General features: G+C 35.7%; 1 protein-coding gene across 1 annotated transcript; it reads right to left on the bottom strand.

The window, feature by feature from the left end:
- Positions 1–12,550: 12,550 nt before the first annotated feature.
- KAN2 (Homeodomain-like superfamily protein) lies at positions 12,551–18,310 on the bottom strand. Its single transcript, XM_006854020.4, has 6 exons — positions 17,721–18,310; positions 16,473–16,549; positions 15,499–15,544; positions 15,237–15,366; positions 13,541–13,601; positions 12,551–12,920 (listed from the first exon to the last, which is right to left on the bottom strand). The coding sequence occupies exons 1-6, from the start codon at positions 18,214–18,216 to the stop codon at positions 12,813–12,815; spliced, it is 918 nt and encodes a 305-aa protein (XP_006854082.2). The 5' UTR covers positions 18,217–18,310; the 3' UTR covers positions 12,551–12,812.
- Positions 18,311–53,200: the final 34,890 nt, after the last annotated feature.

Here is a 53,200-nt window from a genome sequence, read left to right as displayed (position 1 = left end):
TATATTTTATTAATGTATATTTGTATCATATATAACATATAATATAATATTTATTATAATATAATATAATATATTTAAATATATAGTATAATATAAGAGCATATTATGCATATAATATTTATATTATTATTTATTACATTATATGTAATATTTATTTAATATAATAAATATATTATTATTATTATTATAAATAATATAATATAATTATACAACTATTATATAATATAATAAATATATATTATATATGTTATATTAAATACATAGTACAATATAAGATATTGATATATTATGTATATGATATTATTATTATTATTTATTATATTATATATAATATTTAGATCAAGCGAGAAGAATTATAGAAACCTTTCCCATATCTCATTGGCGTTGATTTCTTACTAGATATTGATATTTTCAAACACCAATATTTCACTTAAAATTCCTCGTGAAATATTGGTAAATTTGAACACGAATTATAGAAACGAAATAAATCACCTCATTAGATGGTAATTCTTCTGAATGCCATTATCTCACTAAGTCATCTTGTTAGACAAAAAAAAAAAAAAAAATACTAGGTCAAGTTAAAAATACTTATGTTTTATTTGGTAATTTTCCTAGAAACCACTATGATTTCGATGGAGGAGAAAATTGGAAATTCCTTTTCTCTTCAAAATATACATGGCTACATATGGTGTGTACCTGGTGTGGATTATGATGGTTCTCTTGAACGTTGGACAAAGGGAATGGTGAAATGTTGGACACTAAATCTCATGAGTCTGTTTTGGTAAATTACCTTAAATTTGAGGTTTTTGAAATGGAACCAGGTCCATAAACTTCAATATGCAAGGGGTTTTTAATTTCAAGCTATATAAAACCAAACATATTGATCTTCATGTGGTTTGAGTGTATCTTCAACTTTTAAAAGTTACATGGATTTGGAAGGTTAGGCTCGACTAGATTTTTCAAAAATTATAGGCATTCCAAAATTGTTAGGACGCTTTCATTGCCCAAATATTAAGGCCTCTACCCTACAATATTTATTTTGTCTGTCGGGCACAGATAGAAACCCATTGGGGTTGTTCATTTGCAGGTGGGGAAAATAGGGCTGTAATACAATGTACCGGGCACAAAATAAAAATGAAAGAGAGAAACAAAAGAAGAAAGAAGAAAAGACTTGGCCAAAGTCACATTGTTGTGGAGAGGCAGTTGCAGTACTCATGCTTTGAAGGTCTCAATGATGTGGGTCCAGCTGAATTCAACTAAATTTCAGGCTTTTACTCTAGGTACTTCATATTTCAAATCTACTGTATACATGTTAGAGGTCCTTTAGGTTGCTTGATTAAATTGCACACCTCCGGACTACTTGTCTTTTAGACTTTCTTCTCTAACATCCTTTTTGCATCTTGTAATATATCAATTATGGGAAAGTTATGCTTAAAATGTCGCTAACCTAGGCAGTAGGCTTCACTATAAAATATGTAATGTTACACGTTTGCTTCACGCGAAAATATTTCTATCAAATCATGTGCAAGAATTTTCTCATGTGGTTACATGTGGGAATATTTTTGTACCAATTGGTCACAGTGCATCTCTTCACACCAATTGGTAGCTAGTTGGGGTGAAAATATTTCCACACATGCTGGTAGTTAGGGTGGGTGACAATATTCTCACACTAACCACGTGCGGGAATATTTATTTAGCAAAAAATTTCTTCAAAATTTCACCAATACGTTCTCTTAGATAAAGTGTCGGAAAATATACAAGCAATATCGTCATTTTGACTTTTTTTCTAATTAATTGGGGTCGGCTACATGAATCCCGGTTCTCCATTCTGCTCTATGAAAGGCTATATCCTCAGTGAATCCATAAGTCCCCATATCTTTTCAAACTACTTCCAATCATATTCTTTTGGGTTTACCCGTTGCCATTTTCAGTCCCTCCACTTGAAGCAACTCGCCTCTCCTAACAGGTGTTGTACTTGGTCGGTGCCACACATGGCCTGCCCACCTAAGTCTACTATCTCTCTCTCTCATTTTATCATCTATTGGTGCCACTCCTAAATTCTCTCAAATAGATTCATTTTGAATTCTATCACTTATTGTCTTACCGCTCATCCATCTCAACATCCTCATCTCCTCTACACTCATTCTATAGGTATACTGTTTTTTGTCCGCCCAACATTCCATCCCATAGAGCAAAGCTGGTCTCACCGCTGTCATATAAAAGCAATATAGGATATACAATCAATGTATCTTCCAAAAAATATGATATCTAAACAACCGTATATCCCAAAATAATAGGTAGAGTTAGAAGAAGAGTAACCCAATAAAAAATCTTTTTTTTCTTTAAACCCTTCGCGGTTTTATAAAGAGCAAGAGATAGATACAATGTTACTAAAGATTTAGGTAGCTAGGAATTCAATGTGAGATTTAAATTTGCTTAAATATTTTGTTTCTTTCTTTATAAATAGAGAAATTTAATTAATTTAAATTTTTATTTTTATTTTTTTATTTCACTGGTGTATACAACATAGCATTTTAGATGGACCATTATTTTACATATTTGAGTCTTTGTGTTTTGCATTAGTTACTTACAATTCTATACTGAGTGTCTTTTCTATTTTTTTTTCTTTATTTAGTAATGCGATTCTTGTGTTTATTATTACTATTGTTGTTCCATTTTATGCTCTCAATAAATCTATGATAGGTCTTTTGTTATGACAACAAAATAAGTATTGTTGTTCGATTTATTGAAATTTTAAATAATAAACTGTCATGTATTATTCTAATGACACTAGGTAAGGCCATTGAATAATAATTTGATGGCTTAATGCATCAATACAATAACTACAAATCATAATCCTATATTATGTCATCTCCGCGTCTCCAATTTTTTCACTTTGTTTTTTTGAGTCATATCCCAATTATTCGCGATTCTATAACTGACATTTTATTTTTACCAACTTTATGAAATAAAACCGATTTATTACTTATGTTTTGGTTCAATGACATACTATTATTCCCCAACTTGCTAACTATGATCTCAACCGAACTACATCGTATATCACTGTACATCGGATCTTTGAAGTTATTTATACCCGTATTTGAAAGAAAGGCTTGTATACAATAAGACCGTTCACCTCTAATACAGGGAGATCACAATTACTTGTAACAAAAAATTTGATAACTAAAATACGTCATAAAATTCAAAAAAAATTTTCTACCTTTAAGCTTAATCAATGAAATACTTGCAACCACATAAATTCACATCCAATAATAAAGAAAAGGTTAAAGAGGGACCGGTACAAAAGAAGGAAGGGAAGAGTAAAAACATGGGAAGTAGATGAAACATTATCTCTTCTCATGAGTTGTCACATGCCCACGAATCCACGGATTGAGCCAAACAAACTTTTCGAAAACGAGCAAATGCGCATTCCCGTGTTGTCAAATCATCAATATTAACTATTGATGAAATACATGGTAATAGTAATAAAGGAAGAGAGAGAGCCACAGAGATCTAGAGAGAGAAAGCGAGTGAGTAAAAGAAGAGATTGAAGGTGAGAGAAAGAGATGGAAGAGAGAGAAAATGTCATATGCTTCTTTTTAGACAGACTCTTGAATGCCTGCCCCGGTCAGCTTCACAGTCTGCCCGGAAGATGTGACGTGTGCTTCACAAAAGCTGCCCGCGGGCAGCTTCACCCAACACGCTCTCTCTGTATGTATAGTCATCATATCCCTATCATATGAATTGGAAAAGTCAGAAGTCCCGATATGCCCACCACTTTTCCTAATAATTCCACCCAATAACTGCTTGCCACAGCCCAAATACACCCATCATTTTGGGTGGTAAAAATAAAGCAAATTTTAGGTGATGGAAATAAATGGTAGGAAATTAAAAAGAGAGTGGAACGGTCAATCATAAAGTACTCGATTACAAAATCATATATGCCACTTGTTTTGTCATGGTACCCGATGAGGTTTCCGAGACAGACCGTTCTCGAGTCTGACCCACTTTTTTTTTTTTTCGACTTAGGGTTTGGAGATATAATATCATTTCTTACAATGCCAAATTTGAGTTTTTTTTTTTTTTTTTTTTGTGCGGTTTATATAAAGTCGATGCGCTAAACAAAAAAATCAAAGAACCTTCAAATAAATAGTATTGAGAAATGTGGTTTCAATACTGAAAATATTTGTGATAGCTTTAAAATATATTTTTTATTTTTAATTATAAAATTTAGAGTTTTAAAAATATTGCAGATCAAATGGACCTATGAAAACTTGAAAAATTTTGAAAATTGTTGATAAAAAATTTCGTTACAAGATGCACTATTTCCAAAGCATGGAGTCAACATGTCTATGCATCTTGATGTCAAGATGATCAATTTGAGGATATTTGAGCATCAAAACAATGTTTTCTAGTGAAATTTTTAGGTGGGCTCTGATTTGATTGTTTAGAGCCTCGGCTCTATACAAAGTTTTTCCTTTTTTTTGGGTGCGGTTTGTATAGAGCCTAGCTCTAAACAATCAAATTAGAGCCTACCTTCAAATAGTGTCGTGAAATGTGTTTTCAATGCTAGAAATCTTTGTGATAGCCTTAAAATATGTTTTCATTTTTATTTATGAAGTTTAAAGCTGAAAAAATAGTATAGATCGAACATATCTATGAAAACTTGAAAATCTTTAAAATTGACGGCTCAAAATGTATGATAACATATACTATTTCCAAACTTGAAATCCATTTTTTCTCATGTCCATGCGTCTTGATGTCGAAATGATCAATTTGAGGATATTTGGGCATCAAAACAATTTTTTCTAGTGAAATTTTCGAGGTAGGCTTTGATTTGTTTGATTGTTTAGAGCCTCGGCTCTATATAAACTCCCCCTGACCCCTCCCCCCACCCCTTTTTTTTTGCAACTTAGTTACAAGGATCATAGTTAACAAGTCTATGTTTAGAGCATGATTTTTTTTGTTTTTTGGTTGTTTCAATCAGCTAAGAAATTTGAATTTTTTTTGTGTTTTGGTGTCTATTCAATGGCACTCTTACATTAAATGTCAAAATGGATGGATTGGGGTGAGATACGAATTCTGATAATTTTTCAATGACACTCTTACAACCACCCATTTTTAAATTTAAGAGACAAGAATAATTGTGACATCCATGTGCAAAAGATAAAAGGTATGGTTTGTATAAGGCTAAGGCCCTAAACAATCAAATTAAAGCGCACCTTCAAATAGTGCCGAAATATGTTGTTTTAGTGCTAGAAATCTTTACAATGACCTGAAAATGTATTTTCGTCTCTAATTATAAAATTTAAATATTAAACAATAGTGTAGATCGAGCATATCTATAAATACTTCAAAAGCTTGAAAATTAAAAGTCTAGATAATACATCACAAGATGCACTTTTTCGAAGACTTGAAATCTATTTTTATCATGTACATAAATCTCAAGGTTGAGATGATGGAATTGATAGTTAATTTCAGCGTGGAAACAACCTCTTTTTGTGAAATTTTAAGATACACCCTAATTTGATTGTTTAGGGCCTCGCCCTTAAATAAACTTTCCAAAAATAAATTGCCAAAAAAAAAAAAAAAATCAAGATCCACGTCATAGGGTAAAAGAGGGATTGTAGGATTTCATATGGGTAGGAGAGAGTTGGTTCAGGCCAAGCAAACATGTGTAAGGCTGCAATGAATTTGTGCATTTGGTACTGTTAAGAAGACTTGGTTGGAATATTCCACTTCATTGGAAGGTGTGTCTTCGAATTCAAAAAAGCAAAGGAGTGGCCTTCCTTCTGATAAAAATAAAAGGGGAATTAAATTCCCATGTGTTGAGGATTTTCTCATGCCTTTTCCTGTAAGGAGGAGAATAATGAGAACAGTAAGTACCACAATGATGCCTCCCCCGCGATTTCCGCATCAAATGAGCAATACATATTACCTATGTTCATATGATTACGAGTCGTTGGAAAGAAACTTTCATTCCCTTTTGTCATTTTGGGTAGACCCTCCCTCCCTCCCTCTCTTTCTCTCTCTCACAATTCATAATCATTTTGGCCTTTGCACACACTCTCTCCCTCTCACTTCATAATCATTTTAGACCTTTTCACTCTCTCCCTTTGTTTTGTTTAGTTGTGTGAGTTTTAAATCCGATGAATTGATTTTTTTTTTTTTTTTTAAAAATAAAGTGTGAAAAAAATAAAACGGACAACCGAGAAACAACAAACAAGAAAAATAATCATTTTCAACTTTGCACCCACTCACTCACACTCTCTCCCTCTTTCTCTCTCTCCATATACATAAACACACACAATTCATCATCATTTTGGACTCTCTCCTCGAGAAGGGTAGTCATCATCATTTTGGACTCTCTCCTCGAGAAGGGTAGTGATTGTATACTATGAGACTGTTTATTTTTGTTATAAGGTGGTCATAATTATTTTTAACCATTAGATGTCATATTGGATGGTTTAAGTTGTTTTATGATGTTTGAGAAATTTTTTTTTTTAACTTTGAGTTTATTCAATGACACACTCACAATCACTTGATTTGAAACTGATATATATTAATGATTGTGACCTCATTGTACTAAAAATAAATCACATTTTTATAGACGTTTCCTTAATTTATACTCTTAGTAACAAATTTCATTTTGTCTCTTTCGCCTGTTCTTTACAGCGTCAGGAAAAATTCATTACTTTGAGTATTTTCTTATTTTAAACATAAAATAATATCAATAAAACTATCATCTAGAATACTCTCTACCAGGGGATCTTCTCCTATGATATAACAATTTCTAAAAGTTTGAAGTTTACAAGTTTTGCGTATGAAAACATTGTTAGAGAGAGAGAGAGAGAAATAGATCAGAAAAAGGTTTAAAAGATAGGTCAAAGCAAACTTTAAATGCATAAAAAGGCCTAGTAACTTGCTACAAAATGTAGCTTCAACTTTGCATGCAAAAGGCACGGTGACTAAACCATATAAAAAGCACGTCCGTATTACCACTGAGCATAGCATATAACCAAAGATGCTCAAATGAATAGTACTCAACGATATATAGGGATTTATGTATACTATAAAGTATAGCCTGTAACTTGCATTCCTAGAAGTATTGTAAACTTCGATCATTGTGTTATTCTAAAAAGGAAGCTAATTACATTCACACTATTGCCACCATTCTCTTTTTAAAAACAACGGTGTGCGCTCATTTTCAGAAAGAGAAGCTCTGTGGGTGTTGAATGTAAGGCTGGCATTGGGCTGGGTCCGCCCTGGCCCTAGTCCTGACCGCGCGAAATAGGCCATGGCCCGTCTATCCGTGAGATTAGGTCTCTAGTCCCCATAGGGCATTAGGTCTCTAGTCCCCATAGGGCCGGCCCAGTCCTGACCAGGCAAACGAGGCCATTCGGTCTCTAAAGCAGAGGTCTAGGTTTTCACCTCTCTCATGCAAGGTTGACGTTACCACATTGATTCCTTCTTCTTTTTTTTTGAAGGTCTAATGAAATTCCATCTTACCCCATCCAAAATTCCCAAGAAGTTATTCACCCCAAAAAAAGTTTCCAAGAAGTCACTAATGGAACATATAAAAATAAAAAAGAGCAAGTCTACCCATTAAATTACCTAAAGTTTCTTAGAGGTATACATTTTCCCTCTATAGATAAATGATTAAATTACCAACAAGAAAAAGAAAAAAGAGACCTTGTATCAATAAACCTGTGATCATTACTCCCCTTGCACCTGAGCCCATTTAAGATGGCAACTTCCAAATATCAAACACTTGCCTGAACTATAGTTTAAATGTCCCTTATTTGCTCTGAAGACTGCATATGTTGTACCTGAATAGCCTTTAACCAAGTGATAATTGATTTCATTGAGCTGTGATGCACATGGAACACTCGATTCTTGTTTACTTATATTAGGAATCCGAATTTATTGCACAGGTTACATCTTGTCAAGCACAGCAATGTGCCTTTGATATTCTTGGAGGTGATGTTAAAGAAGGGAGAGACATATTTCCCTAAGCAACAATCATTTACTTGTCTTGGTACCTAGTTTTGGAAATAGATATTCTTGCATTATTTTGATTTGAAAACTCAGCAGACATTCAAAACCACTAGATTATAGTGTAACTGTTACTTTTCTCTTGATAATATAGATTTTGTGTGGTTGTAAATCCGTGAGAAAGCACTCGGTGTCTGCTCAGTGAGGTATTGAAATTTGAAGAAATGAGTTTCTCAGTATTATGTGTAGCGTCTTGGGGAACCTCTCCCTTGTGAAACTAGACCCCAAATACTGAGAGATCCGATTCAGGATTGTATATATAGTTGGTCACATAAAGCATGTATGAGTAATAAACAAAAACAAAATCACATCATAACAACTCAACATTTGTGCGGTTCACCCAATAGGGTTTTGTTCATGATCTCGGCAAATAAAAATCCACTATCTCAATGAAAGATTACAGTATTGGTGGAAGAGATATATCTCTTTCAAAATATTGGTAAAACCTTTGTCAATCTTCCTTTCTAAACCCACTCTTCTGATTGAATAATATAATTGATTGATATCCTCTTCCCACCACTACAACTGTTGTAAGGAGATACTTGAAAGCAACTAGTGACTCTCTATCTCTAGAAGTGGAAATTGAAAAACCCTACATCCATGAGAATACTGCCTCTCTAGGAGGCCATGTCTCTCTCTTTTGTTGATCCATTTATCTATTGGAGAAACTTTTTGTTTTATGCAGAAATTAGAGGCGAGATGGCACTTTGATCTACTCCAACTTGATTAGCAGGAAACTAGATCAATTAAAAAATTGGAAGAGAAATGGGTCCCGTTCAATTGCAATAAAATACATGGGAAATAGATTGATCTAGGCTTCTTTCTCTCACATCGTCGCCCGTGTCAGCTTAGGACTTTAAAAGATTTTATAAATCAAAAAAATATTTTGAAATATTTGATTACAAATATTTATTTTTAAAAAGAAATAAATTACTTGCTTGGTGTATGCCAGACCCACATGCCCAATACATGGAGTTAGGGTTCGGATTAGATGAAAATGTGAGACATCCTTCTCCTTGATCTTTGAGATTTACTTTAACCAGAGATTATCTCGAACTTAAAAAGGGCATTTTGGACCTAGGGTTATCTAGGGTTTTTATCTTGAACTTGAGTTATGGCCTAGGTTTTTGCTTTAGGGTTTGATTATTTGATTTTTAGGATTTGATGCTTTCGGAAATTACTACGGTTAGGATTTCTAGGGTTTAGGAAGCCACGATTGTTAGGATCAGAGAGTCTATGGTCTCGGTCGTAGAACATGCGCTAAGATGATCTATTTGTCGGCAGGGGTCCCCAAATCATGCCATTGACCAATTTGGGTGATATTATCTCATATTCATGCTTATTTTGGTGTCCAGGTGAAACATTTCATACATTTTTCCTCACTTGAGCTTAAAACCTACATTTTGGAATTCTCTCTTGATAAATTTGTTTTATAGGGGATTTTTAGATATTTTTAGGAGACTTCTTAGGGTTGGGACTACAATTACAGTGCACTTGGGATCACTGGGCTAGTTTGGTTTAGGGTCGCATTTTTTTAGGAATTCCCTTAACCAAAATAAAAAGGGGCGTCTACACTTTCCCATGACCATAAAGGGGAGGGTGAGTATTATGTCAATCTTTGATGCTCCTACATAGACACCAGGAGGATTTCTTACTTGCTACTTAAGAAACCATTTGTTTTTACCCCAAGACCATAGTACCCCTGACCTTTTTTGAAAACACAAATTTTGATATCACCAAACCTACCATTGTGGAGGAATTGAACATCTAAGGTTGATTGCTCCAATATGATGTGAAGAATTTGGGGATCGCATAGGTAAAGAACCATTGGAAATCTTATGAGGATAGAATAGAATGGCTTGGTCTTGAAAAGTATAAAAGTCCCAACATATGGATTAACCACAACCCTCGTTCTCTTGGAGTTAGGGAAAATAGTCCAGAGGTATTGGGTTTAAGTCCGTATTGTCCTCCAAAAAATATGAAAAGTAACGTCTGATATGCAATTTTTGTCGTTAACATTTTAATTAAACCCTGAAATATGTCAATAGTTGTCCCAAGATATATTTGTGATGCTAACATCTCAATATCTGAAATGGGAAGGGAATAAGGAAAATGGAGTGAACTAGCATCTCACTCCACTCTTATCTCAGTTTTAGATTTTTTTTCTAAGATGAAACAAATAAGCAAACCCACATGGAAGATTCCTTTCATATTAAAGTTTATGGAGCTCTTTATTTAAGAAGATTGAAAAAGTCTTCCCTTTGGGGCAACTAACTATTTTGGTGTGCGTCTCTTAACATTAATTTTGTTTACACTCGAAAATTTCGGCAGAGAAGCTGCCGCTTCTGCCTAGTTTCCGGGCTTAAACTCGTCGAAAGAGTGTAGTAGAGAATGGGTCAAGTCGAGTTGTGATTCAAGTGAGAGACGGCCTTCGCGTGTATCACCAGCTCCTGAAACAGCAAAATTGGAAAACTCGCCAGAATTTTTGGACAGGGTTTTTTTTGAGAAAAATGAGAGGAGTTGAGAAAACGTGTTAGAAATAGACGAGACATGAAATGGGAAAGAATGAAAGAGGTGCGTACGTCAAGTCGCGCTTGACACCGGGTGTAGGTTAACAAATCAGTGTTCATGCACCGACTTTCTCCAATCTTTCAGGATTTACCGGGTGAGCCAATTAATGTCAGATGGATTTTAAAGACTTGGAAATGTAGCGATCAAGGTCAATATCGGGTCTGGCTCTAATTCGGTAGAGTTTGGCTTACGTTCGAAAATCTTGCTCCTCAAATTGGGGGAAGGGGGAACCCTATTTATAGCTAAGTGGCCCCTTACTCATTGTCTAAAGACTGAGATTGAATCTGGGTCATCTGTTATCAATGCCACTGTAGCCTCTCTGAAGCTGCTACCAACATCATATGTCTGGCATGATTACAGGTTGCGTATGACGCAACCCTTCGATCTATGATCAACGTGATTTTGGGCGGTGGTGTGTTAGATGGTTCATGACACCACTAGCAACATTGGCATTTCTACCTGTGTCTCACGTTGAAATTTAGCCAGGACGCATCTGTCTGTAGAGTCTACAGTGTTTCCATCGTAGTCCAGGTAATGATGGTTGCTTCCCGCCGCAATCCAGCCATCCCGAGTTTTGACGTCTAGCCATCCCTAGGTCTGATGATAGACAATCGTTTCAGCCAATCAAGAATAGATGTTACCGGTACCATCATTAATGATGGTACCCCCATCGCCCATGTAATGATGGTCATTTTTCCCCTTAGTTTGAGTTTTCCCATCTCAATCGATTGGCAACAATTTGAGCCAATCAGGGCCGACATTGCTAACACCGATGCCAGTGCTGCTATTGCCAGCATTGGAGACAATGATGACGGTATCAGTCTAGTGGGACCATCATCAAGTGACTTGAGCCACCACCCTCTTAACCTTACTTGCCCTATCATTGATGTTCGGTACCCCAGTTCTCTGTCGACACTTCATGCGGCTAGCCCTAGCGTTGGCGCTGCTAATGGTGCTAATGGGTTCATTTAATCGAGACTAATTTTCCTAAAATTTTGGGTGGTTAGTTCCATATATTCTCCTATCTTAAGGCTATTCCTAGCCTTTTAGCGGTCTTCCCAGAGTTATGGGTTCAGGGCCGGGTCTTTGTGGTGGACTTTCGTGGGGCGGTCTTGGTGTTAAGGTACCGGCTTTGGGATTCTTTGTCATTCTAGGGCTCATAGTGGCTGTTCCGGGGTTCTTTGGTTTCCTATAGTTTCCGCAGCAGGATCAGGGTGTCTACAAACTTGTACATAAATATATTCATAGAGAACTTAGAATGTAGTGGTTTAGTTGGGCAGACCACGCGCAATCTACTAACTTCTACCTGAATTGGGAATTAAGTTTGTGCTACTCCAGCTATCACATCTTTGTATGTAGTTAATAATTTCAGTTTTTAGACCAATAAGCATAGATAATTGAGTTTCACCTCTAATGCCAGATATTTTAGCTTGGGCTAAGCCATATTTACTTAGAAAAATATAATAAAATTATTTATTTTTTGTACAAAAAAATCACAATCATCTTTAACGATTAGATTTCAAGTTATTTAAAAATATGTCCTTGACTAGGCTCAAAATTTAATACAAGTTTTATTGGGCCTCGTGAGCACTCCCCCAATTAATTTGACAGCTGAACGATGCTAGTTTTAAGGCTAATTGTGATAATGGCCCCCTTGTACGGCAGGTAAAGGTAAACAGTTTATAGCATACAATCCCTTATATCTATAGGGCGCTACTTTTCAATATAGTATTACCAAGATAGAAGAAACCACATGTTCTAATGCCCGCTCTAGCGGTCTAGCCCAATGTAAATATATCCCTTTTCACTTCATGTAACAAAACTACCCCTCAAACTGTTCAGAGTACCAAAGACCACAGCTTAACATAAAGAAATTAAAAAGAAAAATTGAAAAGTAAAAGAAGAATAGAACATTGACAAGACATGGGGGAAAAAAAACACAACAAGAGTTGTGTTTAGGTCATTCTCATTGCTACATATTGAAGTATGGCATTTTCATGACACATAGACTAGGGTACACAACATAGATGGTGATATTTAAGATTTTCTTTTTCTTTTTTCTTAGGGGTAGCAAAGTCCTTTATCATTCTTTCTTTTTATTTGCTTATTGATAGAATACTCTTCCTCTGATGAAGCACCACAAACTATATTTGAAGCTATGAATCCTTGAGTGTGATAGATGAATATTAGTCTGGCCGGCCCAACGTGAATTCAAGGTTAGGTTTCTTCTGATTCATGTCTGAAGAGCTAATTTCAAATAATTCATCTGACGTATCCTCCAGCCCTCCTTTTACCTGAAAAATGCAATATTTTGCAAGCTTTTAATGTGGAAAATCAACACATAAGCCTCCCCCTCTCTCTCTCTATCTATCTATCTATCTACACACATGCATGTTTGTGTTTGGTAGAGTTTGTGAGAGTTCAAACCCATGGTTACACATTAGGGAACAATTATACATGTCCTTGCTTATAAATATGTCTCTAGGTTGTTTAGAACAAATTTATAAAGAGGTTAGAGAGAGAGAGAGACTGCACACGCATGAGAGAGAGAGAGAGAGAGAGAGGCTACACACTCATTGACCCATGCATATCCCACACAATCACATGCATGCACAAAGGGAAAAGTCATAACTCTACATAAAGGTTGTAGCACCCTACTCTTTGAGGTCTAGTAGCTTCCTTGTTTGAGTCCTAACCCTAACTGCCTTTGGCAATATACAAAAGGGTTTTCCACTCCTTGAAGGAATGCTAAGTAGACCCTAAGCTCAACCCTTTTTGCTATTGCTTTTGCTCTCTCTCTCTCTCTCTTTCTCTCTCTCTTTGTCTCTCTCCTTTCTGCTATTGCTTTTGACTCTCTCTCTCTCTCTCTCTCTCTCTCTGTGACACACAAATGAACGAGCTAATGAATGGCTACCTCAGAGGAAGGACTCATGCTCATGGAATCCCTTGATTTGGCCTGCAACCAATTTCTTCTACTGCAATAAACCATCCAATACAATACAGTAAATGAATGAAAGAAAAAAAGCATTACAAAGCATTACAAAGCATTAAAATATCCCTTTTGTAAAGGTTTGATATTCCACTTTATATCTCTTTTTTTACGAGCAAAGCAAAGATAAAAAGAAAGGAAAAGAGGAAAAAGATCGAAGTAATAGGGGGTTTTGTGTGTATGGAATAAAAATTTAAGCAAAAGTTCTATTAAAGGTATGCTGCAAAAAGAAAATAAACTTTTACTGTTAACCAGATTTAGCTTTTTAGTAAAATGCTTGATTGATATAAAGGAAGCCCCATGTGATAGCCATTAGCCATAAGAAGAAACCGCAAGGAAGTTGCAGTTCCTTGCTTTTGTCCATTTTTCTACCTTCGGGCCCCATCTATCTCGCATAATTGTACCCTGCCTTTTTAGCTTCTTCAAGAGAGTAAGTAAGAAGAGATCCAACCAAGTTCATATTCTTAGGTGATGACGGAGACATTGCTGGATTAGTAGAGTGTGAAAACCTTGGACAATAACTTAGACCTTGGCCGGGGTGAGTCAGTTATAAAAGATTGTGAAGGAAACAAAAATTATGAAAAAAAAAAAAAAAAAAATCTCAAAATATAGGAAATTGCTCGAGTCCCGATAACGGACCCGATAATTTCCCGACTCCCGAGAGTAGACCTGGATAATCCACTGTAGTGAACTACCCATTTCTAGACAACCTGGCATAAGTACTTGCTGGATGTATGTATTTTCATGCGTGTGTTTGAGGGAGAGAGAGAGTAACTGAGTTTAAACAAACTGGTTATGATGAAGTTATAACAACTAGGTAGACATATTGCTGAAAGTGTGCATCCCAATAATTGCAGACTAGTTGAGAGCTGAGATATTTAGCCTACATTTGTTTTAGTTAAAGCTGGGAGCATTATGTTCTAAAAAAAGCAGCAATAATCATTTTCATGGTGATGATTGTGTTGCTGAATAAACCAGTGGGAAATGGCATAAAGTTGCCAAAACAAAGCAGCAATAATCTTTCAAGTGTTCCCAACTTTTATGCATGGATATGTTTGCATGCAGTCATCATGACTAGCTTTTCTGCTGATTTTTGTAGTGGGAAATCAACAATCCTTCCCTCTCTCTCTCTTCAAATTTTATGTACGATAGTATTGATAAAGAGACAAGACAACGTCAATATGCATCTACCCATATGCATTGGCATGCATCTCACTTTCTCTCTCTCTCTCTCTCTCCGTATTCGTGTGCACTGGAAAGCTGGTTGATGAGAGAGAGAGAGAGAGGAATGGAGAAACCATTGATCATACTTAATTAAAATTCCTATCTAATTGAAAAATGTGTACGAAGACGATAAAGCTAAAATGCTAGAAATGTTATAATCAAGATAAAGTGAACAAAAATATCAAGTAGAATTTCCATACAAGAAAGATTCGACTTAGAAATAACTTCATTCATGATGCAGCTGAAAATTATCGGTAGTCAATACTTGACGAACACAATTTGCCGGTTATTGGTGGCCAATAATTTTCAACCGAGTCAATTCATTTATCTAAAACTTGCCACACAAAAAAAAATATAGAAAAATGGAAAAAGTAGTTTCTCTCGGGAAATGGGTTACCTGGAAGAATTGCTCCACATATTACAGTAGTCTAAACCATGTTGTAACGGTGGCCGTTGAGTCATATTTTCAAGCAAGATTTCGTTTGATATTTCTCCTGGTGTTCCATTCCCAAAAATATCTATTTCACCTGTAAAAAAAAAAAGAAAAAAATAATCGACATTTTTCGAAAGAACCCAAAAATTAGAGAAAGCTAGGTTTTAAATTTTTTTGGATAAAAGACAGGAAAAAAAAAAAAAAAAGAGATATGAAAAAGGGTGACCTGAGGATCCTGCGGCCCTGTCAGTAGTCTTTACAGTTCGATACATCTGACATTCAACCAAGAGAGAAAATAATGAGAGAAACAAGAAAGAGAATAATAAAAGGAAAAATACAAAATGAAAATCAATTATTGACTGGAAAAATAAGAGGGAGAGCCCGAGATTTTAGAGAGAGAAAGAGAGGGGGTGGGAGAGAGAGGTAGAGGAAATATTTAAGAACTAGAGTGTGAGGATGGGGAGAGAGAGCCCGAGATTTTAGAGAGAGAAAGAGAGGGGGTGGGAGAGAGAGAGGCAATATTTAAGAACTAGAGTGTCGAGGGTGAGAGAGAGCCCGAGGTTTTAGAGAGAGAAAGAGAGGGGGTGGGAGAGAGAGGTAGAGGCAATATATAAGAACCTGAGCTTCTAGAGTGTGAGGATGGGGGCAAGAGAGAGATGAGCTTCTATAGAGAGAGAGAGCCTGAGATTTTAGAGAGAGAGAGAGAGAGAGGAAATGGGAGAGAGAGGTAGAGGGAATATTTACTAGTGCGAGGAGAGAGAGAGAGAGAGAGAGAGAGAGAGAGAGAGAGAGAGAGAGAGAGAGAGAGAGAGAGAGAGAGCGAGAGAGGAAGCCATTTAACTGTCTGTGCTTTTACAGGTCCAAGAAGAAGATTGCTTCTCCAAAAGGACTTTCAATAAACCTGATTTCTCAAATATAGTACATGGGATATCACATCATCAGATTGAGAAACCAATAATATTGTTCATTTTGACATGGTTTCAAGCTTTCAGTGAAATTAGAAACCGGTGTTAGAGAGAGAATCTAATTTGGGGTTTTCAAAATCCTAAAATAGGAATAAAACATGGCCAGAGACTAAACAGAAAAACTGGGGAATCTGGTGCCATCAAACCAAACTAAGCCAAGTGCAAGTATTAAAAATATGGATAAATTCTTTTTTTAAGCAGAGAAAAGATTGATAAATTAACAAAAAGCATTCACCTGTAAATGGCTCTTGACATGAGCTAACGTGAGGTCCTTGACATCCATGAGCTCAAGAACAGATTTAGGAGTTGCCCCTGGTAATCCAGTTTCAATGCATTATTGATTCTTTTATTTTTAATCATAGAGAAGTCTAATCAAAGATAAATCCCATTTTCCTGTTCTCTTCTTTTCTTGAGACAAGTGTGCACTCGACTCGGCCATGGTGCTCAGTCCTTGGCCGAGCCGAGTAACTCAGCTAAGTCCCCAGCAAAGGAACTTTTGGACCAAAAACAAAAATTTGAAAAAATAATAAACATGTAGTAAAAATAAATTGAAACTTAAAACGACTTAAAAAAGTTAAAACAAGATTAAAATGTAGAGAAAAAATTGATTTAAAAGAAACCGATTTAATCCACTCAGCCTCACGGAGTCTGAGTGGATTAAGAATGCATTTTCTTTTTCAAGATTGATGTGAGAGTACAAGGCCCTTATACCAGGAAATTATGGGAGTCTGAAAACACTCCTTTATCTATTGTAAGAAAAAAGGTAGAAATATTTTCTTCCCCTACACCGGAAAGAAGACTGAGTGTTCCTTTATGTCTTCTTTCTCTGCTTAGGATGACTTGAACAGAAACACTCTTTTCTTATTTCTTTCTGTTTTTTCTTTTCTTTTTCCTCTTGATGCCAAAGGTCTCTCTCTCTCATATAGACAACCAAAAATCTCCAAATCAGGGAAATCTCAAAAACAATCAAGGTTGCAAATATAGAAGCTAACCTAAAAAAAAAACTATTCCTAATAATTGTTTTTTCTTCTTATAATTGGACAACACCTTAAACTAGGATTCACAAAAGGAAATCCATCAACATTCCCACAAAATTCCCAGTCTTTGAATTCAGGCCAAGGTTGTTCCCTTAAGAATCCAAGACGAAACTCAAAAACCATATGCTCACCATTCCTTTAATCTTTCATTGTGACTTTTCCTTTTGATAATTAGATATGTGGTAGATTTCAAACTAAAAGAAGAAACCCTTCACCACTCACTCCAACAAGAAGCAATTCTCACCTTAAAACAAATCTTACCTTCTCACTCTAAGATGAAGAACAAATCCTGCCTTTCTCTCACTAAAAAAAAAAATTCTCTTAATCTAAAAAGTTTTTCTGACTCCAAAAATAAGAACAAATCCCACTTTCTCACACTAGAGAAAACCATTCTCACTCTTTAGAAAAACTCATTGTCTCATACTAAAAATAAGAACATATCTTACTTTCATGGCCACCCAAGAGCTCGACAGCATGAACGAAACGGGCATGGAGGCTCGATGTCCATCGCATTCTCGGGGCTCTCATACTTCTTCTTGCTGCTGTAAATCTAGTCATGAACCTCGATCTCATGCCTCCATTAGACCCAAAATTGTAAGAAGAAGAAGGAGGAGAAGAACTTGAGAGAGAAGGACAAGAAGTAGATGAAGAGAGAGAAGACGAAGAATGTAAATCACCAAAATGGTCACTAGAAAGGAAGGGAAATGAAGAATTGTAGTAAATGGGTATCCCTCTTATGGGTCTCAACCCATGGCTATAGAGATTCACAAGTCCTCGTTGAGGTGGGGTTTCTCTCTCTAGAGAGAGGTCAAGCCCATTTTCGAGTCGTCTAAAACCCAAATCGGATTCCCTTTCATTTCTTGAGGCCCAATTCGATGTGGGTTTGGAATTAGGAAGGCTGATCTGAAGAGATAGGTCAGGTGGTGCAGGAGAAAGCTCCATGAAAGTTCTTGGGTCAATTCCTTGGTTTTTCCGGCGATAATTCTGAGTTTTCCGGCAAGTGGGGTAGTGGTGTTCTAGAGAGAGATGATATGGGGAGGCAAGTGGGGTAGTAGTGTTGTAGAGAGAGAGAGATGATGGAGGGAGATTGGGTGGAAGAATTATAGGAGCTGAAACAGTGAGAGTATGATAAATCTTGTTTGTTGTCGAAGAATTTGGGTATGTGAGAGAAAATGACACTGGAAAATGATTAAAATTTAACTGACCATTGTGTCCTCGTCTTTTTACTGAAATATGTACGGAAAAGTTTACATAGAGCTGAGGCTATGAACGATCAAATTTGAGCCTACCTCAACACTTTTATTAAAAAAAAGTGGTTTTGATGGCCAAATATTTTTAAATTGATAATCTGGACATGAGAAAAGAATGGATTTTAAGTTCTGAAAATAGTGTATTTTGTGACAAATTTTTTTATCGTCAATTTTCAAGGTTTACAAGTTTTCATAGATCTATTGATCTATACAATTTTTGAAGCTTTAAAATTTATAAATAAATATGAAATAAATTTTAAGGCTATCATAGTGATTTCCAGTACTAAAACCACATTTCTTGACAATATTTGAAAGTAGGCTCTAATTTGATTGTTTAGAGCCTAGGCTCTATACAAACTGCACATAAATATATATCATATCCTCTACTTCGTCCCAAAATGTCCATGTACCTAAGCCGCCAGCCATTTTAGGGAAATTTATATGAATCCTATATGGAGTCCATGTAGGAATGAGTCCCCTCTTAAAAATCTTTTTTTTAAGTAGAATTTGGACCCGATTTTTAAAGACATATAATTTCTAACATGAAGAATATGAATATAAAAAATAAATAAAAATTTTAAATTAAAAATCGTAATTTTATAAAAAAAACATTTGGACCATTAATTTCAACTATTTTTAAATGGACCACCTATTTGCATCCGTCTTTGAGTTGGATGCTTTATACCCCGGGGGACTTAAATGTAAAAATGCGTCCCCCGACACATGGAATAATTTTCCATAAGATATTATTACATTTTGTATAAAGGATGTCGCTTGTAAAAGGATGAGGCTCTAGACAATAATATAAGGTGCATCTTCAGAAAGTGTCAAAAGACTGTTGTTTCAGTAATAAAAATATTTGTGAGGGTCAAAAAATTTATTTCATCTCTAATTATAAAGTTTGAAGTTTAAAAAATAATGTAGATCGACCAGATCTATGACTACTTGAAAATCTTGAAAATTGATGGTCAAGAAAATAGATTATAAGATATGCTATTTCCAAAACTTGAAATCTATATTTTCTCCGGTCCATACATCTTGAGGTAGAGATAATCGATTTGAGGATTTTTGGGCATCAAATCAACCTCTTCTAATGAAAGCCTAATTTGATTGTTTAGAGCCCCACCCCTATATAAACTTTTTTCGCTACCTAAAATGGTCTAGTGTTTAACAGGACAAAAGGAGACATAGAGTGAAAAATCTTGATGAAAGCCAAATTTAAACACTAAATGGGATTGCGAATATTGTTAGAATATAGATGCATGAAATGGTCTTTTTGGTAATAAAAGGGCAGTTTTGGTGATTTATAAAGGGACTGAGTACTACTTTGAGGAAGAAGATAGGGGGCATTTATGTCAATTTTCCAATGGCAAAGGGTATGGGCCGCCTTTTGTGGTTGAGAGGAAGAAAGGGCAAAAAAAAAAGAGTTTTTAGTGATTCCTATACTTTGTATCCTTAAGTCATAAAAAAGGAAATCTCTTTTCCTAACGTGTGCTTTTGTCTCCACCACAAAACCACATCTTCATTGCAATTAAAGGTTCCAAACTCTCTCTCATACGAAGAAATCTCTCTCTCTCTCTCTATATTTATTAACTTATTTATTTATAAGGTGGGGTTTGTATAGGGCCTAGGCTCTAAACAATCAAATTAGAGCTCATCTTAAAATAGTATCGAGAAATGTGGTTTCAATATTGAAAATCTTTGTGATAATCTTAACATATATTTTCATCTTTATTTATAAAGTTTAAATATTCAAAATAGTGTAGATCTACAGATCTATGAAAATTTGAAAGTCTTGAAACATAACGGTCCAAAAATACATTACAAAATATGCTATTTTAAAAACTTTTAAGTCTATTTTTTTCTCATGTTCATGCATCTTGATGTTGACATGATCAATTCAAAGATATTTGAACATCAAAACAAACCTTTTTTAGTGAAATATTTTAGGTAGACTCTAATTTGATTATTTAGAACCTCGGCTTTATATAAACCTTTCTCTCTCACACACACACACAATTACATGAAGGAAGGGTCTCTCTCTCATCCACATACGGAAAATACCACCAAAAAATCAACTATCTATAATGAAAATAGCAACTTCCGTTCAGACCAAGCTTTTTGCTATTTTTGGGTTTGATTCCTCTAGGGCACGAAGAAACCAACTTTCAGGTCCCCATTGAGAATGGGTTTGAGGCTGTGGTCGTGGTGGTAGGACTTCCTATGCCCTAGCTAAAGTCTAGACTTCTATTCTCACCTAACAAATTTAACAACCAGTAATGTATTTAAAAATGGATAAGGGCTCGTCATTCTCACTGAATTACCAAAAAAGAAAAATAAAAGGTCCCCAATTGAATTTTGGATAATTTTAAATTGACCAAATACCAATATTATTCTTAGTCTCACAAATTAAAAAACAACATGTATATGCGCATTTTGACCAAATTTTGTCCCCAAAAAAAATTGGGATTGTTTTCTATGAGACTATTTATCTTTGTTTCAATGAGGTTACAATTGCATTCAGCCATTACATGTCAAATTTGATACCTTGGTGAGCATACGATTGACTAGATTCAAAGCTCAAGACAAAGTTCTCAAACTTTAAAATCTCAAGGGCAAAAATGCTTGTAACCTCCTTATAATATAAGTAAAAGAAAAGTATACAAATAGACCATTTACTTTTTGTATAAAGAGGTCACAATCACTAATGTCCCTTAGAATTCAAATTGGGTAGTTGTAGGAGTGTCATTGAATAGACTCAAAGTTAATTTTTTTTTTTTCGAACTTTATGATTATCCTAAGCCATTCAATTTGAATTCCAATGAGTAGGAATAATTGTGACCTGGTTAGAAGTAGTCTGAAAAGATATGGGAACTTTAGAGCAGAATGACGGATCAAAATTCGTGCAGCTGACCCTAATTAATTGAGAAAGGACTATGATTATGATGATGATGAATAACTATGACCTCCTCGTACCAAAAGTAAATTGTATACCATAAGTAAATTGTTTCTTTATATACTTTTTCAAAAATACAAATTTATCTTGTGCACAAAGAATCCAGCATTAGGTATATATTGGTGATTGTATGTCTTGGTCCAATTTTGATATTTTTCAAAGGATTCAGGTTGGTTTTGAAGCTTCAAGATGATGCTTTCTAGAAATTCTAAATGGACTGTTAGAAAAGTTTGTTCTACCTACCAAAAACAAAGAAAATCTTACTACTTATACATCATGGGATCTCAAGACATGCTTTTGTCTCCAAATCACTTTGAATTACCATTTTCTCCTTCACAAACACACATTGTGGACGATACATTTACAATGGCCATGGTAGTTTCTCACCATAATTAGCATCATAATCAAGGAATAACCCATGATTACTGAAAATAAATAAAAAAGAAGAAAAAGTAACCCTGATCTTTAAGGAAAAATATATAAATTTACAATTTTTTATTATAGAATGCATCACAAAAATCCAGTATGAAAGTGTGTTTCTGGATTGAAAGCCTTCCAATTGATCATCTTGATATCAAGATGTATAGATACAAAAAAAAAAAAAAAAAAAAGAATTTCTAGTCCTAAAAATAGTGCATCATGTAACAAGTTCTCTAGACCGTCTATTTTCAATATTTTCAAGGGTTTATATATATGTTAGATCTATAGTTTTATATTTAGGTTTGAACATAAAATGTCCCAGACTAGAACTACATCTTCGATAAAATTTAGATGTGCACTTTACCTGTATAGTATAAGGTAGGCCCTTATGAAAACCTTACCATTTTTATAATAACCTTGGCAAGGCTAAGTGAATCTTTTGTTCTTTGTGCATCTATTTATGTTCACGCATTGGTAAAAGATGATGGGGTTGAAAATGTGATAAAGAAAGGAGAGAGAGAGAGATTTTAGAGTGAGGATTCCACAAGTACAATAGTAATAATTTCGTTTGTTTCACCTTGGTTTTAGTATCTTTCCATAGTCCTTTCAATGAAAGTAGTTTTCAATGTTTCATCTTGGTTTTTGCATTGTTTCCTATTCATTTCATTTCATTTCCAACACATAAACAAACAAGGTGTCTCCCCACATATTCCGATGAAATTAATTACCTTGGTTTCTTTGAAACCTCCACCCCATATGGTTCCTCATATATAACTATAAAGGAAAAGTATTTTGTAGGGCCGCAGGTGTATATTTTACCTTAAAAGCCAGTCCCAACATAGAAAAATGGCAAATCAATCATCTACATGATAAACTTGGATCTAGATTATTAAAGGGATTGTATACTAATGAGACATTTATTTTAGTGCAAGGAGGTCACAATTAATCGTAGCCATTAGATGTCCAATTGGATCGCTTGGGGTGTGTCAGGAAGTTTAAAATTTTTTTTATCGGGCTCTGAGTTTAGTGACAAGTATACCTATAACCATTTGATTTGAAATTTGATGGGCAAAAATGGTTGTGACCTTGTATTAAAAGTAAATGGTTTCTTTATATATTTTTCCATTATTACAAAAATGGTCCTTTTACAATGTTCTCTTTCGACAATCCAAATCACGCCGTCATATTGCGAGATGTACATCATTTCTACAGGTCAATGTGCTATAGTTAAGGGCTAAACAGATTTGTGTGCTATCACTTTGTTTTCTGAGCCGGATTTGAGTTGTCCGGCTGGGTTTCTAGGTGTGGTGGTATATAAAATCGTGGCCTCACCAATACCTCAACCAAAAATAAAAGCTACTTTCTTTGGTATAAGTCTCACATTTATTTAGTGCTGCATAGTAGACTCCCATCGGAACATTGTTCACAAAAGAGCTAAATTGAGAATTTATTCGATATGAAATTTCCTAATGCTCTTTAAAATTACCAAATGAGTATTTTCAAAATAAAGATTAAAAAGGGTTCCAAGTTCCTCAACCATAGTTGTGAGGATTTTCCAATATGAAAATTTTGGATCTACTTAAGATCTCTAAATGAGTATTTTCAAAATGAAAAAAAAGAAAGAAAGCATTTTGATTCCTCCTTAGAATTGACCATCCAAAAATTTAAACATATACTGTGATGATTTTTTTAACTTTGAAGTTGGTCCTTGGTCTATAGGTTGGCGAGTTCCCGGGGGGAGCATACTAACTTTTGGCTGATCAGAGGGAAGCTTAAAGTCATGATCATCGTCATCATCATCATAACCTTTTCTCAATTAATTGGGATCGACTATACGAATTCTGGTCTGCCATTTTATTCTATTAAAGTCCATACCCTTAGTGAGGCCATAAGTCCTCATATCTTTTCGGACTACATCCAACTACATCCTTTTTGACCTACCCCTTGCACTTTCGGTCTTTCCACTTGAGCTAAATTGCATCTCCTAATAGGTGTTGTACTTGGTTGGCGCCACATATGGCCAGCCTACCTATAAGTCTATTGTCTCTTACCTTATAGCCTATTGGTACAACACCTAAATTCTCCGAAATGGATTCATTTAGAATTTAATCTCTTTTTGTCTTACCACTCATCCATCTCAATATCCTCATCTCCGCTACACTCATTTTATAGGTATATTGTTTTTTGTCTACCTAACATTCTGTTCCATAGAGTAAAGCTGGTCTAACAGTTGTCCTATAGAATTTGCTCTTCAGCTTCATTGGTATTTGATGATCACATAAAATTCCAGTTGCACATCTCCACTTCGCTCACCTAGCTTTAATTATGTGTGCGACATCTTTCTCAATCTCTCTATTTTCCTGGATTATCGACCCAAAATATCGAAAGTGCAGTCTTTTTTGTACTTTATGGCTATCAATCTTAAGTACTCTGTCTCTACTCCTACTATTAATAACTTGCATTCCACATGCTATGTCTTAGTTCGGCAAAATTTTAAACATTTGGATTCTAGAGAGAAGCTTAAAATAAGAAACAAAAATGTTGGCATGTGTGCTAGGCTTAAAGACATCTATTATCAATAACGTAGAGAATATTAAATATGTATCAGCCCAATGCAAGTATTTGGTTCATATGTTATCTTCTGAATGAGAAAGAGGTTGGGGTCGCGCCGGTAGCCTCTCCACACTTTAGTCTCCACATTGTGGTTTCTATTTCTAATGACATCCTCCTATTAACACTTTAAAAAAACAAACTATTTGAAAAAACTTGTAAGGGCCAGTCTTCCCCATTGAAGTACCCAAAAAAAAAAATATGCTATCTTCTAAATATTATATTATTTTCTTTGGTGAATAACCAAAATTGACTAGCAATAGGGCTTCTTAAAAAAACAGAAAACTTGAAGATCAACAAACTGCATTGAATGGATGATGCATGAGGAAATTCATTTTATATTTATGAGTAAATTGGTGATTTATAAACACGAAACTCGGGGCAGACTCATCCCTGGAAAACCTAAGCGAAATCGCCGATCCTGATCAAGATCACTCAATTCAAGGCTCACAAATAACTTGCAAACTCAAGAAATAAGAGAGGGAGAATCAGATAGATTACCTAGTCCCTGGACCCAATACTATCCACCTTCAGATTTCGAGTCCGATTGGCGATATTTACCATCAAAGTAACAAAACTAGTTACAAGAGTAAGGGTGCACCTTCTTTTTCTCGATTTGACATCAAAGAACAGATGCGGAATCTCTCAATAAAAATGGAACCTTTAGATATGGAAACTATAATTAAATGATCATGTCTGAGACTACCTTTTTTGATGGATGGTTACTTATGCTCAAAGTTGTATTGCATATAGTGTGGATGGCACGTGCAAATGCACGAATTGATGTAAAATGTTCGAGAGTCAAAAATCAAAAGCGAATAAAGGGTAAAAAGAATGAAGGTATGTGGACTACCTGCTCCCAATTGTGTTTGAATGAACCTAACCATGACTAATTAAAAATAGGGAGAGAATATTTATATTCCATTGAGCCCAAAAAGAGCAAAAAAGAAAATGGAATAGTCATTGGCTCATTCTATGGGCAAAAAGGCTACTACTATTTGCATTTTCTTTAGTCATTCATTTTTGTATTTTACTCTGCTTTTTTTTTTTTTTTGAAATTATTAGTGATTTATAATTTTAATTTTTGTTCAGCTTTTTCATGTAAATATCAAGGGTCTTACTGAGGGTGTGGCCCTTGATAGAGAAGAATGGAAGAACATGATTCATATAGCTGAATAAGACTTGAATGATGATGATAATGATTTTAATATAAATAGCAAATGAAATTTCCAAAGATGTGGAGAAGTAGGGAAATGTTTCTATACATCCCCGACTGCATGGAAGATATATACTTCCCCCCCGAGCCAGCCGTCCAATTTTGGCCAAGTGTGCTAGTGACCGTTTGATCTAAATCTATCGCTTTAAAGTATTTTATTTTTGATGATTTTTCTATAAATTATATGAATATTTAGTACGCGATATCTTCTCAATAGGGTACACCTAAAAATAATATTTAAAAAATATTTTCGATAAAATAGAATAACCAAAATACCCATAAAAATTTTAGGGGTATTTTGGTTATTTTATTTATTGATAATATTTTTTTATATTTTTACAGATGCGAGTTTAAGAGAAGAGTGAAAGCTCAAAATTTGGTATCAAAACGGCTTTTAGAAAAAAGTTAAAAATAAAATTGCGTAGAGGCGTGACATTGTGGTTGGGGCTGTCTCAATCGTCCATTAAACAATTGTATAGGGAGAAATATATAAATTTTATATATTAGGGAAAATATAAAAAGCTTCCCTAAATGCGTAAGCCACCGGTAGAGATTGAGAGAGGAATAGAGGCTATATCTGATGTAATTATAAAATTATTTGAAGATACGTACGAACATCTTCATGTGAGACAAAGTAGGAGAATCTTGATGTGAAAGCAAGACAGAGGAGTATCCATTCAATCATAAAAGGGTAAATATCGAGAGAGAGAGAAAAAAAAAAAAGAAAAATTGAAAGTTAAAACTCTTTATAATGTCATTAAAGGGGTCAAAAGCTTACAAAATATACTTAAGAGTACATGCTTTTTATTTTCTATATCTATCAGCTATATTCTTAAAAAAACATTAAAAATCAAATTGCCCCTCTTTGGTGCTGAAAAACGAGTACAATTAAGGGCACTTTGATAAGTTTACCCCGTGAAGAATTTCTCCGACCTCTTTGAGGGTAAAATTATCAAGGTAACTCTAATTGTTTTGGCTTCTTAATCCGGATGTGGGTAATTTGGTAATTGTTCAATATGTTTTTTAGGGAAAATATTTTTTTATCCTCTATTTGTAACTTTCATAACAGACTCAAGAATTGAAAATATTACATGTAAACAAAAGACATCTTCCTCTTTTCTATCTTGCAACCCTTGGACCTTTTTGACCCAAACATACTAAAATAACACCCTATTCAAACTTCATCTCTCTCTTTTCGCTTCTCTGTGAGTTTATTAGTCAAGGGGTTTAACTTGAGCTCGAATACGAGCACACCTTCTTATGTGTATGAGAGACAAACTTTTGGAGAGAGAGACAGAGATGAAGTTTGGGTTTTAGAGAGAGATGGAGTTTGAGTTTTAAGGAGAGAGATAGAGTTTTGAGAGAGAGAAACGATGATGTGAGAGAGAGATGGAGTTTGGTTTTTAGAGAGAGATGGAGTTTAGAGAGAGAGAGAGAGAATAGATGGAGTTCTAGAAAGAGAGATAATCATTTCATAAGTTGTTGAGGTCAATAATACATGATCAAAAGGGTTTAGGGGGTTGGAGGATAGAAAAGATGGAGTCATTTTGCTTACAAGTCATTTAAATTCTTGGGTTTGATGAGATATAGAAGTTAAAAATAGAGGATAACAAGATATTTTTCCTTCTTTTTAATGACTACCTAATTGATATAGAAATTCACAAACATATCTTCAAGTCAAATTTATAATCTTTTGACCCATCTTAAGGGGTTTCAACTCTTTGTTTTGCTTTTTTTTTTTTTATGATGATGATGAGACCTTTTCCTTTTATAAAACTCAAGTTGGTTTAGGCTTCCATACAACTTAGGGTACTTCAATCTTTTTAAACAAAGATTGAGATAAACCTACAAAGGTAGGGAAAATCGAACCAAAACATAGTTGCATAATTATTACCTTTCAAAAAAGAAAACAAAAATTTAAAAAATATAGAGGCATAAGTCACGCATAAGCTTCAAGAAACCGTGATTCATTGTCCAGGTCGGCTCATAGTTAAATGAATCGGGGACTAAAAATATATATACATAAACTAGGTAAAAAAATTAATTTTGGTTCAGAAAATCAGAGGCAAAAAATTTCAAAAAAAATACGAATCCTCAAAATTTATGTAAGTTTAGAAATCATGAATATTTTGGATTGAGATAAAAATATAAGAAAGAGAGATAACGAGAAAGCGAGTGTGGGTGGAAAAAATCAAATATGCATAAAAGACATAAAACAAAGTTACAATTTTCAGTCACTGTTAAGATACGCTGAAGTTATTGAACAATAATTTTATGACATATAGCTTTCAAGATCTACTTTAATAATATTTTATCTAAATTTTCATGAACCTAAGTTTAGGATTTCAATTTGTAATAATCCAAAATTGAAAAACAATAAGTAGTGGTGCATCCAAATTGTTTTGTTTTTATCATCACCATTGCCCTTCCCAAATAATTGGGGTTGGCTAAATTGTTTTGTTTTTATATAGCAATTAAATGATATAAAACTCAAATAATGTGAAAATAATCAAACTTTTGTATAGTACCAAGCAATATGTGCTAGAAACCCATATATTTGGACCTCGTTCCTAGTTTCTAACTATCTGGATATTTAGTTCTGACTGAATCACTCGTGTTCTCTTTGCAGTAGTGCTCTTAGTTTACATGAAATAATTTTTTACTAAGTTACTTTTCCTATGTCTCTACAAATTGTTTGAAAACACAAATTTTTGGAAGAATATTTTTCGGGATTATGTTTGTAATTTTTTTTTTCTAGTCTATCATTTTCTTTGGGAGAAAACATTTATATTTTGGTTAGAATTTAAATGAAATTCTGTTCTTACATCAAAATTATTGATTTACTCCCTCTTTTAGTAAGTTTATCTCAAGCAAAATTCAAAAATCTCTAACCAATTAAGACCATGAAGGCTTCAAGAAAAATTATATAACAAGGGCATTAACGGAAAAATGTTTCTTTTGAAAGTTTTTTTGAAAAAATGATAAAATGAGCATTTATATTGGTTCCATAAATACAATTTATTTTAAAATTAAGAGAAATTTAGAAAAATCGTGTTTTAGTTGGAGGTATTGCTAAGGTATAAAGCCATAAATTGGTTCTCTTGAGCAGAAAATTATTGTAAAAAATAATGGTGTAATCAATATATTTGGAAACTTTTTGGATGTCTGTGGTATTTTTTGAGTTATTATTTTCATGAAATAACGAGCTATACTTCCTATACAATTGGCAATTAAAAGAAGGGAAATCTACAGTTAAATCCTATTTAGTTTTTTATATTTAAAAATATTCCCACATAGTCCATGTTTTATAATCAAGTCCTTTTTTTTAGAACATGGGTATATTTTAATTTTATCTTTCTTTTTTTTCTATATATTATACTAAATTAAAATTTGGCATGTCCATGTTTCTCCTATCATACACCTATGAAAAATATTTAAAATAATTTAAAATAAATAAAATTATTAAATTACCCTAAATAATTGTACTTATTTTAATTTATTTTTAATATTTTTTATAGGTGTATGATAATGAGAAGCATGGACATACCAAATTTTAGTTTAGTTTAATATATAAAAGAAAAGATAAAATTTAAATAATTATATTTATTTTAATTTATTTTTAATATTTTATGTAGGTATATGATAATGAAAAGTATAGACATACCAAAGTTTAGTTTAGTCTGATATATATATATATATATATATATATATATATATATATATATATATATATATAAAAGGATAAAACTAAAATACCCTTTCTATTCTAAGAAAAAGGGCTTGATTATAAAATATGAACTATAGGACTTTTTAAATATAAAAATAAAATTGGATTTATATGCGAATTTCCCAAAAAGAAAAAGACTCTAATATTTGGGTTCACATCACTTTCCTTTTTCTAATATAAAAAATGCATTTTTGGATCATGCCGAAACATAAAGCCGACTATTAAACTACAAAAATCACTTAAATTTTACCGGATTTCAACGTAATACTATACAATAACACATATCGATTGACAGTCCCTCTGTCACAAACCATTCATATGTGCAAATTATATGATAATCCAATAGAGTAAGCTACATGGTACTCCAAGGTGCATGCTACTCCATAAAAGATAGTAAAGGTCAATTTCTTTTTTTTCTTTTTTTTAAAGCAGTTTACTATGGAATACTCTGCTTGCACAAAGTTGGAAGCATGTACAAGTACTCTTCCAACGACTCAGATTAAATAAGGCCATATCCAATGAGCAAAATTTAATTTTGTATTTTATTGTTTATTTTTATTTAAATATTATATTTATCTAAATTTTAGGATATAAATCAATTTTATAAGAGAACCAAATAAAAATATAGATAATATATTTTGAATAAAAACTAACCAAACTGCCCTTAAATGTATTTTAGTCAATATTTTTTGTTGATAATTTTTTTATTATTTTATTTGGTTCCCTTTATAAATATTAATTCACACCTTAAATTTCAGATAAATATATTTTTAAATAATAAATAAAACTAAAAAAATTAAAACTATTTTATAGCCTTTAATCTGAACTGTTAAAGGATGTTTGTGCACCTATAGACATTGATCTATCCCGTTTACTATTGCGTGCGGTTTATATAGAGCCTAGGCTCTAAACAATTAAATTAGAGCCTACCTTCAAATAGTATCGAGAAATGTGGTTTTAATATTGGAAATCTTTTTGATAGCCTTAAAAAATATTTCTATCTTTATTTATAAATTTTAAAGCTTCAAAAATAGAGTAGATCGAGAGATTTATAAAAACTTGAAAATTGACGGTCCAAAAATGCATTGCAAAATACGCTATTTCCAGAGCTTGAAATCCATTTTTTTTTCTCATGTTCCTGCATCTTGATGTTGAGATGATCAATTTGAGGATATTTGGGCATCAAAACAACAACCTCCTGCAATGAATTTTTGAGGTTTGATTGTTTAGAGCCTCGGCTCTATATAAACTTTTCATTTTACTAACTATTTGGATCAAACTTGAGAATAATCAACCAATCTCAACCCCGATCCTGTGATGGTTAATCGTGATGAGCCCACCAGTGTATTTACCAACCCAATCTCCAACCTTTCTTCATTAGGATGGACGGTGGATGTCCCTATGGAGTACCATATCCTTCGGATTATGGAAAAGCAAATGCAGATTAGTTCATCTTATGGGGAGAGAAGCCATGCCTTGCACACACACAAATCTCAATCGTCCAACCTAATTTGGGCGGTGGATACTCCAGCAAGAGAATATGATTCATTTTTACCATGCTTGGAGAATATGATATTTTCCATGATACTACTATGGTTTGGTTTACCTAATTGATCAAAAGAACTAGATCCTAGAAGTAACTATAACAAGTTTGTTTTGGATAAAATATTATATAATACAAAAAGGTACTAATTAAGTAAACTAATTGACCATAATTATTTGCCCCAAAAAAGTGACTGCAGTGGTTCTTGTAGCGAGAAGACCATGCATGCAATATAACAATGTGAAATTTTTATTCCAATTCTGCAAAATCATGTTCGTCGGCCAATTCCCTAAAAACCTGCTTGACTTGACTTGGAATCCATTTATTTGAATTGTTTGCTAAAGAGGCTTTTTCAAAAAAGAAAAAGAAAAATAAAAGCAAAAGTGCAAAGGATATGTCAATAAACCCAATAGGGGAAAAGTGTCATTTAAAAGAAATAGAGCGTGTAAACTATGCTCCCTCGGGAGCATAGTTCAATAGTACTCCCTCGATCAGATGACTTACTTAGGCGGATTTCTTTCCATCTGCAATTTTGGGAACCACCTAAAAATTATTAGATGATTATTCTCAAAAGAAAAATTTTGAAATTTGAGTTTTCTAACACTAGATTTCATCCTCTAAAAATTTGACAGTTTCTATTCAATATTGAGACATAATTTTTTTCAAGTATTTAGAGGATGCAATTAATAAATATTTTCTATTGAGGTTAATCTATGTGTTAAAGAGGTTGTATCTCCAAAATTATGGGGTCTACAATTAATTCCAGATGGGGTTTTACCTGAGGAAGTAAATAAACAGTATATTCCCAAGGGAGTAGAATATCTTTTGACAAGAAGTAAATATGTAGCATACCAAGTAGCCCATAAATATCACAAAATGTGGCAAAAGAACCTCTTCTAGCCAGGATACCTAGGCAAACATTCCCAATAAGCTAACTTACTCAAATCAATACACTTGAGATAACTTAGGTCTAAATCAGTCAATTCTTTTTGCCATAACAGTTATGAATGAAAACCACATAACTTTACAAGTATTCCCAAGAAATAGCAAATGAACTGTAAAACCTAATTGGATTTTAACAAGATAGTTCGATAGGTCATGAGATTTGCTACAAGCTACAAGCAATAATGCATTCTTGCAAAGAACAAACAATTCTCTATTTTTAAAACTTCTAAAATTGGCAAGGAGTTGGAGAAAGCCAAAAAGCAATTGCATAAAGACTTAGGAAGCAGAGGCTGATAGAGCTCTAGAATGGTCGATGGTTTTTTTTTTCCAACTATCCTTCTCTTGCCATGAAGGAAATAGTAACTAAACAACACAGCAACCTCCTCTCCCTAAATTCATGCCATACTTGATATTTGAAAGAGTTGTCTTTATGATTTATAAAAAGTAGAGAAAGACTTATTCGGCTTTAGGAGTGGACCTGAGAAATTGGTGAACAGCTACAGCGTGACCTCTTAAGCGTGCTTGGCAAAAAGGAAATTTACCGCTTTCTCTCTTCAGCCTAATTCTGTTATGTCTATAACTGGTTTATTGAATGTATTATGCCTATAACTTGTTGACTACTACTACTACTAGGCCATTTGTGGTGGAAGGGTGCATATCTTAAATGGCAATAATAAAAGACAGAACACTAAGGGACCGTTTGGTTCATGCATAAAAGAGCATGAGGAAAAAGCTTTCAGGTGAAAGCCACACTTATCAATGTTTGGTTGGTATGGTGCATTTAGGAAATCTGTCTGTGTGCAATTTGTTTCCCCAAAAGAGCCCAAACCATGTGAAACAAGCTATTCTTGGCTGAAGAAATTCCAGGAAGCCAAGACCTTGGAAAAGTTAAGAGTATAAGCCTAAACTATTCCTAGACCAACCCCTAACCAAAACCTTGAAATTTGCCCCACCCAGAACTATTCTTTTGGCCTAAAACTAGACTAGGGACCATATTATTGCCATACACCTAGGATGACCACTCTCCATACATCATAGCCCATCCCATGCACCGTAGAAGTTAATGAATTCCCACATTTAGAACCTCATTAAATTAGTTAAACCATCTTAGTCTACTAAACCCCCTTAAACATTCCTAAATAAGCATTTAACCAACCTTGAACCTTCCAATTTAGACCTAACCTCCATTAAAACCTACCTAAATGACCTAAACCCACCTAAAACTTGCTTAAACTAGCCTAAACCTGGGCCATACCTTTAATCTTAGGTCAAACCCAATTAAAACCATAACCCCCACTAAACCTTAGTTTGGTCCACTTTTATGACCTTTGAAACCCTTAATTTAAATCCATTACCACCACCTAAACATACGTAAAGCGGCTCATTTACAAATTGAAAACGTGCCAACCGAAATAACAAGGAAACTAGCACGAAACTGTCAAAAGTATGAGGTGTACCATGTCTGTATAACACCTATTTATGTATGCATAATACTGTATTTCGCAAGAGATCTACGGCCCAAATTGAGCTGCCACTTACAAGAGCCGTTATTTAGGTCCTAACCTATAAATATAGACCCTCACCTATGGTATAAGGACCCCGGATTTTAGAGAATTAAGCGACGCCCTGCCACTCTACACCCTGAATCCTTAAAAACCCTAAAGCCAAGAACCTTAATTTCCCCTCTCATAGATCTTTGAGCCTACTTGGAACCTCTAAAACCTTATACTAAGCCAAAGAATACCTCCAAGCCGATCAAATAAAAAAACTCAAGATTACATCCATGGACCCTAGACTCTTCCTTTTGACCCTAGGCTTTGTATCAATTCAAGTTTAAGTTAGCACCCACTCAATCTTAGCATTGTACAATCCCAATTGGCGAACTCTAAGAGGTGAAAGACATTAGTGCAACAATCTCAAATCTGAGTTAGACCACCGACTCCGGGTGTCGGGCCTGTGGGCCTGGTTTTCCAAGTAAATTTATCTCTTTGTTCTTTTCTTTAGATTTTCATTTTCTTATTTAGTGTAGTTTAGACTTAGTTCCTTATTTCAAAACCATTTTCTAAATCTCTCCCCTTCTTTGCTTTAGAATTTCCATATCTTATTCTTGTTCGCGAATTTTCGACCTCATCGTCCCATAAGCCGATAACTACTGATGGTTCATAAGAGAGAAAGATGTCATTTAGCCTATCTTCCTCCCGGATCATAATTTGACAGAGCTCCAATCTCTACCTCTTATAGACTCTGTTCTCATTCAAAGGTGCTTGGCGTCGCGGTCGAAGACCCGTGCCTTGTCTCGCTGCCCATGGACGTTGTTGTGAACAGTCTGGCACTCACCTTGGAGCCCATTGAGCTTGTGGGGCTTTGAGGCTACAGAAAATACCCTCTAGATTCCAATCTAATGAGTGTTTTTAGGTGGAAATTCTTTGTTTTATTCTAAGAAATTTTCGGAGCAAAAAGAAGCTAAGGAGAAAAGTGTGTAATTGTCAATAACGCCAACGTAACACCCATGTATGCAACTCCTTGAGATTTGGTAGTATGGGCACAACAAGCATCCAGACCTTAGGTCATGCATGATTGTTTTGATACACACCAATATTTCCAAATCCTAGGATCTGGTATACGGCTTGGGTCTTCCTTTGGCATCTCTTGACAATTCTCCTTTTACTAGTGGGTCACAAAGCCTTTTGGAGTCTGCGTTACAAGGACTTTCTGGTGCGTAAGAGTCATTTACGCAAACCAATTGAGCCCTCAATGCTAGGCATCTCTAGTTATTAATCCTAGGATCTGGTATACGGTTTGGGTCTTCCTTTGGCATCTCTTGACCATTCTCCTTTTACTAGTGGGTCACAAAGCCTTTTGGAGTCTGCGTTACAAGGACTTTCTGGTGCGTAAGAGTCATTTACGCAAACCAATTGAGCCCTCAATGCTAGGCATCTCTAGTTATTACGCTTGAGAAAATAGGAACTCCAATGAGCCTTAAGTCCTAGATTTTTCCAGTGAGGCCATTGACAGGCGTAACATCCTGTTACACTTGTGTTATAAGCAGTTTCGCTTTTAGCTCGCTGCTGAGAAAAATTCCCAGATTGTGGTGGTAGTTGTCATTGGGCTTATTGATCTATTACATTGTGATTTTTGAGTTTTTGTTTTTCTGTTTTTTTTTTTTTTTAAAAGCTTTCTTAATTTCTTTACTTGAAGTAAGACTTTCTCCCTTACACTTTTGTTAAAAAAAATAAGTGAGTTTCTATTTGTTCCATTCTATTTTATTTCATTGGTATCTATTTTCTTTGATCTTACTCTTTTGGGACACCCAATCCATCCCATGAATTGCGCTTTGCTTGAGCCCACATCGGCCAAGGCACCCCACACTTGCACGGACCGAGCTTGTGCCCACATTTGCATAAGGGTGTGTATTACATACAAATCACACGCAATAGGGCACAAATTTTTTTCCAAAACCTCAGAACCAGCCTTAATGTTTCTGGAATGGGTACCTAGTTCCTAGAGGAAGGGCAGTGGAGAGAGCGAGCCCCCAACAGGAGCACACCCTATGTATAAACCCGGCCTATATGAGCACCCCATAGTACTTTGGTCCCATAACTAACCGCACGGGGACTCGGACCAAAGGTGGATGTACCCCTCTTTTGAAATTTACCCTCAGTCAAGACACCCCAAACCTTTGCCTTACCCCATTGAGACATAAGATTACCCAGCAATTTTAATTGTTCCTCTTGTTGAGTAGTCTAGATTGATGTATTTTGACCAAGATGGGATAGTGTGGGACTCAGACACCGAGTCTACCGCTTCATCTCGGCCTCGGCCAGATGCAGCACCTTGCCCCCTAGGGGAGCAGTAGTCTACAGTCCCCTAGAACTATGGACCTCCGGTTAGTCCAATAGGTTGGGGCCAACCTGATACATAGTTAAGCTTCCTGGTATTCAAGTAGATGACCAACTAAGTCATCAACAAGGAGCTGAGCATCATCAGGTTTGCATCACCAAGAGCACCTTAGATAGCCAAGGCATCAAGCTGGGAGTTATACTCCAAGAATTGGGGTTAGTACAACCATCTAGACACCAAGGCCAGTTTAGGGCCGATGTTCAGGATCTTAATGGGGAGCAACTTAGTATTCATAGTGGGGGCAACCTTGAAAACTCGATGACCATTGATCGGGATAATAGGGAGTTGTACGTTAAGAGGGAGTTGCCCATTAGGAGTACCTCATCTAGAACATCCACTAGGGGGAGCAGTCGTAAGACTAACTAGCTGTTTTTTAGGACCAACCCACCTATTAGAAACAACCCAGTCGACAGTACCTTAGTCCAAGTTGTGCTCTAAGCCATAAACAACCAATAAAACTTAAGACTAGGGGCAAACCTAGCAGCCCATACAACCCAGGGCTCCCTCATGTTACTCAGACTAGTTCCCAACCTCAAGTAGGACCTAGCCAACCCACCTATAATGCTCCCTACCCGAACATTCCTACCATCCACCACAACCACATATCTACTCGACACAACCTGTAGGAGCTCAAACAACCTCCCATAGCACCTATGTATCCGCCACCACATCATTCTACACCCACCTATCCAGCTACTCATCCACCCGCCTTGGGGAGCAATCCAACACTTCAAACCACATAAGCAAATCCCAAATATGTGGCCTTAAAAGGGACAGTTAAGGCTCTCTAAGACTCACTTAGACAACTAGGGGTACACGACTATAGAGGCTTATGATAATGCCTACTTAGATGGCTTCGCTAACTTACCACCGGGCTTCGCCATCCTAGATTTTCACAACCGCTGAAATGGGAAGGGTGACCCGCAGCTGCACTTGACTACTTACTGACGTCCAGTCCCAATGCTTCGCGATAGGCCACACCCACTTAAGGGCTTATTCGCACATAGCCTCATAGGAGACACCCTTACCTGGTACAATGATTTTGTGAGGGACTACCTTGATGCATTGTGTCGTGAGATGTTTCAAAAGTTCATATCATACTATCGTGGAAATAAGCCACATTCAATGTCACTCGGTGAACTTACAGCCGTCAAACAAAGAATTGATGAACCCTTCACGAAATTCGTAGAGAGGTTCAAGAGTATAGCTTCGAGAGTTATCGAATGCCATCTCTCTGACCATTCAAAGATTGGGATGAAAATGAAAAATGCTAACTTGGAGTACAAGACGTTCTTTAGCCATGGCGGCATCCTTCTAACTTTCAACATGATGTCTGAAAGGGTTGAGTTATACGAGAGGACCAAGAGCCTCATAGCCGGCACTAGACCGAGCGAAAACCAGAAGATTGTCGAGCAATCAAGGAGACATAGTAACAATAGGGGCAAACCACAAACAAATGGGGAGGTAAATTACATTATCATCAATCCCACCAAACCATCAAAATCAAAACCAAAACCAAAATCCAAACCCTAGGCAAGGTCATCAAGGTGTATGAAATCAGCCTAGGGGTATAAATGGGAACATGTCGTTTAATCGACAAGAGACACTAAGGAATTTCACTCTGCTCAAACAACCCATGATGGAAGTCCTTCAACTTATTTTACATGAGAAGCTATTGGTACTTCTTTCACCAAAAGATCTCCCATATGAAGTCAAAGACAAATCCAAATGGTGTGATTGGCACCAAAATCACAGACACAATACTAAAGAATTCATTTCATTAGGACACCAAATCCAAAATCCTATTGATAGAGATGCAATTTATGTATTGAAACAAGAAAATGATGAGCATGTTAAAGAGATTAACCAAAAGATGAGGATTTATGCCAATCCGTTACCAAACAATGAACCACAATCTAGCAGCAAGCCTATCATGGTAACCCCAACAACAATTGGTGACAACAGGGGGAAAGTCATGATCATGACGGTCCATAGAGGATCAGGGACAGGGGATCTAGTTTCTTCATCTTCCCAAGTGAAACATTGGTTTGGCCAACTTTTGAGGCACCACCAAAAGAAGTACATTACGAACCAATGCCCCAAGAAGAGATTATTAATATTCCCTCTAATAGGGATGTTGATGAAGAAAAAATTGAACGGGAGGACATCGAAATGGATATGATCTACATAAAGTGCGATAGGCCTGCCCGACCGACCACTCAACTAAAAGAAGCTCTAAAAAACGTAGTCACTTTGACCAAAGTCAATCCCTCTTTGGTCCTGGCCGATGGAAACCTAAGTTTTTTTACTAGAAAGGGATGTTATTTCAAACCTATTAGCCATAGAGCCGACACACTATAAGAGAGACTAGGGAACCCAGTTCAGGCACCCAAGACTACCATAGATACCCCTGGTCCTCTGACCCAACTAACCCCAGAGGTAGAGACTATTCCTAGGATTCCACCATGTAGCATGACTGGGTATGACCTCCCAGCATATTTAAACAATATCCCAACATCCATATCTATCTACTCGGAAAAGCACACGTTTCTCTCGACAAAAGACCGTAAGAGCTCAGCGGGATGATCGGTCAATTAATGGCTCCAACGCGGATCACCTTCTATGATGATGACATCTAGCAACGGTTTAACCGATTCCATAATCAGCCCCTTTATATTATTGTTTATGTAACGAGCTTCGGGATTCTCAACTCACCATCCCTGTCTATGATGGGACTAAGAGGCAAGCTGAGGGGATATTGTCGCTCATCATCAAAATAGGGCCAGTAGTTCAAGTTCTTAGGTTATATGTCTTAGACATAGACGCATCCTTCAACCTTCTTTTAGGTCGGCCATGCTTCACGAGAACCTAGCAATAGCATCAACACTTCGCCAATGTCTTAAGTTTTCGACAGCCCAAGGGGTAGTTAAAATAACCTCAGATAATCGATCAATGGTGAATATTATAAAAGTAGGACGTCATCAGCCAGTCGGTGAGAATGAGACCCATGAGGTACCCCTCGTCTCATTTGATGAGGCCCAATGCAACATGTTACACGCAGAAGCCAGCGAATCTATTTTTAAAAACTTTCAAAATTCTATATTGCTCAACCATATACATTTATGTTGTCAGCAATATCTTTACAAGTCACTCGAAGCTTGACACACGCTCCTTGTCCAAGGGTTTCACTTAGGACATGGCTTAGGAATCATGGAGCAGGGAGCAACCGCTATTGTTTCTGAATCTCTGAATGCTAAATTAGATAAGAGTGACCAAAAGGGGTTAGGGTGTTCATACGCCCTCCTAGAAGGAAATCTTGGGCCTTCACGCCTGCCAAAGTTCGTCTTGAGTATTCAATACACATCTCACCTCTTGGCCTCTCACCTCTATCCACATAGACGGAGGTCACCATTTTTGAGCCCCGTGACGCTCTTCAGCTCTCGCGTCGGGACGTATTGACTCCCACACTTCTGCTAAAATTTCAAGACTCGACACTATTTCTAGAAACCACACATTCAAATGATCACACACACTATCACAATCACACTGGGCTCAATGACCATCTTGCCCGCTTAGATCTAGGCATGATCATGACCGACACTAACCCATTTGGCCATGACCATCCCTTGATGGTCTTCCAAAAGTGTCAAGGGAAAAATTGGTCTCTTACCTGTTTAACTATTAAATCATTTGAAGCTTTCCAACAGCACCAATTGACCCCGGTGCATAAAAATGGATAGGTGCAGGGTGTCCTCAAAGGCACCCTAGGCCTCTGCATTTTGTCACTGCTCTAACTAACCCCGCATGGGACACTTTTGCTAAAATTGATACAAAAATATCAACGAATCTCATTAAAATATAGTTTTCACTTAGATCAAGATAAATAAAGACTTAAAAGACTCAACCAACCAGGAAAACCCATTGAGGCAAAACACAATTAATAACAATGAGTCAAGTCATATCGGCTCTGATCAACAAGAAATGGAAATCGAGAGTGGCCCTGAGTCGAATGAGTTCAAGTCCCAAATTGAGCTTTTCGAGCAGATATTCAACAGAACTTCAATGGCCACAATCGAAGAAATGCTGGATGTGAACCTAGGCATGGAAGAAGATATGATCACCTTCCTTAAGGAATATTGAGATGTTTTTGCATGGTCATACAATGACATACTCGGGCTAGTGGAACATCATTTAATCCTTTGTGAAGGGGCTGTACCTACTCGAAACCGAGGAGGAAATTGGCAAACTTCTAAAAACGAACGTCATTGTTCCCATCGATTATTCTGACCAGTTAGCGAATATAGTAGTAGTGCACAAGAAGGACGGATGCATAAGAATGTACGTTGACTATAGGGATTTTAATAAGGAATGCCTTAAAGACGACTTTTCGTTCCTAATATAGATACCCTTATCGACAACACAACCGGACATGAAATGTTGTCATTCATGGATGGCTTCTCAAGATACAATCAGATCCGTATGGCTAAAGAAGACCAAGTCAAAACCTCCTTCATTATACCATGGGAAGTATATCGTTATCGGGTCATGCCTTTCAGCCTCAAAAATGTCGGAGCAACATACCAAAGAGCGATGACATCTATTTTTCATTACATGATGCATATGATCATGGAAGATTATGCGGACGACATCCTAGTTAAATCTAAAACTAGGACCACCTTACCAACCTAAAGTTGGTGTTCGATTGGCTCCAAAGATACCTACTCAAGCTTAACCCACAAAAAATGAGCTTTTGGAGTCGCTTCGAGAAAATTGTTAGGCATCATCATCAGCCAAACGGGCATCAAGGTAGACCCTTCAAAAATCCTAGCTATCGCCGAGATGCCGCCTCCGCGGAACATAAGAGAAATACGGAGCCTACAAAGAAGGATCCAGGTCATAAGATGCTTCGTTTCTCAACTTGTTGATAGATGTGAACCCTTCAACTAGCTATTAAAAAAAGATGTGTCGTTTGTATGAGATGAAAAATGGCAAGAGTCATTTGACAGAATCAAACAATACTTGTCAAATCCACCTCTACTAAGTCCACATGTTCCTAACAAACCCCTATTTTTATATCTCTCAGTCAAAGGAGAGAACGAACCATATATTATATAAGCAAGCCCATGGTCGACTATGAAACACACAACACGGATGTTGAAGAATTATATTTTGTCACATTTCGTCAATGTGATCTCTAAGATGGATCCACTAAAGTATATCATTGATAAACCAGTCCTCAATGGATGACTAACCAAATGAAGAATGCTCTTAAGTGAGTTTGAAATCCAATGTGTCACTCAAAAGTCAATCAAAGGGCAAGTGATTGTCAGACACTTAGCAGAGCACGCGATATCCCACAATGCACTAGTGAACACTGATTTTTCCGATGAAGGCCTCTTTGCAATCGAGGATCCGACTTTGGAACTTTATTTCGATAGTGCGAAAATGAATATGGTACCGGTATAAGTGTCATCCTATGCTCACCAGAGAGGGTCATGATAGCCACATCTGTAAGGCTCAATTTTTATTGTACTAATAACACTGTGGAATATGGGGCCTTACTGGACTTGAGAATGCCATTGAACTCCGAATTGAAAAATTGCAAGTCATTGGTGATTCTCTTCTAGTGATAAGCCAAGTTTAAGGGATCTAGAAAGTGAGAGATCAAAAATTAATACCGTACTAAGGAAAGTTGGAGAAATTGAGTAAGAACTTCAAAGAAATCACTTTCCAACATGTGCCTAGTTCAAACAATAAGATTCGCTAACACCCTAGCCACCTTGGCTTCGTTGGTTAGCATCCCATCAAGAGTAAATATAAAATCATTTTACATCAGGCATAAATATGACCCTTCTCCGCCTAAGCTAGAAGAACTCGATGAAGAAAAAGGATGATAAGCTTTTGTGTTAAATGTCAAAAGCCTAATAGAAACAAGACCGCGGTACCATGACGTATTGGATATACTAAGAGATAAAGAATACCCAGAAGGAGCTAGTAAAAAGGGCAACGAAGCCCTAACAAAATTCGTGGTAAACTTTGTCATAATGGGTAACCAAGTCTACAAGAAGTCCTTTAACAGGGTTCTCCTAAGATGCGTCGATCATTCGGAAATCGATAAAATTCTCAAAGAATCACACAATGAAGGAGGACACCCTGAGGCAGCCGCCCTAACCCAGAAGATTTAGCGTCAAGGGTATTATTGGACCACGATGGCAGAAGATTACTATAAACATGTGAAGAGTTGCCCAAAATGTTAAATCTACAGGGACCTTATCCATTCTTCGTCCATGCCTCTAAATTCAACTCCAACTACGTGGCCTTTCGCTAGATGGTCTCTCGATGTGGTAGGCATGATATCCCTAGCACGTCATATGGGCACAAGTTCATCCTAACCGCGATCGAGCATTTCACAAATGAGTGGAAGTTGCTTCCTTCAAAAAAGTTGAAGGACAACATGTGACCTATTTCATAAAAAAACAATATAGATTTTGAGTTTCGGAAGTCATAGTCACAGATAATGGGACCAACTTCAAGAATAAAAAGGTGAAAAGGGCACGCAAGCAATTTGGCATAACCCAAAAATTCTCAACGATTTACTACCTGCAAGGGAATGGCCAAGCTGAGGATACTAATAAATCCCTTCTTAAGATCATCAACCGGATCATAGAGAATAAGAAAGATTGGAACAAAAAGCTTCACAATGCATTGTGGGCCTACCGCACCAAGGAAAAAAACCCCACTAGAATGACGTCATACTCATTATTTTATGGTATGGAAGCGGTAGTGCTTATTGAAATTGAGATACCTTCTCTTACGTTACTCGCTCACCAAGCATCAAATAGCAAAGAACAATACGAAGCTCGCTTAGCTACATTTATCGCACTAGTTGAGAGGCGTCTTCAAGCTTGCAATGCTATGAGGGCAGCATCGAAGAGTTGAGCGAGCATACCTAAGGAATGTCATTCCAAGATAATTCAAAGTCGGTGACATGGTACTTAAGAAAAAATTTCATTCTATTACAAACCCACACTCATTGGGAAATTTAAACCTAATTGGGAAGGACCATTCGTAGCCACAGAGTTACACCCTGGAAATGCTTACAAACTCAAGAATCAAGAAGGGGAAGAATTGAATGACCATATAAATATCATGTATCTCAAAAGGTATTATCCATGAAGAAACCATTCCAAAAAAAAAGATGTGGCTGGCATGGTGAAAACCTGAAAAGGCCCATGAGCAAAAATGCCAAATAAAAAGGACAAAGCAATAGTGTTCGTACGGGCAAAAAAAGTCATTAAAAAAAAAAAAAAGATGTGGCAGGCATAGTGAAAACCTGAAAAGGCCCATGAGCAAAAATTGCCAAATAAAAATGACAGACGTGGTGGTGACATTATGGGCAAAAAAGTCATAAAAAGAAAAAGAAAAGAAAAAAGGGTGGCAGGCATGGAGAAAACCTGAAAAGGCCCATGATAAAAAATGGCAAAAAACAAAATGACAGGCATGGTGGTGACACTACTGTTAAAAAAGTCATAAAAAAAAAAGAAAAAAAAAGGGGTGGTAGGCATGGAGAAAACCTGAAAATTCCTATAAGCAAAAATGCCAAAAAACAAAAATGACAGACGTGGTGGTGACACTATGGGCAAAAAAGTCATAAAAAAGAAAAAGAAAAAGAAAAGAAAAAAGGGTGGCAGGCACGGAGAAAACCTGAAAAGGCCCATGATAAAAAATGCCAAAAAACAAAATGACAGACATGGTGATGACACTACTGTTAAAAAAGTCATAAAAAAAAAACGGGGTGGTAGGCATGGAGAAAACCTGAAAATTCCTATAAGCAAAAATGCCAAAAAACAAAAATGACAGACGTGGTGGTGACACTACGGGCAAAACAATCAAAAAAAGAAAAGAAAAGTGGTAGGCATGGTGAAAACTTGAAAATTCCTATAAGCAAAAATGCCAAAAAACAAAAATGACAGACGTGGTGGTGACACTACGGGCAAAACAATAAAAAAAGAAAAGAAAAGTGGCAGGCATGGTGAAAACCTGAAAATTCCTATAAGCAAAACTGCCAAAAAACAAAAATAAAAGACGTGGTGGTGACACTACGGGCAAAACAATCAAAAAAAGAAAAGAAACGTGGCAAACATGGTGAAAACCTGAAAATGCCCATGAGTAAAAATGTCAAATAAAAATGACAGACGTGGTGGTCACACCACGAGCAAAAGTCATGATAAAAATAAACGGAGTAGTGAAAACCAACAAAATGGTGCTATTTCTCAAATGAAAACGCTAAAGGACGTTCGAGGTACCTGTAGTCCGAATCAAACCAAATCGATGCCAAAACCATATAAGGCATTTGACCATTAAAATTAGTTTCCAAGAACCCCAATACATGACCACCGAAGTCTCGATGAGGAGTCTAAGGGAAATCCAAAGTACTAGGGGCAATATCTTGTGACTTCTAGACATGGACCTGCGAAGACCGAAAAAGATTGTTCAGATTGCGAGATTAGGGACCGAGATTCAAAAAGATAAAAGGTACTTGAGAATTCTTAGTCCCAAAGATCAAGCCAATAATGGTGGGACTCTAAATAAAAGATTTAACCATAGGGATTGAATTAACAAAATTAATTTCTAAAGTAATTTCTTTGGAGAAGATTTTCAAAACTCATAAGAGCATTTTTCAACACTTTTCAACACCTCTGATGAAAAAGACAGACCTAGTGGTAATACGATGGGCAAAAAATAAAAAAGTCATAAAAAAAAGGGAATAGTGAAAACCCGGCGCTATTCCCCAACACCTCGAATGAAAACCCTAAAGGGCATTCGAAGTACTTCTAGTCTGAATCAAAACAAACCGATGCCTAAACCATGGAAGGAATCTGACCAACCAAATCAGCTTCCAAGAGCCCCAGTACACGACCACCGAAGTTTCCATGAGGAGTCCAAGGGAAATCCAAAGTACTAGGGGCAACATCTCGTGACTTCCAAGACGTGGACTGGCGAAGACCGAAGAAGATTTTGCTCATATTGTGAGATGAGGGACCAAGATTCAAAAAGGTAAAGTTTTCCAAGTCCCAGAGATCAAGCCAATTACGGTGGGACTCTAAATAAAAGATTTAACCATAAGGATTGAATTAACAAAATTAATTTCTATAGTTTTTTTTTTGGAAAATGTTTTCAAACCTCATAAGAGCTTTTTCAAATTTGTGGCAAAATCCATTTCAAAATTAGCTTCCAAGTTAGTTTTTGGGTAGATTGAACCTCAAATACCCGACCGAACTCCAATCTCCACCAAAGGGACAATGGGTAGATAAATTGTAAGGCTTGTTGTCCCTCTTTTAAAAAGAGTTTTGAAGAAATTACACGACTCTTCTCTGCTTTTTCAAAATGATTTTCAAAATAGGAGTCAAAACTCCATCGACCGCATGAGGATAAACTGCTTGGTCATGTCCCTTCTTAAGGGCATGAAGTCAAACCACTAAAGCCTGATAAGAGGTCATAAAATCGGTAGGCACTCAATGATTGTACAAGTCTCAACTGCTAACTACCACACAACACAACGGAAATGTGGTTTCCCCCGCCAATGATGAAACTATCCAGTGAAGAATTATTCTCTCTCACCAGCATTCCTGAGGCAAGGCAAAAAGGGGTGACCCGTTTTCTGTGTTTATGCGCTATCTTCCGATGTGACAGTCAATCGAATTTGCATTTAACCTATAAGGGGGGATTGGTCGCTCCGACTTGGCTCAATCTTACATGTGGTGTGTGCGATTGGTGGTCATCTATTGCAATCTAGCCTACAAAAACAAAAGGACATAGCGCTACGTTGAAAAGTAAGCGCATGTCCATTTGATCACAAGGCGCTCAAAAAAAAAAAAAAAAAAATTTTTTTGAGTCCATTTAATTTAAAGGAATCTATTTTATTTGAAAAAAAAAATTCTTTACAAACAAGAGAATTTGCTTTTTTAAGGTCATCATCTTTTCAAAAAACAAAATTTATTTTTGAGTCCATCTATTTTGTTTAAAATAAAAATAAAAATTTGCTTGAATTTCTAAAAAAAAAAAAAAGAATCCAGGCCTTGGAGCGTAACGTTTTTCACGCATGCGTAACGTTATGTTAACGCCTGCTACAAATGTCGGTGGAAAACACAGTTGCGTAATGTAATGTATCGCTTTACTTCCATGTAAACGATGGCTTTGGAGTCTTAACATGTACTCAATGATGAATTTTGTTTTACACCACCATTCCTTGCAACCCAAATTCTATTAAGCTCTTCGTAAATGATGGTTTTGGAGTTTTAACATGGATGATGTTTTTTACACCACCAAAACTATGTACAGCACATTTGGTTTGGAATCTTAACATGGTCCCATTGGTGATTATTGTGAAAATGAGAAAGCACATATATATCATTGTATCCAACCAAACACATATTTGAACTGCGTTTAAAGTCTTTACTTGTGCGTCACTCTGTGTTTCACGCTCTTTTTGTACACCCAACTTTCGTGGAATTTTTCCAAACAATGGTTTTGGATGTCTTAAACATGGTCTTATTGAGAAATATTGTTTTACATTACCAAAACTATATGAAAATTTAAAATTTTCAAAACTTTTCCAGACATTGTTTTGCACCTGTTTCGGACGGGTCCGTTACAAGAGGCTGCCTACGAGCTTTTTAAACCCTCAAGGGGTATGGAATAATTTAAAAACGAATGAGCCCTCGGGCTCCCCCACCCAAATATGAAAAGTCACGTATCCATAAATATAAAGTACACCGTGATGGGAAATTCCACCTTCTCACCTTTAAAATAGGATTTTTACTTACTTTCCAAGACTTTTCTTCGAATATTTTATTTTCTCACAGAAAAAAAAAATTCTTGTTATTTGTTGCATCTTGTCGATTTTCAAAAAAATTAATTTTTCTTTTAAAATTGTGACCTAGCACTAGTGGGTTTTCTTCCCTTTTTTCTTTTTTTTCAAAATTTCCACCTTTTTTAAAAAATTTCAACAACAACAAAAAAAAAAAATTTGTCTAAAATGAAGGAGGTGGATCTGCGTTAGCCAATGATGATTAACGTGCAAACTGATCAATTCTAAAAAGAACAACAGGGATGGATAAGTGTTAAAGACTGAAATCCCGAACCTCATAGACTCCTCACAAAACCGCTCTAAGCCTTAAATGCCCGACCCTTCAAAACTCTGACTTGAGAAGTCAACAATCCCAATCACCCCAGTTGACGGCTTGTAACCCTAGGGATCACATGCTATTGATTCAGTTGAGAATTCTCCCCCTTTTCTATTAAACAAATTATATTTCCAAACATTGAAGACTCTATTTTTCTTGAGACCTGACACCATGACGTAAGCTTGCCGATAAATGGAGCTCTCAACGATCACCCCAACATATGGGTTAAGCTCACCTCCAGGTCCTAGAGACCATAGGCGCCAATGGACGACTGTTGTCAGAGACTCAAGCAAATCACTCTGCTTCGATATCTTTTTATCCAACTCTGTATTTCTTTGACTATGTGCCTCAGATGTCTACTTCTTTGCCGCTTGTCTCACCCAAAGTGTGTGATACGAGCGACAAAGAAGGGCAATAGCAAAATAGGATTTTGTCGAAAATATGTCAAAATCGATGTTTGACCAATTTTGAAAACTTAGATTAGTCGATTTTACCAATTTGACCAATAAGCAAAGTGGAACATTTGTTCTTTGATATTTTGTGATTTTAAACTATGGAAAACTCTTCCCAACGCTTATAGGCAAAAATGAACAGTGATTTCGTTTACCCTCATCACCATCCAAACTTCACCACACAGTCACAGATGTCCGGTAGTATTTTATTTTTCATTTCTTTTCTACAAATCTAAATTACTTGAAATTTGGACGCACCTAATTAAAATATGGAAAAAAAAAATGTAAAATTAAATTGAACAAAATACCCCCTAAATTTTTGGGGGTATTTTAGTCAATTTATATTTTAGGCATTATTTTTTTCATATTTTTATTAGGTGTTCCTCACTAAGATGTACATACGCTCCAAATTTTAGATCATTTCGATTAGTAAAAAAAATGAAAAAATGAAATATTGTCGGACAACTGTGACCGTACGATGAAGTTTGGATGGTGATGAGGGTAGGCGAAATCACTGTTCATTTCACCTATAGGTGTTTTGTAGTATCTTCCTTAAACTATTATTTTTTTTTAAAAAAAATAACCAGCTCAATATGTTCTATTAGCAGTCGAATCGGTTTTGACTCAACCAGACCTCTCACTAGTTAAGTAGTTGGTCTAATCTTGTTAACACTATATACAAGGGATGAAATAGGGCAAAAATAGATAGATATAACCATACAATGAGGTGGTAAATGCTGTTAAGATAGCATTCCGCCCAAGGAGAGAAGTGGCAGCTCGAGTCTAATAGGGTCTTTGGCCTACCTATCATCAAGATTCAACGGTATATAAATTAATGATTTTATCCCTCCTGGTGCAAGAACAATGAGAGACGTTGATACACTGAAAACTTGCTCAACACATATTCAAAAGTCATCATCATCATTTTAGCCTTTTTTCAATTATTTGAGGTCGATTAATATTCAAAGAGTGAAAAATAGAAATAAAATACACGAGAGTAAATCGATGGTTAATGAGAGTGGAATTATTCAATTTGGGCCCTTTTTTTTCTTTTTTTTTCAAGGAACACATTGCTCATGAGAAATGTTTTTATGACAAATTGAGAAAATATTTTCCAATGTTGAGCAAAATACAGGTGCCCGTGGGAAAAGGAAGGGCACTTTTAGAGAAATCACGACACCTAGAACAACAAACCCAAACAAACCATAGAATCCTAGATCAGCGAGTAGAATCCATTGATTCCCTTGAAGATTCACCATTGCCAAGCTTCACCAATAGAAGGAAGTTGTGTCATGGCTAAGTTGTGATAGTATTTTTTCTCCTTTAAAATACCTTAATCTTTAAAAAGTATAAGTTTGCATAGAGAAAATGTGGGTCGTTAGTTTCACATTGGAGATTGGAGAAAAACTTTAAATACGAGATTATCATTTTCCATTATATTATAAGAATCAAGGGGAGAAAATGCCTATGTAGAGCACCTAAAAGCATGCATCATATATGTATGTGCATGCGAAAGTACAAGCACATAGAGGTGCCCTTAGCATGTGCATGTGTGCAGGTTGGGCTTGCGGCTCTGTAGTTTTGCTCTGCTGAGCACTGGCCCAACAAGGAGAAGCTAGCGGCCCAACCAAATGAGGGGCAGTTTTGGTAATTTTCCACAATAGGAACTCCCATTGGAGAGTTGTTCCCATTTGATTTTATAGATAAGGGTTGTGCATATAAGCTCTAAAACCCCGACGGGTTGATTTTTGATAAATAAATAAACAAAAACCAAAAACCCAATTGGCAACAAACCAGAAAAATAAAGTAGAAAAAAATAATAAAAAAGAACAATTAAAATTTACGTGGTTCATCATAGATATGATTATATCTACGGGCAAAGACAATTGATGGTATTTCACTATTCAAATGAAAGAAAATTATAAAATGACGGTATTTCACTATTGAACAGAAAAAAATTACAAGATGGTACTTAGTTGAGAGAATCAGAGACAAACTCAATCTCCCACCAAGCCTCTTTTTACAATTTTCTCTCACTACACAACTTAAGTTTTCCTTTCTTTTATTATGTTTCTCTCTTTGCAAAAATAAAAAAACACAGTACAACCTAAGATAACATAAAACAACTTAAAAGGCACCTATGTGATACCCCTTCCATTTTTCTAACTTTTTGAAAACCTAACTTTATCCCTTCAAAACTGGACTCCCTTGACTATCCTAACCCAATAAAATTTCACCCCAAAATCAACTCCTAAATAATAGAAAATTGGTTAATGGAATCCACAAATAATAAGAAACACCTTAATAACTAGGAAACCCAAAATAAAAGAAAAACAATCACTCAATAGTAGAGATTCAAGACAAATTTAACAATAAATATTTTTTGAAACCCAAAAAGCCACCGTAAAACAGTATGACTTTTGATTATCCAGCTACATGTAAATTGTAATTGTTAGGTCGTTTTAGGATTCTTGAAATTGGAAATTGAAGAGTCACGAGTTTCATCTTGTTAAGTGAATTGAATGGCCACATTGGATGAAGGTGCAATGGGCACTTTACCTGTGTAAAGGATTCAAAAGTTTTCTCTTGAAACATATTTTTGAGTTTTGAAAATCATTTTTGTTGGCAGTTTTTCATATTCTTTTGTATATCTTGTGCGAACTTTCTATGTGTTCTTATGTATCACGAGGACAAATTATCCTGCATAACTTAGACGCACACTGATTTTTATAAATAAGAGGCATATGGTTTCTTGTGCTATAAAGTTTTTGTGCTTGGAAATGGGAAGGTTATTGGACCTTGTTGTTACTCGACAAAAGTATTTGAGAAAGAAATGATGTTACTCTGATCCAAATGATGGAACAATTGAGTCAAAAGTGAGGTTTTTTTTTTTTGTTTTTTTGTTAGAAAATAAATTCAAAAAGTATTCTAGGATTTCATTGTTGAGTAGGAGAAGGACATCGAACCGGTTTGAGCCCCCATTTGTCTAATCTTTATCTTGACAGCATCAATCCATCAACTCTATTTTTGCAAGCAATTGAGGGGGTTTTCCAGTTGATTAAAGACCTTTAGATTGAGAGCAACATCAACAATGGGCTTGAATTCTCTTCCTCTGACTACTTGTGCCCATTTAATCGAACCTAATTGTAGGGCTAGTTGTGACCCCAAAGGGTAGAATCTTGAGAGGAGAGAGAAAAGGGTCACTTCCATTTGTTCCACTCTTTTAGGGTTTATGGTTTTCCTTGGGGGCCATGTCTCTAGCATGGAGTCGAGACTGTGAAAATGGTGACAATTCAAGTGAGCTTCATGGCTTGGGAATTAGGTGTTTGAAATGGAGTGTTTGTATGTTATAAGGTTTTGAAGTCTAGGTGTGATGTTCAGGGCCTTTTGAAGGATCATAAGCCATGGTAGTGATCTATTTAATGGAAGGTGAGAAGTGAGGATTGTCGTTGAAAGTAGTGAAAAAAGATACGTGGACTTATGGCTATATTGAAAGTATAGCCCTTAGTAAAGCAGAATAGCAGACCAAGATTTATGTAGGCGACCCAATTAGTTGAAAAAAAACTCTAATGATGATGATGCTTTAGAAAGTTTTAAGTATTATTTTAAAATAATATCTCTTTTTAACTAAAGTGCTTTAAAACTGGTATTATATTTTTATTTATTACGAGAGAAGATGAGGGTTATTTATCCCAATAATTAACTGAGTGAAGTAGTGCTCAAGTATGGGGACTTCTCCACTTATGTTCTAAGACATGTATGTGTGTAAGCAAGGGTACAATGGCGCTTGAGGCGCATTTTGTACTTACTCATGGGCCTTACTTCTCCCACTGGAGTCTTTAACATGTTATAGCGATAGGTTTTTTGGAACTCCAAGAGATACCTCTTGAACAGTGTGGAATTGATGAATCATTTTAATGGTTGTAATTAAGGATCTAACTTGTGCATTGAGTAGTCACATTGGGTGTAGATGAAAAGGCACTTTTTCTCTCAATAAATAGGAACTCATTAAGTCATTTTCCTCCCTTGACTGTGAGATTTTTTACTATCTTAAATAGTTCTTTTATACTTCTTTTTTAGAAAAAGGATAACTTTGATACTTTAGATCTCGCAATATTTTGTATTTTTATTTTTATTTTTATTTTAACAATATTATAGAGTTTTTATTAATATCATAGATAAATACAGATGAATTACACAATTACATTGTCACTAATAATCAAATCTATCAAATCCACTCCCCTACACGCCAAATTGTCAGCTAAGAGGCTTCACGTTTGCAGGACACTGGAAAAAAAAAATGCAGAGATCCATAGCCTCTAGCCAAAAGGACTTTAGCCGCCATGAAGGTGTGGAAACCTTTATGTACCAGTTGATCACATTTTTGTAGTCTCCTTCAATAATACGAGCAGTTGCTAGGCCTTGAAGCTTAGCACAGAACTCTGCTTGATTTGCCGATACCTAGCCACACGGCCCAGCATTGGAGAACATAAGAACCTTATTGCAAACTCTAAGAACTCCACCATATCCTGCTAGTCCTTGGTTCCTTGTGAACTACCATCAAAATTTAGTTTAATACTTCCCGATGGTGGTGGATGCCATTTAATTTTCAAGTGAACCATAATTATGTTAGAAATACTTTTGCATTTTTATTAGTGAGATAGTACACAAAATTCTTTGTTTTTTTCTATTTTGATGATAAATTTGCCTAAAGAACTTAGATGCACAATGATTTATATCAGTAAATGGTAAATATTATTTTGTGATAGTATTTCAACTCAAGACCATGTTTGTTTTTTTTTTGGTATTTTGGAATTCAATTAAAAATGTAGGTAAAATATAAAATTGTTCGCCTCTTTGTGACAATTTTGATAAATTTCCATCTCTCTCTATCATATATGTGTCTATATGTATGTCAATGTGGTCCTCGGGGGTTTGGTGGTGTAGGTATTAGATTGAAGGTCAAATCAGATGAACAACGAATAAATTTTATATCCGAGTTGAGGGACCTACGGGTTTGGCACCCTGTCGGGCTTGACCAACTGTAGTGTGTCTAAGTCTACTTGCCCAAGGCGGCAAACCCTGCAGTTAGCAAATAAAAAAATTGTAATAATATAAATTTTTAAGTAAATAAATAGAAGAAAGAAAATTGTTTCATGTGGGCTAGACCACATTTTTACAATATGTGGTCCAGAGGTATAAAACATCCATATTACCGATGGATGTAAATAGGTAGTCCATCTAAAAAAGTGTAACTAACGGTCCAAATGTTTTCTTAATACAATTATTATTTTCAATTTTCATTTTTTTTTCATATTCATGATCTCTATGTTAAAGATTATATATTCTCTAAAAATTAGGATTAAATTATATTTAAAAAATACTTTTATTGCCAAGTCTGCATTTCTACAATATGTGGGCTAGCCGCATAAAAACCGTGTCTATAGAAGAATATGGAAAAGAAAAAAAACGAGAAATTATAAAAAATGTTATGAGGACAGCTTCTTAGACTTTGCGCTGTCACAATGCACTTACCGGCCGATTTATAGAACAAATCGTCGATTAGTGCACTAATAAGGATGATTAGTGCCCATTAGTCCGATTAGTCAGCCAATTAGTGCACTGAAAAAAAATGCATGCATACATGACCATGGGAATCAGATCGGGACAAATCCTGAGTTAGTCGGCCAATTTCTTTTAAAAATTGATGCATAGTATACT

This window comes from Amborella trichopoda, chromosome 3 (genome assembly GCF_054954075.1).
Source record: "Amborella trichopoda isolate Santa Cruz 75 chromosome 3, AtrichopodaSantaCruz75HAP2 v2.0, whole genome shotgun sequence".
Taxonomy (NCBI): Eukaryota; Viridiplantae; Streptophyta; class Magnoliopsida; order Amborellales; family Amborellaceae; genus Amborella; species Amborella trichopoda.
This window is presented reverse-complemented; position numbering and strand designations above follow the sequence as displayed.

What these genes read in the sequence shown, in the direction of transcription:
- KAN2 (XM_006854020.4), bottom strand. Translation starts at nt 18,216, where the DNA reads ATGGAGCTTTCTCCTGCACCACCTGACCTATCTCTTCAGATCAGCCTT. An exon ending in ATGTCAAGAGCCATTTACAG is followed by an intron (nt 15,545 to 16,472) that starts GTGAATGCTTTT and finishes GTTGAATGTCAG; the next exon opens with ATGTATCGAACTGTAAAGAC. An exon ending in CAGGGCCGCAGGATCCTCAG is followed by an intron (nt 15,367 to 15,498) that starts GTCACCCTTTTT and finishes TTTTTTTTACAG; the next exon opens with GTGAAATAGATATTTTTGGG.